Genomic DNA, 72,089 nt, shown 5'->3' on the forward strand with positions numbered 1-72,089 from the left:
AATTATCGGTATCGTTTTTTTTATTATCGGTATCGGGTTTTTTTTCTTTGGTTTTTTTTCTTATTAAATCAACATAAAAAACACAAGATACACTTACAATTAGTGCACTAACCCCCCAAAAAAACCTCCCCCATTCACACTCATTCACACAAAAGGGTTGGTGCACTAATTGGTGCACGTATTCTGTTGTTAATATTCTGGTTCCTACATTAAATATCAATATATATCAATACAGTCTGCAAGGGATACAGTCCGTAAGCACACATGATTGTGCCTGCTGCTGGTCCACTAATAGTACTAACCATTAACAGTTAATTTTACTCATTTTCATTAATCACTAGTTTCTATGTAATGTTTTTATATTGTTTTACTTTCTTTTTTATTCAAGAAAATATTTTTAATTTATTTATCTTATTTTATTTTATTATTTTTTTTAACAATACCTGGTTGTCCAAATTAGGCATAATAATGTGTTAATTCCACGACTGTATATATCGGTATCGGTTGATATCGGTATCGGTAATTAAAGAGTTGGACAATATCGGAATTTCGGCAAAAAGCCATTATCAGACATCCCTAGTAATTATTAATCACCAATCATGTATCTCAAATACTTTGGCTTACAATGTATTTATGTATTTATTTATTTATTTATCTTATTTTATAATTTTTTTTAAAAAGGACCTTATCTTCACCATACCAGATTGTCCAAATTAGGCATAATAATGTGTTAATTCCACAACTGTATAAATCGGTATCGGTTGATATCGGTATCGGTAATTAAGAGTTGGACAATATCGGGATATCGGCAAAAAAGCCATTATCGGACATCCCTAGTTATAAGTGTATTATTTTAACTCCGTTTCTGGGTTTTCAAAACTATGAACCATTTTTGGGTTGTTTTTCAATAAGTATCGCATTTTTGGGTAAAAAAATTTTTTTTAAATAAAAAGTTACTTTTTTATTGAGGGGAATTTTATTAAGGATTAATCTAATTAACAAAATTTACAATCACACATGTTATGTACATGAAAATATTTGAGCATGCTGTGTAGAACTACTAATGTCATGATCCGTCATGTTTGTTCAGTTTCTGACTCCCTCAGTTCCTGTTTTGAGCACCCCTGGGTTTGTGTTTTAGTTGCCACACTGCAGAAAGTCAGTGTTAAAAAACAAGAAAAAAAATACAAAAATTAAGGGTATTTTACTTGAACTAAGCAAAATTATCTGCCAATAGAACAAGAAAATTTGGCTTGTCAAGACTTTCCAAAACAAGTAAAATTAGCTAACTTCAATGAACCCAAAAATACCTTAAAATAAGTATATTCTCACTAATAACAAGTGCACTTTTCTTGGTAGAAAAAAAAAAAAGAGACATTTTTGCTCAATATGTTGAAAAATATTCTTAAATAAAGTAAATGCTAGTGCCATTATCTTGACATAATGATATGCGCTCGGCATTACATTTCTTGAAACCAGCAAACTTATACTAAAAACTAGTTTATTGCTCTTAATGGAAAAGGCAACAAGGCAAGCGCTTGTTACTCTCGGGGTCTCCTAGCCGCTCAGGCAAATCATATGGTCTAAAAATGCATTTTTCCATGGATAACATGACATCATCGCGCCAAGTGCGTGCTCTTTCAGTCAATTAGTGCGCATATATACAGCCCGGCCCCCGGACAAAATGTTTTTAATTGTAATTTTGAAGAATTTATCTGAATGTGCATGAACTATTTCTGTTCAAAATTGATAAAAATGTTAAATGTTTAAATATGAACTGTCAGTTTCCTGTACTGTGCCAACTGTACTACTATACGAGTACGTGTTTTCTATTGTTTCATCGAAAATAAAACAGCAAAGTCCATTTGGCTGCCATCCGTTTTAATTATGAGACACAATTGTGTCAAAGTCATGATTTTTTTTCTTCATGCTTGAAGTAAGAAATGATTACTTTAAAAAAGTAGTTTTATACTTGTGAGTGTTGATGACACAGCTTTGCAACAGCTGATATTCTAGTTTCAAGCATGTTTTACTCAATATAGCTCATCAAATCTCAGCAACAAGCTGTAATATCTTACTGAGATCATTTAGGAGCAAAACACTTAAAACAAGTAAAACACTCTAACATAAAAATCTGCTTAGTGAGAAGAATTATCTTATCAGACAGAAAATAAGCATCCTTATTTGAGATATTTCATCTTACTTAGATTTCAGTTTTTGCAGTGCATGACTGCAGATTGTTTTCACCTGCCTCTGATTAGTGTTCAGGATGCTCACCTGCTCCTGGGCACTAATCAGAGAGCTACTTACTCCCTGCTTTTCGCCACACTCAGTCCGACTTTCTTACTTGCTTCCACGCGACGGTTACGACGGCTACTAATTTGATTCCTGAGCTAAGCGTCGCCTTTTTGTTTGCCCGTTTACATGCTGAGACTTTTCTTGTTAGCTTCTGATTGATTGAGACTTTTATTAGTAGATTGCACAGTACAGTACATATTCCGTACAATTGACCACTAAATGGTAACACCCGAATAAGTTTTTCAACTTCACGTTAATCAATTCATGGCTTCCTGTGCTATCGGCACACTGGTGCTCTTTTGTTTGTATCCCGCATGATTTATGGACAATAAATCATTTCCTTACCTGCACCTTGCCTCCGGAGTCCCGTCTGCATCCTGGGAGAACGAATCACGCAATAAAATGCGAAGCCGCCGTGACAACTATGACCATACATGGCAATTCTTGTAAAAAAAAAAGTGTCACTGATATCTTGCTTTTGAGTATATTTTAATGGAATACAAATAATTTTGATCAGTAGTTGGGAAGAAGTAGGACAAACAAGCAGTAAAATTTACAATTTTTTAACCAACTATTGAGTCAAGCAGCGCTAAATTGCGCAACCCAATAGTTGGGTTTGGAATAACCCAACATTGTAGTCAGCATAACTCAGCTTTTGTGTTAAATAAATTCAACCCCATAGTTGGGTTATGAATCAACCAACATTGAGTTAGCATAACTCAACTTTTGGGTTAAATAGTTTAACCCAATAGTTTGGTTGGGAATAACCCAACATTAAGTTATCATAACTCAACTTTTTGGTTAAAAAATGTTGAGTTAAAATACACTACATTGCCAAAAGTATTTGTCCACCTGCCTTGACTCACATATGAACTTGAAGTGCCATCCCATTTCTAACCCATAGGGTCCAATATGATGTCGGTCCACCTTTTGCAGCTATTACAGCTTCAACTCTTCTGGGAAGGCTGTCCACAGCTGAAGCAATAGCAATGACGCCTGCCAACTTTAAACTATTTTGGCCATAACAACAATAAAGATCATTATAACATAATTTATCATTTATAACAATTTTGGGTTTTGAAGTCTTTGACTCCCGTGTTTTCATTGTGAAAGCGTAACACAGCATGAAGTCCCTGGCTCTCCTCTTTCCTCAGCGGCTCTAACTACAATGTTAGTGTGAAAGTCTCTCTACTGTGATGGTTCTCCTGAGTCCAATAGATCTTTCGTGAGCCCGGTGTACAGGTTTGAGCCAGTCTTTTATTGACATGCACAAGTCTCGTTTGCTTTTCAGCAGTATATGTTCTGAGGACTTTTCAGTCTGGCGTGTCTCTGCCTTCTGGCTCTGTGCGTGTGTGTCTCTCTCTCCAACTCCCAACAACGTGTCTCATTCCGGCTGCTGCTAATAAGGGCCCCAGCTGGGCAATCTACTCACCTGCCACTGACTTCGAGGCCGGTCCTTACACACCCCGCTCCGCGGCAGGCCCGCAGACCACGCCCCCTCCACAGTTAGGAAGCTGACAGACAAGAGGCCAACTGTGTATAAAACTTTAAATAAATATGGCTTGTTTTATAACAGGGATGTCAAACTTTCGGCCTGCGGACCGGATCAGGCCCGCAAACAGGTTTTATCCGGCCCGCAGGATGAGTTTGCTAAGTATAAAAATGAGCCGAAATTTTTGAATGAAAGAAACTGCTGTTCTAAATGTCTCCACTAGATGTCGCAATAGCAATTCTTTGTATCTTTGTAGATGATGCTGCATATGTAAAAAAAACAACAAAAAAAACACATAATGTTAGTGCACCAGTCGAGGAAAATGAGCAAACTACATAAATAACATCCTGTAATTTGATTTTGATATAAAAAAAAAATGTATCTTGATATATTGAAAATTAACACCAATGAGTTGACTGATGAACATTATCACATCATTTATTCAGAAAGTATCAACAGCGAAAAATAAAGATAGAATACTATTAACTGCAACATGCAAGTGTAAAAAAAAACCCAACAACATTATGATTTGTACATTTTCAGAATGTGCTTGTTCTATTTTTAAACAAAGAAAACAATCTGAAGTCGTGTTTATTTTTAAGTTATCGTGCCGTGATTTGACCACTTGGGAGTAGATTTTTCTGCATGTGGCCCCCCGATCTAAAATGAGTTTGACACCCCTGTTTTATAACGTCATATTCGTATCTAGGAAGCATATCTTTTGAGTGACGTCGTCTTGTTACTTGTCACTTATCCATTATTTAATTGCTCACTTAGTCTTCACAACATCAACACTCTTCAAATGTTTTGTCATCTCATTCCAGCACAATGCTTCCTATGTGTTTTTTTTTTTTTTTTTTTTTTTTAAGAGTAAGCTTACGTCAATGTGGACAATGGTTACATAACAATACCTAATCATACTCGACCGTTTGTTAACACAGTGGTCCCCAACCACCGGGACCACCGGACCGACTGGTACCGGGCCGCACAAGAATTAAAAAAAAAATAATAATAATTTTTTTTTTTTTTTTTTTTTTTTTTTAAATGAAATCAACATAAAAAACACAATATATACATTTATATCAATATAGATCAATACAGTCTGCAGGGATACAGTCCGTAAGCACACATGATTTTATTTATTTATGTAAAAAAAAAAAAAAAAAAAAAAAAAAAAAAAATACCCCCCCAACCCCCAACCGGTCCGTGGGACAAATTGTCAAGCGTTGACCGGTCCGCAGCTACAAAAAGGTTGGGGACCACTGTGTTAACATGTATGACATTACAGTGCATCCGGAAAGTAGTCACAGCGCTACACTTTTCCCCCCACATTTTCCAGGTTTTGATCCATGATGTCTCTGTACATTGCTGCTGAGTGCTCCTGTTGCATAGCTCTGTGTTTCTTAACCATAGGGCCCATTGCTGGGCTGCAAGCACCACCTAGAGGGCCGCCAAGAGTATCTGTTTCTCGGCTGTGGTCTGCATGGGTCGCAATGGCTTCAAATTGCTTACACTTTTCCACTACTTGTGGCAGTAATAACAATATCCAACAAAATTTTACAATATTATGGAGGAACAGATTTACGGATACCTAATGTTAGCGTCACGTAGGTCTATTTCCCCTGGTAGCCTGGCTATTACCTGTTTTGTCTGTGATTGCAGCATTTTCCCGTGTTTGCGTGCATTTGGGCTTCCCATCCTTTTCTGGTTTGGAACGTTTGGACATTGCTGCACATTTGCCCCAGTTGGCCGGAGTCCAAAACAATTGCTTAGCAGATTAAAAAAATAAACCGCCCATTAAAACACAATTAAGCAACAATTTAAAGTGAATCACGAGTGTAAGTCAAGGCATCACTGCAATTACTGATATCGTCACATCGACGTGATTAACAACGTGACAATTCGACTTGTCCTTGAATACATAGCAGAGCTTTCAAAGAGAACTTTTGAAATGAGGCAGCGTTGCCAGATGGGAACTGACTAATTTATGTACCAGAAGCTTAAAACGATCATATTTTGAGGAAAATAATAAACACCGACGAGCCTTAGGACAGTAAAAACTTACCATAGATGTAGTTAAAGTTAAAGTCCCAATAATAGTCACACACACACACGAAGTGTGGTGAAATTACCCTCTGCATTTGACCCATCCCCATGTTCACCCCCTGGGAGGTGAGGGGAGCAGTGAGCAGCAGCGGTGGCCGCGCTCGGGAATCATTTGGTGATTCAACCCCCAATTCCAACCCTTGATGCTGAGTGCCAAGCAGGGAGGCAACGGGTATGACTCGGCCGGGGTTTGAACTCACGACCTTCCAGTCTCTGAGCGGACACTCTAACCACAAGGCCACTGAGCAGGCCAGTAGAGTATATTATGAAGTTTTAACATTTGAAATAAACAAACAGCTCTGTTGTCTTTTTTAAAATGTTCTTACATTGTACAGAGGGTGACAATATTGTACAATTGTCATACAGTATTTATCGCATGACTGGCAATGCTAAATTGAGATGCCAAAACATATGACTTATGACTAGAAATAATAATAATAATGATAATAGATTTTGTTTGTAAAAAGCACTTTACATTGAGTAAACAACCTCAAAGTGCTACAGTGTATTAAAGAAATTAAATAAAAATATAATAAAAAATAATAAAAATAATAAAAACTAGAACAGCCAAATAGCTAGAACTAGTATGCATATATCTAAAAAAAAAAAAAGGCTTTTTTAAAAAGAAGGGTTTTTAAGCCTTTTTTAAAAGCATCCACAGTCTGTGGTGCCCTCAGGTGGTCAGGGAGGGCGTTCCACAGACTGGGAGCGCCGGAGCAGAAAGCCCGGTCGCCCATTGTTCGTAGCTTTGTCCTCGGAGGTTGGACGAGGTTAGCCTGTCCGGAGCGGAGGTGTCGAGTGAAGGATTTGGGGGTGAGTAGTTCTTTGAGGTAGAGGGGGGCAAATAAGATGTTACCGAACGGATAGAGTCTTTAAAATGGCTCTTTTAACTGAACAATCAATATGTGTCCATGCACTAAATTAGTCCGATTTTTCAAATAGTTTGGCTCTCAATAAGCCTCCTACAGCCCACGGAAACACCTTAATCAGACCGTGTTCGGTTTTTGAAAAATCGGACTAACCCACCTGGATTATGCGATTGGAAACCAGGGGCCGTACTTATCAAGCTTCTTAGAATTACTCCTAAGAAGTCTGCTAAGAGTTGACTTAAGAGTAAATAAATTCTTCGCTGAAAGCTGCACTTAAAAGTTAGTTATCAAGCGTCTTACTCACACTTTCAGCGACGTGTAGGACTGAATCTTAAGTGTCACACTCAGAGCTGAATTACGACATTACTATGTGCCGTAAACGGAATTTTAGGTGACGTCATTTCTGTGTCCGTAGAAATGACCAATCACGAAAGGGAATCCGTTGTCTAAGAATAAAGAAATATCTTGGAAATATTTAAATGGACAATGGGAGTGTATATTTTGACAATAAACTACAAAATAATACAAAACAAACTAGTCCCCGCCGGCACTCACGCTACCGCTCCCTCTCTTCTCTCGCCCACACACTCACTGACGTCACTCACCTCACGGCCACACACATACGCTACTGTCATAACATTTTCTTTCCAATTCATTAATTAGGCAACTAATTTGAAACTGGTGTGGGTGGCTCTATATATACTAGCCCACTGCAGCCACATGCAGAAATCAACAAGGAATCGAAAAGTATTAAATCTGTGACAAAAATAATATCCGCTCTGTCTAAACGATACCGTTTGATCAGCTGCTCGTCATCAAAAAAAACCAAAACATTGTTCCGTTCCCTGAACGTTCGCACACGTCTCTCTCGCCTCAGTGCCATCCCCTGCTGGCAACTCCTAACCACTTAAGACACCTCTGAAGGTCTCTTAAATATCGTGGAGAGTAGGAGTGATTCTTAGACTTAAGAACGTTGATAAAAAGCTTTTATTCTTTAGTTTGAGAGTAGGACTAAATTTCGCAAATTCTCAGGACTTAAGTGTAAAATGGCCCTCTAAGAAGCTTGATAAGTACGGCCCCAGATCTCTCAAAGGGGGGTGTGTGCAGCCGCAGAGGACCATTTGTAGTGCATCGATGGGAGGAAAAAAAAAAAGTTTAATTTATTTGAGAAGGTAGCTAAGAAATGTAGAACACCGGCATAATTCGGACTCCCCAACGAAATACGGATGAGATGAAAGATACCGAAACAGGTATATTAAAGGCGAATAACAAAGCGCTACACAAACCTCTTCACGCTGCATTTGTGCACTCCAAACTGATTAACTTTCCGTACAGAACAATAACAACCTTCTTCTAGAATAGTATCAGTCGGGGAACGAACGGTCTTTTCCTTCGGATTTAAAACTCCCTCCATCAATCCACAGAGCCTTATGAATAAACGTTGAGACATTCAAATGGTTTTTTTTCCATGATTTTCGTCCGAAAATTATTTCTATAAAAACTCTTCTACTGATCTTTTTTTTTTACATCGGACCCGCATCCGCCCCGATACATGCTTGTAGCACAATGCGAGATCATTTCTTGATGCTGTCTGCTATTTAACACCAGCATAGCCATTAGAGACACAATATTTGTAATCTGTGCCAATATTACAGCGGACGTTTGTTAAAACAAGTTGTAAGGATCCGCAATGTGACGTCGTAGGTCAAGAAAAGCAATTAATTTGTCCGCGGTAAAATTAATCAGCGCCCCCCAGTGTATGGGAGGCACACTGCTTATGACCAATAGTTGGATTAGAGCGCGTGCATGGACACCTGGGGCCGTACTTATCAAGCTTCTCAGAATTACTCCTAAGAAGTCTGCTAAGAGTTGACTTAAGAGTAAATAAATTCTTCGCTGAAAGCTGCACTTAAAAGTTAGTTATCAAGCGTCTTACTCACACTTTCAGCGAAGTGTAGGACTGAATCTTAAGTGTCACACTCAGAGCTGAATTACGACATTACTATGTGCCGTAAATGGAATTTTAGGTGACGTCATTTCTGTGTCCATAGAAATTACCAATCACGAAAGGGAATCCGTTGTCTAAGAATAAAGAAATATCTTGGAAATATTTAAGTGGACAATGGGAGTGTATATTTTGACAATAAACAACAAAATAATACAAAACAAACTAGTCCCCGCCGGCACTCACGCTACCGCTCCCTCTCTTCTCTCGCCCACACACTCACTGACGTCACTCACCTCACGGCCACACACATACGCTACTGTCATAACATTTTCTTTCCAATTCATTAATTAGGCAACTAATTTGAAACTGGTGTGGGTGGCTCTATATATACTAGCCCACTGCAGACACATGCAGAAATCAACATGGAATCGAAAAGTATTAAATCTGTGACAAAAATAATACCCGCTCTGTCTAAACGATACCGTTTGATCAGCTGCTCGTCATCAAACAAATCCAGAACATCGTTCCGCTCCCTGAATGTTCGCGCACGTCTCTCTCGCCTCAGTGCCATCCCCTGCTGGCAACTCCTAACCACTTAAGACACCTCTGAAGGTCTCTTAAATATCGTGGAGAGTAGGAGTGATTCTTAGACTTAAGAACGTTGATAAAAAGCTTTTATTCTTAAGTTTGAGAGTAGGACTAAATTTCGCAAATTCTCAGGACTTAAGTGTAAAATGGCACTCTAAGAAGCTTGATAAGTACGGCCCCTGGACTTCACACGTAGGTGTGAAAATACAAAAAAACGAACTATTTGAGAAATCAGACTAATTTATTGCATGGAAACTTAGTGAATGAGAACTTTTGCAGTTGAAAGCCTTTCGTCGGCGAGCGTTTATTTTCATACATGTGCAGATGCAGAGTAAAGCTGCATCAGTGTGTCAGCTGACTGGTGATTGGACTAGACCAGAGGTGTCAAACGTACGACCCGAGGGCCGGATCAGGCCCGCGAACAGGTATTATCCGGCCCGCGGGAGGAGTTTGCTAAGTATAAAAATGAACCTGAAATTTTTGAATGAAAGAAAACGCTGTTCTAAATGTGTCCACTAGATGTCGCAATAGCAATTATTTATATCTTTGTAGATGATGCTACATATGTACAAAATAAACCACATGATGTTCGTCGAGGAAAATCCTCAAACTACATAAATAATATACTGTAATTTGATTTTGATATAATTTTTTTAATCTTGATTGAAAATTAACACCAATGATTAGACTGATGAATATTATCACATAATTTATTCAGAAAATATAAATAACAACAAATAAAGATGGAATACTATTAACCGCAGCATGTAAGTGTAAAAAGACAAACCCAACAACATTATGATTTGTACATTTCCAGAATGTGCTTGTTCTATTTTTAAACAAAGAAAACAATCTGAAGTTGTCTTTATTTTTAAGTTATCGTGCCATGATTTTACCAGTCCGGCCCACTTGGGAGTAGATTTTTCTCCATGTGGCCCCCGATCTAAAATGAGTTTGACATTCCTGGACAATAAGTGCGCGTCAAAGGAAACGTTGCAGTATTTAGATTCACTTTTCTGCTACAAATGTTCTAAAGAGGTTATTTAAAATAGTTTTGTGCGTAAACACACCAAATAGTCAATTCTGTATTCACATTTTTATCATGTACTAATTTGTATTGTGGTTTTATCTGTACTTTTTATATACATTTTATTATTTCTTATTTTGTGTATTTGTCTGTGTTGTTCAAATGCGTTTGAGCTACAAAAAAAAAAGTCAAAATAATAATGGGAATATGACACCGCCTCAGGGAATGTTTTCAATGAAAACACAACAACAACAAAATTATAGTCAATTATTTCAGAATAATTCCCACCATTAAGGTAACAATAGTGTACATTGAAATTATTTTGGTCCATGTCTTATCTTATAATTGTTAGCAGTGATTATGACTTTTAAAACAAAAATACTGTTTAGAGAAAAAAAAGACCTATAATAAGGAGCAGTAAGGAAAAAGCTCCTCAAGATCCGGCTCCCTTTAAAAGAGCCATGAATCCCATCTCGTCACGTGACCGAGCGAAGTGAAGACGAACACGGTTGCGACTTTTCTCGCTGCTTTACGGTACTGCTGCCACGACTTCCGCCCGAAGCCGCGCTTTGTTTACAGTGAGCTACTTGCTAGCCTGCTAGCTCAAAGCAGCGTTCAGGATGGCCGCGCCAAGCTAACGGTCGACCACTCCTCTGCGTTAAAAGATTCTACAGGCGGCCACCTTGGAGCCTTAGTAGGGGGGCTTCTCCAGTTATTACTTGTTGTCGTTGTCTGGCCCGCACAGCCACCATGTCGACCGGCGTGGCTCTCCACAACCAGATAGGCTCCATCATCACCGCTATGTGTAACGCCGCCGCGGCTCAGATCGCCAAAGTAGTGGAGGACGGCATGGTGGTGCTTCGACTGGAGGTGTCCCAGCGGGAGCATGAGATCAGGAGGCTGAGAAGCAGCGTGGAGGTGCTACATGGCGAGCTGAGAGCCGCCAGACTCACGACGGGCCTGCGAGTGCAGCCCCTCGGCTTGAATGGTGATGTAGACCCCACTGTAGATGCACACTTCACATGGAGCTACTTTTTACTAGTAGTAGTTTGTCTGGGTCGTTTAGACCTGCATGGCTTAGAATAAACCTCAGATATAGTAACAAAATCACAGGTTATAAGACATCGAGGCACGTATACGACTTATTCAAATCAAAATGCTTGCTTTTACGTGTTTTTAGCTACTAGTAAATAACTTTTAACGTCTCTATTTACTTATAGCACGCATGCGTGGTGTGAAAAGATTCACACATTCTTCACTATTGGTTCTAATCTGATGTTTTAAACCTATGTTACACTGTCAAAACATAGTTAAAGATTGTGTACTTGAGATGAGCGCACTTCTGTTTTTTGGAATATACTCTACAAAAGACATGCACCTGGGGATAGGCTAATTGGCAACACTAAATGGGCCCTAGTGTGTGAATGTGAGTGGGAATGTTGTCTGTCTATCTCCCCCCCCCCCTCCACACCCCTGATTGTAAATAATGTAAATAATTCAATGTGATTATCTTGTGTGATGACTGTATTATGATGATAGTATATATGATAGTATATATCTGTATCATGAATCAATTTAAGTGGACCCCGACTTAAACAAGTTGAAAAACTTATCCGGGTGTTACCATTTAGTGGTCAATTGTACGGAATATGTACTTCACTATGCAACCTACTAATAAAAGTCTCAATCAATCAATCAATCAAGCGTTGGCCCTGCGATGAGGTGGCGACCTGTCCAGGGTGTACCCCGCCTACCGCCCGAATGTAGCTGAGATAGGCTCCAGCGACCCCCCCGCAACCCCGAAAGGGACAAGCGGTAGAAAATGGATGGATGGACTCTACAAAAGTTAGTCAAAGATCATCCATGTGAAAGGAGCCCATTTCTGTGTCTAAAGCCCTACCGCAGAAATGTTGGTCAAAGATTGTTTACATAACAGGAACACTAATGGTTTTAGGAAACATTTTCTGGATCGTTTAGACTTGCATGACTTAGAATACACCTCAGATATAGTAACAAAATCACAGGTTATAAGACATCGAAGCACGTATACGAGTATACGACTTATTTACGGAATCAAAATGCCTGCTTTTACGTGTTTTTAGCTACCAAATAACTATTTTAACATAGCACGCGGGGTGTGAAACGATTCCAAAATCCTTCACTATTGGTTCTAACTTTGCGTGTAAAGTTAATGCAAGGCCCTGCGATAGTCTAATGTTAAAGAAACAAGAACCCTGCAGTTTTTAAACTGTTACATTGCAAAACAGTAGTCAAAGATTCTTTATGGGGCGGCGTGGCGAAGTTGGTAGAGTGGCCGTGCCAGCAATCGGAGGGTTGCTGGTTACTGGGGTTCAATCCCCACCTTCTACCATCCTAGTCACGTCCGTTGTGTCCTTGGGCAAGACACTTCACCCTTGCTCCTGATGGCTGCTGGTTAGCGCCTTGCATGGCAGCTCCCGCCATCAGTGTGTGAATGTGTGTGTGAATGTGGAAATACTGTCAAAGCGCTTTGAGTACCTTGAAGGTAGAAAAGCGCTATACAAGTATAACCCATGTATCATTTATTTGATAGGCGCGGTCTGATATTTTAAACCTATGTTACACTGTCAAAACGTAGTTAAAGATTGTGTACTTGAGATGAGCGCACTTCTGTTTTTTTGGAATATATACGCCACAAAAGCAAGTCAAATATCATCCATGTGAAAGGAGCCCATTTCTGTGTCTAAAGCTCTACCGCAGAAACGTCGGTCAAAGATTGTTCACATGACGGGAACACTAATGGTTTTAGGAACCTGCTGCAAAAATGCTAGTAGTAGTAGTTTGTCTGGATCGTTTAGACTTGCATGGCTTAGAATAAACCTCAGATATAGTAACAAAATCACAGGTTATAAGCAGTGTTTCCCATAAACTGCCAAGATACCTGCGGCGGTGGGGGCGTGGCTATGTGCGTGGTCACCATGACATAATCGAGTAATTTGCATAATATACTACAATGATATGATTTTCTCTAAAAAGGCTCAAAAAATGTATACTTACTAATTAATAACAGTTTTGTTTTAAACAAGCGTCCATCCATCCATCCATCCATTTTACAATATAATTACAACACTTTATGTACATATTTATATACAGATTTGAACAATAAGTTATTCACTGAAATATATTTATTAATTGTGGTTCTTACAAAAAATATATCTTATAAAAATATAAAAGCTAAAATGTCTCTTAAAGCTCTGCCCCTTTAATTAGTGCATACTAAATAATTTAACTTTAGCCTACTACTACAACCATATTATTTACCAGCAACATAAAGTGAAACAGAGGCAGAGGTGTCCTGCCACAGTCAGTAACAAATAAACAGAAAACAGTAGTGGTGGTAGATAGACAGAGCTTCATCAAACATCTGATCCACTGAACAAAGAGCTCCAAAAATCTTGATCCTACACTTCTCTTTTGTAAAGTAAATCTGAACAGCCGATATGGGCATCTACATCAACTATATGATTTGCCTGAGAAGCTGGACAGGACAAAAAAAATAAAACATTTTTTTTTTGTGGCGGCCTTAATTCTTTCGTGGCGGGCCGCCACAAATAAACGAATGTGTGGGAAACACTGATAAGACATCGAGGCATGTATACGACTTATTCACGGAATCAAAATGCTTGCTTTTACGTGTTTTTAGCTACTAAATAAGTATTTTAACATCTATTTACTTATAGCACGAGTGCGTGGTGTGGAACGATTCACACATTCTTCACTATTGGTTCTAATTTTGCGTGTAAAGTTAATGCAAGGCCCTGCAATAGTCCAAATTTTAAAGAAACAAGAACACTGCAGTTTTAAGTTACTTTGCAAAACAGTCAAATATTCTTTATTTGACCAGCGCGGTCTGATGTTTTAAACCGATGTTACACTGTCAAAACATAGTTAAATATTGTGTACTTGAGATGAGCGCACTTCTGTTTTTTGAAATATACTCCACAAAAGCAAGTCAAATATCATCCATGTGAAAGGAGCCCATTTCTGTGTCTAAAGCTCTACCGCAGAAACGTTGGTCACAGATTGTTCACATGACGGGAACACTCTAATGGTTTTAGGAACCTGCTGCAAAAATGTTGGTCGTTTTTTTAATGAACCAGTCTGATTTATGGGCTGTATTTGTCCTGTCAGTTTATTAGTCTTGTTCTGTCTCATTGCAGCCCTTAACTTGCGTCTTAATAAAAAAAAAATTGTTTTTCTCTACTTATTTCCAGAGATAGGACATGCACCTGGGCATAGGGTGTTTGGCAACACTAAAATTGGCCTTAGTGCGTAAATGTGCGTGTAAATGGTTGTCTATCTGTGTTGGCCCTGCGATAAGGTAGCAACTTGTCCAAGGTGTACTTTGCCTTCTGCCTAGATGCAGCTGAGATAGGCTCCAACAACCCCGCGACCCCAAGAGGCAAAAACGGTAGGAAATGGATGGATGGATGAAGACCCTCATAAGGGATTTTTAAGATGGTTGATGATCCATAGTAATCCATCATGGCAGCCTCTAGCTAGGGTTGTGCGACATAGACAATATGCAATATAAATTAAATCAACTGACTAACAATAGAGCTTTATATTCTTTATATTGTGATAATGCATGTTGATGACGTATTCTCAGTCAGAAATCCTCGCCTCCATGGCCGCAAAAAAACAACTATCATCACTGGAAGACAAATAATAGCAGAACATGCTACACTACACACTGTAGGAGGATACAATAAGGCCTGTTAACTAAAGTTGGGAATCTTTGGGCACCTCATGATTCGATTACGATTACGATTCAGGAGCTACGATTCGATTCAAACTCCATTATTAATGCATCTTTAATATGGGTATATGGATGCCGTTTTACATTTGTTTTTGTTTCACTAAATACGCATTTATCACTTGCATCTTTAAAAAAAAAAAAAAATTTGGTATAAGAAACAGTTAAATTAATTCCCACATTTATTATATGTGTGCAAAACTGGAACATAAGTGCCCTAAAATAAAAGGAGCTGGTCGGATCTCTCGGTGAGGTGGCTCGCTGCAGTCAGTCAAATTTTAGCGCTGTCTGCATTACTTTATTTACAATAAATAAATCGATTATTGACGTTTACTATAATCGTCCATGTCCGAATTGCGCCTCTTCTAAAAAACGATTATTTCCCCCACCTCTACTGCTAACAGCTAAGCTTGAGCTCTTGAATGTAAACAAAGGTGGGCAGATCGAAATAAATATCGATGGTAGCAATACCAAATATTGTGTCCGTATATGGGTGATACTAAAATAATTGGATCAATATTTTATTAAATCACAAAATCTTTTGTTGTTTTTGTTATTGCTTACAAATCTCAGGAAATAAGTCCTTGCACACAGAATGGCGCAGATCAAAGCCAATTACTTGTATTCTGTCACGTGATTTCTTCCCGGGAGTGAAAAACAATGGTTGTCAGGTTCAAACACTGATGACATCTATTAAACAAGACAAGAAGCAAGGAATTAAACAGAGACAGAATTAAATTTGGCTCAATTGAGGAGAAACGGGGCAGCACGGTGGAAGAGGGGTTAGTGCGTCTGCCTCACAATACAAAGGTGCTGAGTAGTCTGGGGTTCAATTCCGGGCTCTGGATCTTTCTGTGTGGAGTTTGCATGTTCTCCCCGTGACTGTGTGGGTTCCCTCCGGGTACTCCGGCTTCCTCCCACCTCCAAAGACATGCACCTGGGGATAAGTTGATTGGCAACACTAAAATTGGCCCTAGTGTGTGAATGTGAGTGTGAATGTTGTCTGTCTATCTGTGTTGGCCCTGCGATGAGGTGGCGACTTGTCCAGGGTGTACCCCGCCTTCCGCCCAATTGTAGCTGAGATAGGCTCCAGTGCCCCCCGCGATCCCGAAGGGAATAAGCGGTAGAAAATGGATGGATGGATGAGGAGAAACGTCTGGGGTGTACTCTTATACAGTCTCCACCATCTCTGACGAAAGATTGTACGCCTCCTCTTTTATTTGGACTTTCCCTGATTACATGGCAACAGCTGTTTCTAAGGGAGGGGGGTCGTAAACAGCCATGCCTTTGGTTACAAAGCAGTTCAAAGAAAAGGTCTTAAAACAGTTCAAAGAGGTGCCTGGAGCTTGGGCAGGTCCTTCTTTCTCTCCGCTTTGTAGATCTCGGGTCAAGACAAAATCTTTCTGTGGATTACAATAGAAGAAAGAAACCGACGCCTTCATGTCGCTTCCCATTGTACACAGTGGAGTTTTACAAGCATTCTGCTTGGTAGAATCAAAGACAGCTTTTGTCCTCTCGCCGGGAACTCATGGAAACACAAAGTTTTATGATAACTTAGATACAATTATTCTGACAATGGTGGTCAACCAAGCCAAGATGGCTGTTTTGCAGCAAGCAGCGCGCAAACTCTCTGAGTACGCGAAGGGCCAAGATCTTCCTGCAAAAAGCAGTAATGAGCATCAAACCATGCAATTGAATAGATCCCTGTACTTTTCCAGAAAAGATTTTGTCGAGTGATATCAAGGATTATCTTTTGGTGGAGTTCCGAGATATATCGAACTATCTTGTGCTCCAAATGTCAGTCTACACGACAAAACCGATGGAAATTTGGAAAAGCATGTAGGTCTACAAGTTATTTGTGTGGCTGGGTCAAGAAAATTGGTATCAAGACTCTCCCAGATAATCTCGCATCGTTATAACTCAGGTAAGGTTGCATTCCATGATTCTTAGAACGTCGCGTCTTGCGAGGACGCGTCTTTGTAAACAAACTGCTCGACTAGCACTCGACAGCTACCGCTAGTGACTGCATATCCATTCAACAAACTAACAATTTCTGAATCGTCACCATATTTGATTTTTGTTCTGTTGTCATATGTACTCGGACACAATTTGTGTACAAAATAAACAAGAGGGGAAACGTGGAAGTATCTTTCCTGACAAAGTATCATTGACCCTGACTTTCTAGTTTCTGTTTGGTAAAAAATAAAATATAAACAATATCAAAATAAAACTTTAACGGGAAATACTAAACGAGTAAAGTATATTTAAAATATATCAAACAAACCTTTTAACGAAGTGGTCACTGCAAACTTGTGCGTTCTTCGACACTGCGCTCTTGGACTGGAGTGCGTGCCACTTTTATCGTTGTCTTTCGCCCTTCTTGATTACCGTATTTTTCGGACTATAAGTCGCAGTTTTTTTCATAGTTTGGCCGGGGGTGCGACTTATACTCAGGAGCGACTTATGTGTGAAATTATTAACACATTACCGTAAAATATCAAATAATATTATTTCGATCATTCACGTTAGAGACTAGACGTATAAGATTTCATCGGATTTAGCGATTAGGAGTGACAGATTGTTTGGTAAACGTATAGCATGTTCTATATGTTATAGTTATTTGAATGACATTTACCATAATATGTTACGTTAACATACCAGGCACGTTCTCAGTTGGTTATTTATGCCTCATATAACGTACACTTATTCAGCCTGTTGTTCACTATTCTTTATTTATTTTAAATTGCCTTTCAAATGTCTATTCTTGGTGTTGGGTTATATCAAATAAATTTCCCCAAAAAATGCGACTTATACTCCAGTGCGACTTATATATGTTTTTTTCCTTCTTTATTATGCATTTTCGTCCGGTGCGACTTATAGTCCGAAAAATACGGCACCTCTGAAGAAACGTTGATCTTTTTTTGCGATTTGAACAGTTCGTACAGCTGAAAACAATGCAAGCATAGAGGCATTTTTTCTTTGAGAAAGGCTAAATGGCACCTCGTACCCGTTGAGAACAGACGCTGGCCTGGCCACAACGCATACTTGATGAGCTCGACATGACGTCATGTAAATCCAAGCAGTATATTGATATTGTTACCTCCGCCATCCATCCATCTGATCGTAATTGTGATCAAAAATGTAATCATTAAGTAATCCTGTCAGTACCAGCATTGGTATAACCAAAATCGACCCTCCTTGGTATTGGTTTGATACCCAAATTTGTAGTATCTCCCAAAACTAATGTAAATTATCCAAACAGAAGAATATGTGTTTGTGACAGTCGCTTGCTGTCGTGCTGGTTCCAGGGACCACCAAGGAAGGACATTCTGGCGAGCAGGTTTAGACTTCTTTTTATTTTTCAATAACAAAGTCTCTTCCGGGTTGCTTTTCAGCCTTTCCGTCTGCTGCTCGCTCTTCCGCTCCAGCTTTTCAGCTTCTTGCGTCGTCTTCTTCCTTGGGCTCTTTTTCGCTCTCGCTCGGCATCCGCTTCTCGTTGGCTCCGTCTCTTCTCTCCGTCTCTCTTCCCCACGTTCACGGCTGCCGCCCTTTTATACAGTGCGAGACGATTATTTGATTGTCACCAGCTGGGCAATCCACGCACTTGATAATGTTTGCGGCGTCGATCCCGGCGCGGCCCGCCTCGCCGCCGGCTCGCAGTCCACGCCTCCTCGCCGCCATCTTGGAGCGGGCTCCGGTGTGCCCTGCCTCGCTGTCGGACTGCCGGCCCCGCCTCTCCACAGTGTTTATTACATTTTAACAAGTGTAGATAGAACCATGTTGCAACAGAAAGTAACCAGATATTAATGGTGCATTAGCAAGTAGATAAATAATCATTTTGAAAAAATAATACAGCAGGAAATGACACAGTACAGTGTTTCCCATAAACTGCCAAGATACCTGTGGCGGTGGGGGCGTGGCACCATGACATCATCGAGTCATTTGCATAATTTACTACAATGATATGATTTTCTCTAAAAAGGCTAAAAAAATGTATACTTACTAATTAATAATAACAGTTTTGTTTTAAACGTCCATCCATCCATTCAGCCATCCATTTTACAATATAATTACAACACTTTATGTACATATTTATATACAGATTTGGACAATAAGTTATTCACTGAAATATATTTATTAATTGTGGTTCTTACAAAAAAATATATCTTATAAAATATAAAAGCTTAAATGTCTCTTAAAGCTCTGCACCTTTAATTAGTGCATACTAAATAATTTAACTTTAGCCTACTACTACAACCATATTATTTACCAGCAACATAAAGTGAAACAAAATGAATGTGTGGGAAACACTGCAGTATGTTAATTATCGCATATGTCAGCAGCCAACTTAGGAGCCTTTGTAACCTATTTGAAATGCTTCTATTATTGTTTATAGATACCAAGTATATTGCAGGAAGCTGCAATATATACTGTATATCGCAGTATACATTTTAGGCCATATCCCCATCCCTAGTAGCAGCCAAATGAGTGACAATGTGCCTACTTTTATGTCCACAGAGAGTCTGAGCGCCTCTGAGGCTGAGAGGGCGAATCCTGAAAAGGTCCTAAGTGACTTTCCGAATCATGACGTACCTGTAAAGCGAGAACCCCAAGAAGAGGATCAATGCGGTCGACCCGGACAGCTTGTAGAAGAGCAGAACCGGTATGAAAATGCTGACGCTGAGTGGAGACGGCGTCAAAACCCGCCCAGCAACCCCTATGTAGCAGCTTCCGAGTCTCCCATGGACATCCGGCAGGCCGCACCGTGTAGCAGCTCGTATGGCCGCAGTCCACACCGCAACCTGTACAGCACCATGCGAAGGAGGATGGTCAACCGCTTGATGTTCAAGAGAGGCTTTGCCTGTCCGTTCTGCGGCAAATGTTTCGAGCACTCTGGAAACCTGGAGAGGCACAAAAGGATTCACACGGGAGAGAAACCGTTCCGCTGCGAGATCTGCGGGAGACGCTTTAATCAGAAGTGCAGTCTCAAGGAGCACATGAAGATTCACCAAAGATGTACGTTCCAACAATGAAATGACTGAAATAATATTAATAAGATAAATAAAATGTCCGTCTGTACTCACAGGTCTGCAGGTCACACCAACAGACGTCCAAATGGCGGCACAGAAACAAAACAGTGCCGACACGCAGCGGCCACCAACAGAGGGAGACAATCATGCCGCAGCCAAGCTGATTTCTTTGACCGAATCGTCCCAGACATCAGCTCAAGTCAAGCCTGAGCTGCTGGAGGAGAGCGTAACACTGCCAAAAAGAGAAGAGGTGGACACTAACGGTCAGCAGAGATCGCCCAGGTCTAATGGCCCGACCAATAGCGAACAAGCAGAGAGATCAGCACAGGATGCCATTTCCTTCCCAGGTGGTAGACCGTTAGTCTCGCCACACGCGGAGTCTTCTTGCAGCACCTTCACCTTCCCAGGGAAATCTTTCGGAGAGGTCAGCAACCACATGATGTCACAGCCACCATATGCAACGCCGGGAGTCTGTCGGATAACCGACGACGCTGCCGCCGAGTCCCAGAATGGCACAAGCTCCTTCTACCAGACGTCCAGGCCGAAGAAGTGCTTCATCTGCTCGTACTGCGGGAAGATGTTTGTGCGCGCCGGACACCTAGAGCGCCATTTACGCATCCACACAGGCGAGAAGCCGTACGGCTGCGACATCTGCGGCCGCTGCTTCAACCAGAAGTCTAGTCTCAAGTGTCACATGAAGACTCACAGAAACGGTACGTGACCGATGCCGCGGGATTTTAAAAGTTAAAAACGCATTAGGGGTGGGACGGTACACCATCTTCATGGTTCACAACTAGAGATGTCCGATAATATCGGCAGTCCGATATTATCGGCCGATAAATGGTCTCCCCTAGAAGGGGGGGTTACCCACATATGCGGTCCTCTCCAAGGTTTCTCATAGTCATTCACATTGACGTCCCACTGGGGTGAGTTTTCCTTGCCCGTATGTGGGCTCTGTACCGAGGATGTCGTTGTGGCTTGTACAGCCCTTTGAGACACTTGTGATTTAGGGCTATATAAATAAACATTGATTGATTGATTGAAATGTAATATCGGAAATTATCGGTATCGGTTTCAAAATTATCGGTATCGGTTTCAAAAAGTAAAATGTATGACTTTAAAACGCCGCTGTGTTCAGAGCGCCAATAAACCTTAAAGGCACTGCATTTGCGTGCCGGCCCAGTCACATAATATCTACAGCTTTTCACACACACGAGTGAATGCAATGCATACTTGGTCAACAGCCATACAGGTCACACTGAGGGTGACCGTAAAAACAACTTAAACACTGTTACAAATATGAGCCACACTGTGAAACCACACCAAACAAGAATGACAAACACATTTCGGGAGAACATCCGCACCGTAACACAACATAAACACAACAGAACAAATACCCGGAACCCCTTGCAGCACTAACTCTTCCGGGACGCTACAATATACACCCCCCACACCCCACACTTTAACCTCCTCATGCTCTCTCAGGGAGAGCATGTCCCAAATTCCAAGCTGCTGTTTTGAGGCATGTTTAAAAAAATAATGCACTTTGTGACTTCAATAATAAATATGGCAGTGCCATGTTGGCACTTTTTTCCATAACTTGAGTTGATTTATTTTGGAAAACCTTGTTACATTGTTTAATGCATCCAGCGGGGCGTCACAACAAAATTAGGCATAATAATGTGTTAATTCCACGACTGTATATATCGGTATCGGTTGATATCGGAATCGGTAATTAAGAGTTGGACAATATCGGAATATCGGCAAAAAAGCCATTATCGGACATCTCTATTCACAACATAACTCTGTTTTAAGGTCGCAGGTTATTCATTTAGGGTCCAAAAACGATACATAAAACTGCTTAGATTTTGCTCTCGTTGGCATGGCACTATTTCTGACCAAAAACTGCAAATATTTCTTTACCACGTTGTAGACATGCCACTACAACTTACACTTACACTTCCTCCCAATTTTAATGTGTATCGTGTGGCAACTGTAAAACCCCTAACACACATGCATCAGTACTTTTTCAAAGTTTAACCATTTGAGGACATTCAATTTTCAATATTTTCAAAGTCAAACATGACATTAAAGGCCTACTGAAATGAATTTTTTTTATTTAAACGGGGATAGCAGATCTATTCTATGTGTCATACTTGATCATTTCGCGATATTGCCATATTTTTGCTGAAAGGATTTAGTATAGAACAACGACGATAAAGATTGCAACTTTTGGTATCTGATAAAAAAAAAGGCTTGCCCCTACCGGAAGTAGCGTGACGTAGTCAGTTGAACATATACGCAAAGTTCCCTATTGTTTACAATGATGGCCGCATGAAGTGAGAGAGATTCGGACCGAGAAAGCGACAATTTCCCCATTAATTTGAGCGAGGATGAAAGATTTGTGGATGAGTAAAGTGCAAGTGAAGGACTAGTGGGGAGTTGAAGCTATTCAGATAGGGAAGATGCTGTGAGAGCCGGGGGTGACCTGATATTCAGCTGGGAATGACTACAACAGTAAATAAACACAAGACATATATATACTCTATTAGCCACAACACAACCAGGCTTATATTTAATATGCCACAAATTAATCCTGCATAAAAACACCTGCGTGTTTGTTATGCTAGCTCCTAGCTCCTCTGCTAGCTCCTAGCTCCATAGAACACGCCAATACAATTCAAACACCTGATCAACACACACAATCACTCAGCCCAAAAGACCGTTTACCTAACCCAAGGTTCATAAAGCTTATATATTTTTAAAAAGTTACGTACGTGACGCGCACATACGGTCAAGTTATCGAATGTTTAGCAGCCAAGGCTGCATACTCACGGTACCTGATATTCAGCTGGGAATGACTACAACAGTAAATAAACACAAGACATATATATACTCTATTAGCCACAACACAACCAGGCTTATATTTAATATGCCACAAATTAATCCTGCATAATAACACCTGCGTGTTTGTTATGCTAGCTCCTAGCTCCTCTGCTAGCTCCTAGCTCCATAGAACACGCCAATACAATTCAAACACCTGATCAACACACACAATCACTCAGCCCAAAAGACCGTTCACCTAACCCAAGGTTCATAAAGCTTATATATTTTTAAAAAGTTACGTACGTGACGCGCACGTACGGTACGGTACGTGTTATGCTAGCTCCTAGCTCCTCTGCTAGCTCCTAGCTCCATAGAACACGCCAATACAATTCAAACACATGATCAACACACACAATCACTCAGCCCAAAAGACCGTTCACCTAACCCAAGGTTCATAAAGCTTATATATTTTAAAAAAGTTACGTACATACGCAAAAAAAAGCCAAAGCTGCATACTCACAGTAGCACGTCTGCGTCTTTGTCATCCAAATCAAAGTAATCCTGGTAAGAGTCTGTGTTGTCCCAGTTCTCTACAGGCGTCTGTGTATCCAAATCAAAAGTCCTCCTGGTTAGAGTCTCTGTTATCCGAGTTCTTCCATCTTGACTGCATCTTTCGGGAATGTAAACAAAGAAGCGCCGGCTGTGTACTGTTGTGGCTGACTACGTTCGAAAAATACGTCCGTTTCGCACCGACAACTTTCTTCTTTGCTTGCTCAGCTTCCTTCTCCATAATGCAATGAACATGATTGAAACAGATTCACGAACACAGATGTCCAGAATACTGTGGAATTATGAAATGAAAACAGAGCTTTTTCGTATCGGCTTCAATGTGGAAGGCATACCCGTGTTCGCCGGGCTACGTCACACGCATACGTCATCCTCAGAGGCGTTTCGAACCGGAAGTTTAGCGGCAAATTTAAAATGTCACTTTATAAGTTAACCCGGCCGTATTGGCATGTGTTATAATGTTAAGATTTCATCATTGATATATAAACTATCAGACTGCGTGGTCGGTAGTAGTGGGTTTCAGTAGGCCTTTAAAGTCACTAAGTTAAAAAACATTTTATATTCATTTTTTTTTTAACTTTTGTTGGCCAAATGTTTCAATAAACTTACCGTAAGTTGTAAACGATAATATCAAACTATTAAATGTTTACCCTTTTTAAGGCATTTTTAGTCGGATAATTACGCAGGTTCAAATTGGTAAAATTTGTGTTACATGTTTTTGTATTTTTGTTTAAGGCTTAAGTTGATTGAGAGATTCAAACAAAAAAATCTAATAAATATGAATAAAAAATGTATGCCTCTTTGAAAAATGAAGTACTTTGAACGTCCTGTTTGGCTGTGGTGTATTGTCTAATAACTGCTATTGTATCATACACCTGTGAAATAATTAGGCATTCTTAGTTTAAAATTTCACATGAAAAAACTCTTAGAAAAATAACGTATAATGGAGTAACCCAACAAAGATAATTGCCAAAATACAGCAAAAAAAAAATGACAAGACAAAAAACCGTCAGCATTTGTCTCCTGTCAAAAATAACGTGTTAACTCATGTGATTACTCTCAAAAATTGTCGCATTAATCATGTATAAAAGCAGATTAATGACGCAATTTATTTTGACCTTACAGGCTCCTTTACCCAAACTACAGTTGGTTAACTGAAAGGCTGCATGGGTTGGTATACAGCAGGGGTCACCAACGCGGTGCCCGCGGACACTAGGTAGCCCTTAAGGACCAGATGAGTAGCCCGCCGGCCTGTTCTAAAAATAGCTCAAATAGCAGCACTTACCAGTGAGCTGCCTCTATTTTTTAAATTTTACTTATTTACTAGCGAGCTGGTCTCGCTTTACCCGACATTTTTAATTCTAAGAGAGACAAAACTCAAATAGAATTTGAAAATCCAAGAAAATATTTTAAAGACTTGGTCTTCACTTGTTTAAATAAATTCATTAATTTTTTTTCTTTGCTTCTTATAACTTTCAGAAAGACAATTTTAGAGAAAAAATACAACCTTAAAAAGGATTTTAGGATTTTTAAACACATATACTGTACCTTTTTACCTTTTGAATTCCTTCCTCTTCTTTCCTGACAATTTAAATCAATGTTCAAGTAAAAAAAAATTTTTTTATTGTAAAGAATAATAAATACATTTTAATTTAATTCTTCATTTTAGCTTCTTTTTTTTCGACGAAGAATATTTGTGAAATATTTCTTCAAACTTATTATGATTAAAATTCAAAAAAATTATTCTGGCAAATCTAGAAAATCTGTAGAATCAAATTTAAATGTTATTTCAAAGTCTTTTGAATTCCTTTTAAAAATTTTGTTCTGGAAAATATAGAAGTAATAATGATTTGTCTTTGTTAGAAATATAGCTTGGTCCAATTTGTTATATATTCTAACAAAGTGTGGATTGGATTTTAACCTATTTAAAACATGTCATCAAAATTCTAAAATTAATCTTAATCAGGAAAAATTACCAATGATGTTCCATAAATTATTTTTTTAAATTTTTCTCTTCTTTTTTTCGGTTGAATTTAGAATTTTAAAGAGTCGAAATTGAAGATAAACTATGTTTCAAAATTTAATTGTCATTTTTTGGGGGTTTTCTCTTCTTTTAAACCATTCAATTAAGTGTAAATATCATTAATTATTAATAATAACAGAGTTAAAGGTAAATTGAGCAAATTGGCTATTTCTGGCAATTTATTTAAGTGTGTATCAAACTGGTAGCCCTTCGCATCAATCAGTACCCAAGAAGTAGCTCTTGGTTTCAAAAAGGTTGGTGACCCCTGCTATACAGTATAGTCAGTGAACAGGTTAAATGCATACGTCAGTGCAAAGATGAGTAAGGACACTCCGACCGGTGTGGTCATGTAGCGGCTCTGCATTTTGTATCAAACTTCCCATACTGCCACCACTCCAAGCGGGGTGCAAACCCACGTCGCCCGATTGAGAAGTATGCGTGCTAGCCACTAAGCTTAAAGCCAGAACTGCAAACCCAGCGGCTAGCACGCAGTTTGAAGTTGTCACGTAGTGTGGTATACCAACGTTCACATGGCCCAGCCACCCTGGCTGGCCTATTTCGCTTCAAAATACACCCTGACTGGACTTTTTTTAAAAGCAAATAAGTAATGTGTAGTCAAGTAAAACATCTAAAAAATATTCTTGGATGAAATTCTGACAACAAAATAACATTTTTTGTCCAAATAATGGGGTCTTTTTTTAAAGTTAAATTATGCAAGCGAGTACTAACCTGTGATCTGATTTTTTTTTTAAAAATGTAATAAAAAAATAAAGTTTGACAGCACTAAATGAAACACAGCACCAGGCTTTAAAGTGCATGCAGGTGGTGCCGACGCACATACCTGTAAAGCCGTTTTAGCCAATCAGAAAACAGAAGTAATTCACATCACAAAAAAACGCATCATAACAAACAATGACGACTTATTCCTGAATATTACATTACAAAGATTATAATGTCGTTAAAACAGTGAACAAAAATCATTTCAAATTTCGAAAATCTTATTTATTTAAAGAAAAAAATTATATTTTTTATAACAATGATCAGGTTGTGTGCTATTTATTTGCTACTGCAACTAGAGATGTTCGATAATGGCTTTTTTGCCGATATCCGATATTCCGATATTGTCCAACTCTTAATTACCGATACCGATATATACAGTCGTGGAATTAACACATAATTATGCCTAATTTTGTTGTGATGCCCCGCTGGATGCATTAAACAATGTAACAAGGTTTTCCAAAATAAATCAACTCAAGTTATGGAAAAAAAAAAACGCCAGCATGGCACTGCCATATTTATTATTGAAGTCACAAAGTGCATTATTTTTTTGAACATGCCTCAAAACGGCAACTTGGAATTTGGTACATGCTCTCCCTGAGAGAGCATGAGGAGGTTGAGGTGGGCAGAGGGGTAGCGGGGGTGTATATTGTAGCGTCTCGGAAGAGTTAGTGCTGCAAGGGGTTCTGGGTATTAGTTCTGTTGTGTTACGGTGCGGATGTTCTCCCGAAATGGGTTTGTCATTCTTGTTTGGTGTGGGTTCACAGTGTGGCGCATATTTGTAACAGTGTTAAAGTTGTTTATACGGCTACCCTCAGTGTGACCTGTATGGCTGTTGACCAAGTATGCCTTGCATTCACTTGTGTGTGTGAAAATCCGTAGATATTATGTGACTGGGCCGGCACGCAAAGGCAGTGCCTTTAAGGTTTATTGGCGCTCTCTACTTCTCCCTACGTCCGCGTTTTAAAAAGTCATACATTTTACTTTTTGAAACTGATACCGATAATTTACGATATTACATTTTAAAGCATTTATTGGCCGATAATATCGGCAGTCTGATATTATCGGACATCTCTAATTGCAACATCTTATTTAGTGCTCAGGCTCTGTTTAATGGTATATAACGGACTAAATGCACATGTAAGTGTTTAAATTGTGTGTGTGTGTGTGTGTTTAAAGTCAGGAGCACAGACGAGCAGGGGGAAAATCCCTTGACGATGCCCGACAGTGGACTGCAGGAAAAGCTGCTGGAAGCCAAGACTGGGCCAGGGTCTTTGGAGGACCAGCTAGCCGGATACGACGACTCGGGAAGGAGCGACGCTTTAATTTTGAACCACACCAATTATCCTCTGGGTGCCTCAGCCGGAGCCGCCAACGAGTGGCAGTCTATGAAAGAGCTGCCATTCCTAGATGGGAAAGTGAAGATGGACATTCTGTCCTTGGATCCCTTCTCACAGATGGGGATACAACCCCAATGCTCCAATTTGATCCTCGGTCCCGATCGCCACTTTGACCATGAGCCCAGCTCGGGGAGAATTGGAACTTTACCGGAGTTCAATCTGCCGTCCGCTGTTTGCCAGGAGGAGTCCGGCAGTGGTGCCGGCAGCACGCAGAATTGCTACATTTGCTCCGCATGCGGGCAAAGTTTTGACACTTTCATTTTGTTCGAAAGGCACCAGTGCAAGCCCACTTGAGCGCAAATGTTGAGATCTTCAACCCAACTAACTGAACGTGCACACGAAGTCACTTCACTACCATTGCAGTGTTTCCCATGTATTAATTTATTTGTGCCAGATGTTACCTTCTCGCTCATAATCACATGACAATAATCAGTCCCTGCAGGATAAAGGCATGTTGCGATGGCACCAATTCACACAAATTCAACTAATCACTGCAATTTTGTCCATTACCCCCGAATTTACCCCCAATCAGCATCATTGTTGCCAATCGAATTTGCCTCTAATCGGCGCTCAAACGCGTACGTCAACTTTCCAATCATATTTGTTTATTGTCCAGAAAAAACGGCAACGTGTAACAATTTTTTCAACTCTTTATTTAGCAAAAGACACAATTGTCGTCTTTCTGCATAGCTCAGATCTACTTTTGGTTCCTATCCACGGCGCTAAGCCTTGTGGGTAATGTCGTATATAACCATTTTGCAACACACTGGCATGCTCACCGCCCTAGTTTTTGTATTTATATATTTATTTAACATTTATTTATCCCGGGTAAGGCAGTTGAGGAGACTTTCTCATTTGCAACGCTGACCCGGCAAAGGGGCGTCATTTACATGTCAGAGATGTTGAAGTGTGACGATAATCTTTCATCGCCAACAAACAGTACCGCAATAGATCGTTCTCAGCGGTTCAAAAAAATACCCACCACTATTACCGTATTTTTCGGAGTATAAGTCGCACCGGCCGAAAATGCATAATAAAGAAGGAAAAAAACATATATAAGTCGCACTGGAGTATAAGTCGCATTTTTTGGGGAAATGTATTTGATAAAAGCCAACACCAAGAATAGACATTTGAAAGGCAATTTAAAATAAATAAAGAATAGTGAACAACAGGCGTTATATGACGCATAAATAACCAACTGAGAACGTGCCCGGTATGTTGACCTAACATATTATGGTAAGAGTCATATAACATATAGAACATCCTATACGTTTACCAAACAATCTGTCACTCCTAATCGCTAAATCCCATGAAATCTTATACGTCTAGTCCAGGGGTCACCAACCTTTTTGAAACCAAGAGCTACTTCTTGGGTACTGATTAATGCGAAGGGCTACCAGTTTGATACACACTTCGATAAATTGCCAGAAATAGCCAATTTGCTCAATTTACCTTTAACTCTATGTTATTATTAATAATTAATGATATTTACACTTAATTGAACGGTTTAAAAGAGGAGAAAACACGAAAAAAATGACAATTAAATTTTGAAACATAGTTTATCTTCAATTTCGAATCTTTAAAATTCTAAATTCCACCGAAAAAAAAAGACAAAAACTTAAAAAAATAATTTATGGAACATCATTAGTCATTTTTCCTGATTAAGATTAATTTTAGAATTTTGATGACATGTTTTAAATAGGTTAAAATCCAATCTACACTTTGTTAGAATATATAACAAATTGGACCAAGCTATATTTCTAACAAAGACAAATCATTATTTCTTCTAGATTTTCCAGAACAAAAATTTTAAAAAATAAATTCAAAAGACTTTGAAATAAGATTTAAATTTGATTCTACAGATTTTCTAGATTTGCCAGAATAATTTTTTTTGAATTTTAATCATAATAAGTTTGAAGAAATATTTCCCAAATATTCTTCGTCGAAAAAACAAGCTAAAATGAATAATTAAATTACAATTTATTTATTATTCTTTACAATAAAAAAAATACATTTACTTGAACATTGGTTTAAATTGTCAGGAAGGAATTTAAAAGGTATATGTGTTTAAAAATCCTAAAATCATTTTTAAGGTTGTATTTTTTCTCTAAATTTGTCTTTCTGAAAGTTATAAGAAGCAAAGTAAAAAAATTAATGAATTTATTTAAACAAGTGAAGACCAAGTCTTTAAAATATTTTCTTGGATTTTCAAATTCTATTTGAGTTTTGTCTCTCTTAGAATTAAGAATGTCGGGCAAAGCGAGACCAGCTTGCTAGTAAATAAATCAAATTTAAAAAATAGAGGCAGCTCACTGGTAAGTGCTGCTATTTGAGCTACTTTTAGAACAGGCCTGCGGGCTACTCATCTGGTCCTTACGGGCTACCTGGTGCCCGCGGGCACCGCGTTGGTGACCCCTGGTCTAGTCTCTTACGTGAATGAGCTAAATAATATTATTTGATATTTTACGGTAATGTGTTAATAATTTCACACACAAGTCGCTCCTGAGTATAAGTCGCACCCCCGGCCAAACTATGAAAAAAAAACTGCGACTTATAGTCCGAAAAATAGGGTAGGCGGATCTTGGCCTGGTCTTGTTGGAAAATTTCCGGAGATGAAATGACGATGGCACGTATCGCTCGTTTGTGACGTGTGAAAAAGACAAATAAGCGCATACTTTTCTCGTTTCATTTAAAAAGTATTTTTGCACTACAACCGGTACGGCATTGAGGTTTACATGTGACGTCCTGCAAAGACAAGGAAGATTCCCCATTCCGGGAAGGACCATTGTCTGTCCACCAATCAACACGCTACATTGTGGCTCCGCCCCTCTAGGTACCCCACCCCCGTGTGCTTTGAACGTCAATGACAGGGTGCCAAAAAGTGGTAAACAAAGAGGTAGCCAATATGGCTTGGTTGGTATAACCCCAACGACTGCAATCGTTTCAAATCGGTGTTCTTTTAAATAGAAAATAAGCAGGTATCTTATGCTTATTTAGCTTTTCAGTCAGCATTGAAAAGTAAAAACTCTTCAAGCCAAGACTGCTATACAATTTAAGAATGACAATGAATTCCAGGTCCCTCGTAAAAGTGATGATTGACAGTTACCTAATTACCCCCTTTCCACTCTCCGCGCTTGGCTAACAGCAGCCTTTTATGTTGCAGTGTAACATAACTTCCCCCTCGTTATTGTCACAAAATATTTGAAGTCACGTCTATCATCAACACATCATTTATCGTGCTGATGTATTATTATTTTGTGTGCACAGAGCAAGAGTTGTTTGTCTCGGCTTACTTGACGTGGAATGTTCCCCCAAGGCCAAGGAGGCTAACGTTGTTCGCGCTCGTCAAGAAGGCTGATTATCGCGTAAACTTGCTAGGTTATCTACCTAAACATGTTCCAGTAACTTTTCTATCTCGAAGCCAACGAAAGCAGTGTTAAATCGTGTTTACTGTGAACGTTTTTGAATCGAATGATTTTTTTTGTTGTTTTATGATCAAGGGTACGTCCACCTTGAAGTTTAGGATTAAAGTGATATTTTTTCACGTAATTCCCAAGAACAAGTTCGGATCGTATTAAATTGATTGCCTATGTTACGAGTGTAGCCATTTTAATTGTTGAGAATACGTTGGCAGTGCTTCCATACAAAACAACTTGCCTTTTTCTCACCTGAACAGGAGCTGTCTTTTTGAGTTTTTGTCAGATCTACTAATTGTTTATGATTGCCTAAACGGTCTGCGGTCATTGGTCAGTCTTCTCAATGGCTCGTTGCTTGTTCTTTTTATGTGGACGAGATGAGCTTTGTCTTAGGCGACGATTAAAAGTTGATTGCATTTGTTAAATGTGTCACTTGTCTTGGTTTAATATTGTACAATTAAACACAATAAGAGGATTTATATATATATATATACACTACCGTTCAAAAGGTTGGGGTCACCCAAACAATTTTGTGGAATAGCCTTCATTTCTAAGAACAAGAATAGACTGTCGAGTTTCAGATGAAAGTTCTCTTTTTCTGGCCATTTTGAGCGCTTGATTGACCCCACAAATGTGATGCTCCAGAAACTCAAATCTGCTCAAAGGAAGGTCAGTTTTGTAGCTTCTGTAACGAGCTAAACTGTTTTCAGATGTGTGAACATGATTGCACAAGGGTTTTCTAATCATCAATTAGCCTTCTGAGCCAATGAGCAAACACATTGTACCTTTAGAACACTGGAGTGATAGTTGCTGGAAATGGGCCTCTATACACCTATGTAGATATTGCACCAAAAACCAGACATTTGCAGCTAGAATAGTCATTTACCACATTAGCAATGTATAGAGTGTATTTCTTTAAAGTTAAGACTAGTTTAAAGTTATCTTCATTGAAAAGTACAGTGCTTTTCCTTCAAAAATAAGGACATTTCAATGTGACCCCAAACTTTTGAACGGTAGTGTATATATAAATACAAAAAATATATACTTTCTTATACAGTAATAGCTGGTTTATCGCCGTTAATTGGTCCGTGGTAAATCAATTTCCACAAAGTAAAAGTAAATCATTATAACCTCAACTTGCTAAATCTGTTTATCGCAGTTCATTGGGCCACAATAAACACATTTTTTGCAACATTGCGTGTACATTGAGGGCGGTGACTCTGGATTGGCAGACAGGGATGGTGGTTCCTCTATTTAAGAAGAATAAGCGCAGGGTGTGTTCCAACGATCGTGAGATCATACTGGAGAAGAGGCTATTCCGGAAAGTCGAACCTCGGATTCTAGAGAAGCGGTGTGGTTTTCATCCTGTTTGGTGGCTGCTTGGTTAGGTCTCTGCTCTTTGCAGATGATGTGGTCCTGCTGGCTTCATCTGGTCCGGGTTTTTCTGCATTAATTGGATCGGTTTGCAGCAGAGAGTGAAGCCACTGGGATGAGAGTCAGAACCTCCAAGTCCAAGTTCATCGTTCTCTCCCTGAAAAAGGGTGTAGTGCCATCTTCGGGTTGGGGAAAAGATCTTGCCCCAAAAAGAGAAGTTCAAGGACTTCAGACTAGGGTTGTCCCGGTACCAATGTTTTGGTACCGGTACCAATATGTATTTCTATACTTTTCTAAATAAAGGGAACCACAAAAAATTGCATTATTGGCTTTATTTGAACAATTTTGCCCTTAAATAAAATAGTGAACATACTAGACCAGTGTTTTTCCACCACCGTGCCGCGTGTCGTGAGATATTGTCTGGTGTGCCGTGGGAAATTATGCAACTTCACCTAAATTGGTCCCAAAAATATCTTTTTCAAATCAAGAATTATCTGCAAATAATGTGCCGTTGCTTAGTGTCTGTGCTGTGTAGAACTCGGCAGGGTAACCACGTAATACTCCATGTCAGTAGGTGGCAGCAGGTAGTTTAATTGCTTTGTAAAAGTCGGAATGTGTCTGGTGAGACGAGGATGGTTTGTTGTGATCACAATATGCAGGTAAAAACGTATATAATGCTTGAACCAAAAATGAACATGAGGAAAAGGCAATGAAGCATAGGGATGGCTATGCAAAACGCAAGTAAAACTGAACTGGCTACCAAGTAAACAGAAACAGAATGCTGGACGACAGCAAAAACTTACGGCGTCCACATGACATGACAATCAACAACGTCCACACAAAGAAGGATAGCAACAACGTAAATAGCCTCGCTTGCTAACACAAAGCAGGTGCGCGGAATAGCGCTCAAAGGAAGACATGAAACTGCAACAGGAAAACACCAACAAAACAGGAAGGGCCACCAAAATAACAGCGCAAGACAAAAACTAAAGCACTACACAGGAAAACACCCAACAAACTCAAAATAAGGCACGACGACCTGGCGGAGTTTCATTTTTTAACGTTTTCTGCTGGTGGTGTGCCTCCGGAATTTTTAATGAAAAAAACTTGCCTTGCCTCAAAAAAGGTTGAAAAACACTGTACTAGACCAGTGGTCCCCAACCACCGGGATCGATTGGTACCGGGCCGCACAAGCAATTTAAAAATTAAATAATAATTATGTTTATTTTTTATTAAGTCAACATAAAAAACACAAGATACACTTACAATTAGTGCACCAACCCAAAAAACCTCCCTCCCCCATTTACACTCATTCACACAAAAGGGTTGTTTCTTTCTGTTATTAATATTTCTGGTTCCTACATTATATATCAATATAGATCAATACAGTCTGCAGGGATACAGTCCGTAAGCACACATGATTGTATTTTTTAATGACAAAAAAAAAAAAATGCTTGAAGTAAGAAATTATTAATTTAAAAAAGCAGTTTTATACTTGTGAGTGTTGATGACACAGCTTTGCAACAGTTGATATTCTAGTTTCAAGCATGTTTTACTCAATATAGGTCATAACATCTCAGCAACAAGCTGTAATATCTTACTGAGATCATTTAGGACCAAAACACTTAAAACAAGTAAAACACTCTAACATAAAATCTGCTTAGTGAGAAGAATTATCTTATTAGACAGAAAATAAGCAAATATCACCCTTATTTGAGATATTTCATCTTACTTAGATTTCAGTTTTTGCAGTGAAGCGGCTGAAATTAGTTTCTTCGTAGGGTGGCAAGGTTCTCCCTTGGAGATAGGGTGAGAAGCTCTTAGAGGAGTCATATCAGGTAATTCTGACATCTGGTCAAAATGCCCCCCGTACGCCCCCCTACGGAGTATGATTATTATTAATAATTCAAATGTTTTCAGAGCATAAACAAACGTAACTTCTTAATATGTTTTTTTTTAACCTAATTTGAGCTTTCCAAACTTGAAATAAGACCCATAGAATCACCTTTACACTTGTTTTACCCCAGTAGCTTAGACTTGGACTTAGACTTAGACAAACTTTAATGATCCACAAGGGAAATTGTTCAACACAGTAGCTCCGTTACAATAATGGAAAGTGTAAGGATGGAAAGGACAATGCAGGTATAAATACCAGTAGCCCGAAGGATCCTCCAAGCATTACCCGGATACTACAACACGGCCACCGCTACGTGGAAATACTTCGACACACATCCCATTTGTGAAACCACGGTGGTAGGTTTTTCCTGCAAAAACTTGGTCAACATGACACTCGCAGCTACCACAGTTTGCTTCGAGTTGATGATTAAGTCCATCAAAAAGTTGTTCCGCCAAAAGTTGGTCAACTTGAGATTGTTGCGGTAAAAAGTAACCCCAAGATTTAACGCCTTGTTGTGATTACTCGGGTTCAACCTTAACCCGGAAACGGAAAATCTGCGATGTCGCGAGGGACGATTTTAGCTTAATTTACAAATATTTTGAAATACAAGCAGTCTATCTGCTTTTTGTTGTGCTTTAAATTGAATTCAATTTAAATTGTCAATTTAAATTGAATTCCTTGAATTCCTTCGGAGTCTATCTGATAGCTCATTTACAGCTCTTTTTATTATCAAATATGTGTTGTATGTGTTTTAAGTTGCACGATTGCACCAAGAAAAATTCCTAGTTTATGAACCCGTTCTCAAACAATGGCAATAAAACTATTCTGATTCTGATTCTGATTATAATTTGAGTTAAAGCAGCACTCCCCACCGCTGGTAGTAATTGTCCTCGGGCAGAGATCGACACAATCCTGCCCTCCAACCAGCACAACTGACAATGTGAGTGCGTAGAACGACATCCGCCGAATTCGAAAAACAAACCGATAAAAAAATGTCCTTCCGTGAACCACTCCGAAGCATAAACCACATCCACTTAGCGAACACTAATCCGTGAAATTATAGAGAAGCTGCTGAATGATTTCACCATCTACGCTCCGTAATATCATCAAAAGGTTCAGAGAATCTGGAGAAATCACTGCACGTAACATTGAATGCCCGTGACCTTGGATTTCCAGGCGGTACTGCATCAAAAAGCGACATCGGTGTGTAAAGGGTATCACCACATGGGCTCAGGGACACTTCAGAAAACCACTGCCAGTAACCACAGTTGGTCGCTACATCTGTAAGTGCGAGTTAAAACTCTACTATGCAAAGCGAAAGCCATTTATCAACAACACCCAGAAACGCCGCCGATTCGCTGGGCCCGAGTTCATCTAAGATGGACTGATGCAAAGTGGAAAAGTGTTCTGCGGTCTGACGAGTCCACGTTTCAAATTGTTTTTGGAAACTGTGGACGTCGTGTCATCTGTAACAAAGAGAAAAAGAACCATCCGGATTGTTATAGGCGCAAAGTTCAAAAGCCAGCATCTGTGATGGTATGGGGGTAACTTACACATCTGGGAAGGCACCATTAATGTTGAAAGGTACATACAAGTTTTGGAGCAACATATATTGCCATTCAAGCAAGGTCTTTTTCATGGACGCCCCTGCTTATTTCAGCAAGACAATGCCAAGCCACGTGTTACAACAGCGTAGTAAAAGAGTGCAGGTACTAGACTGGCCTGCCTTTAGTCCAGACCTGTCTCCCATTAAAAATGTGTGGCGCATTATGAAGCCTAAAATAGCACAAGGGAGACCCCCGGACTGTTGAACAACTTAAGCTGTACATCAAGCAAGAATGGGAAAGAATTCCACCTGAAAAGCTTCAAAAATGTGTCTCCTCAGTTCCCAAACCTTTACTGAGTGTTGTTAAAAGGAAAGGCCATGTAACACAGTGGTAAAAATGCCCCTGTGCCAACTTTTTCTGCCATTAAATTCTAAGTTAATGATTATTAGCGAGAAAAAAAACGAATTTCTCATTTCGAACATTAATTATCTTGTCTTTCCAGTCTATTCAATTGAATATAAGTTGAAAAGAATTTGCAAATCATTGTATTCTCTTTTTATTTACCATTTAAACAACATGCCAACTTCACCGGTTTGGGGTTTTGTAAATGCTTTACATCAGTGGTTCTCAAACTCGTATTACAAGTACGGATACATCCATCCATTTTGTACCGCTTGTCCCTCTCGGGGTGGCGGGGGTGCTGGAGCCTATCCTAGCTGCACTCGGGCGAAAGACGGGGTACACCCTGGACAAGTCGCCACCTCATCTAACAAGTATATTTCCTATTTTTGGCCATTGTAACAATACACACCGTTTGACTAGTAACACTGTGTTTCAAAATCTAATTGTTTATTTGGCCCACACGAGATGGAGGCCACAGTTTGATAATCACTACTTTTGCATTATCATTACATTATTTCATAAAACTACTGTAATTTTTTTGACATTGTTGTTACACTCTATTGTATTAATTTTCAAACAATATTTCTTATCTAACAGTGTTTTTTTTTTTTTTTAAAGGCATGTTACATTTTAAATTGTAGTGTTTTGGCATGGCCAAGCACAGATTGAAATTGATTTTATTCATTTTAATAGGTGGGGCTAATTTGAGATACGAGTTACGAGCTCAGCCATGGAGCCGTTTAAACGTGTAAGTTGAGGTACTACTGTATTTTCACAGCTAGGGCATAACAAAAACATGTTTACAACTTTCTGAATGCATTTTTTACATTATGAGAGCCTTTTCGACATGAAATACCACCCACATACTCACCTTTACACTCTTTTTAATCCAATATAGTAATGCTGTCTGAGGCTGAGCCAATCAGTGGCCACGATACTGAACAGAGGGCTCTGATTGGTTTGGTCTCATCGTACGTTCAATCAATCAATATTTAGGGCTTCAAAGGGCTTCACAAACCACGACGACATCCCCTGATCTGAAACCACATCCGGTCAAGAAAAAACTCCAAAAGCCAGAGATGGGGAAGAAGAAGTAGAAACCGCGGGAAGGGGTCAAAGATGTGGGGGCCCCCTCCTGGGTGACCGGGAGTGGGTACAGTTATTGGGTCGTTTGAGAGTCCATTCCATTGGGAAGCCAGCAGGGGATGGTAGTTGGGGTCTTCTTCCATGTAGACAAGTCGACAACGCGGAGACGTGACCGCTGATGCATCGAGGAGTGGTTCAGCCTGGGTTAAAACTTGGGACAACAAGCGCCTCTTCCAGACGGGCACCTCACCAGAAATTACCCGTGGCCACCCGGTATCCTCTCCACGCAGGAGAGGGGGGGACGGAGCATAAAAGAGAAGCGGCAGGTCAAGTGGCCAAAAAAGAGAACATAAATGAGTTTTAAGGTAGGGCTCCAATGCTTAGACTGGGGTAGCATCTCTAACTACGGTATTGCTGGTACGGCATTCCAGAGTACTTGGACCGCGAATATAAAATATTCAGAGCAGTGGTTCTCAACTTTTTTCACCAAGTACCACCTCAGAAAACACTTGGCTCTTCATGTAATAATATTAATAATAACGGATTTGATTTTATATGGTGCTTTTCCGATTCTGTTCGTAACTTTTATGGACAGAATTTCTAGGCGCAGTCAAGGCGTTGAGGGGATCTGGTTTGGTGACTGCAGGATTAGGTCTCTGCTTTTTGCAGATGATGTGGTCCTGGTGGCTTCATCTGGCCAGGATCTTCAGCTCCCACTGGATCGGTTCGCAGCCGAGTGTGAAGCGACTGGGATGACGATCGGCACCTCCAAGTCCGAGTCCATGGTTCTCGCCCGGAAAAGGGTAGAGTGCCATCTCCGGGTTGGGGAGGAGACCCTGCCCCAAGTGGAGAAGTTCAAGTACCTCGGAGTCTTGTCCACGAGTGGGGGAAGAGTGGATCGTGAGGCGGGGGCGTGGTTAAGAGGGGAGGAGTATATTTACAGCTAGAATTCACCAAGTCAAGTATTTCATATACACACATATATATATATATATATATATATATATATATATATATACACTACTGTTCAAAAGTTTGGGGTCACCCAAACAATTTTGTGGAATAGCCTTCATTTCTAAGAACAAGAATAGACTGTCGAGTTTCAGATGAAAGTTCCCTTTTTCTGGCCATTTTGAGCGTTTAATTGACCCCACAAATGTGATGCTCCAGAAACTCAATCTACTCAAAGGAAGGTCAGTTTTGTAGCTCCTGTAACGAGCTAAACTGTTTTCAGATGTGTGAACATGATTGCACAAGGGTTTTCTAATCATCAATTAGCCTTTTGAACCAATGAGCAAACACATTGTACCATTAGAACACTGGAAAGACAGTTGCTGGAAATGGGCCTCTATACACCTATGCAGATATTGCACCAAAAATCAGACATTTGCAGCTAGAATAGTCATTTACCACATTAGCAATGTATAGAGTGTATTTCTTTAAAGTTAAGACTAGTTTAAAGTTATCGCCATTGAAAAGTACAGTGCTTTTCCTTCAAAAATAAGGACATTTTAATGTGACCCCAAACTTTTGAACGGTAGTGTATATATATATATATATATATATATATCAATCAATCTATCAATCAATGTTTATTTATATAGCCCTAAATCACAAGTGTCTCAAAGGGCCGTACAAGCCACAACGACATCCTCGGTACAGAGCCCACATACGGGCAAGGAAAAACTCACCCCAGTGGGACGTCGGTGAATGACTATGAGAAACCTTGGAGAGGACCGCATATGCATATGCCCCCCCCCCCCCCCCCCCCCTCTAGGGGAGACCGAAAGCAATGGATGTCGAGTGGGTCTGACATAACATTGTGAAAGTCCAGTCCACAGTGGATCCAACACATCAGCGGGAGTCCAGTCCACAGCGGGGCCAACAGGAAACCATCCCGAGCGGAGACGGGTCAGCAGCGCAGAGATGTCCCCAACCGATGCACAGGCTAGTGGTCCACCCGGGGTCCCGACTCTGGACAGCCAGCACTTCATCCATGGCCACCGGACCTATGCAACTCCCCCTCGCAAGGGACAGGGGAGAAGAGGAGAGAAGAAAAGAAACGGCAGATCAACTGGTCTAAAAAAGGGGGGGTCTATTTAAATGCTAGAGTATACAAATGAGTTTTAAGATGGGACTTAAATGCTTCTACTGAGGTAGCATCTCTAACTGTTACCGGGAGGGCATTCCAGAGTACTGGAGCCCGAATAGAAAACGCTCTATAGCCCGCAGACTTTTTTTTGGCTCTGGGAATCACTAATAAGCCGGAGTTCTTTGAATATATATATATATATATATATATATATATATATATATATATATATATATATATATATATATATATATATATATATATACATACATACATACATACATACATATATATATATATATATATATACATACACACATATATATATATATATATATATATATATATATATATATATATATATATATATATATATATATATATATATATATATATATATATATATATATATATATATATATATATATATATATACACATACATATATATATATATATATCCTGAAAATATGCAAACAAAACTGTGTTTAGATAATTGATACTTCAAACTTGCATAAATAAATCTTAAGGAATATAACATAACTTGGCTTCTGAGAGCTTCAAAATGTAATGAATAAAATGCTACAGTTGTTGATAAACAAGCAATTATTTTAATAATTAAATATGGTCATTTTAAATGAATTCTTATGATCATTTAAAATTAATTACTTCAAATATGTTTATTTTAATGTATATTTCTATGGCTGGATGTAATAAGGAGTCAGAAAAAATACAAATAAAAATACAATTAGTTTTGATGTTTTTAGCAAAATATAGTGAAAATGTATTTAGTTTTTTTTAAATTTTATTTTTATTTTTAGGTACGATAAACATAATAATACAATTTATCTCTAGTCTGGATGATTTAGTCCTTGTCACCCTGTTGTCCTCCCGTCTCTTCCCCAAGGATGGCTCCATGAGCTGGGCAAACGCCTGGAGATGCCCTACGTCAGTGGTCCCCAATCTTTTTGTAACTGCGGACCGGTCAACGCTTAAAATTTTGTCCGACGGAGGTTAATAAAAAAATACAATCATGCGTGCTTACGGACTGTATCCCTTGCAGACTGTATTGATCTATATTGATATATAATGTAGGAACCAGAAATATTAATAACAGAAAGAAACAACCCTTTTGTGTGAATGAGTGTAAATGGGGGAGGGAGGTTTTTTGGGTTGGTGCACTAATTGTAAGTGTATCTTGTGTTTTTTATGTTGATTTAATAAAAAATAAAAAAATAAAATTAAAAAAAAATAAATTAAAAAAATTATTGTGCGGCTTGATACCAATCGTTCCACGGTCCGGTACCGGGCCCCGGCCCGGTGGTTGGAGACCACTGCCCTACGTCAACCCTCAGCAGCCTGACCAGCGTCGGCTTTAAACGTGTGCGCCAACATTGACGCCGAGAAGATCTTCTCCATCTGCACCATGCTCATCGGCGGTATGCCGGACGCCTCGAATGGAATAACGTGATTGGGCAGGCACGCTGTTTATATCGTGGGAAAGCGGACGTGAAAAAAGGCTGTCCTCGCTCAGGTCCGCATGGAGCTGGAGGGGGCGTGGCCTCCAGCTCCGGCTGAAAACCGGGTGATTTTCGGGAGAATATTTGTCCTGGGAGGTTTTCAGGAGAGGCGCTGAATTTCGGGAGTCTTCCGGAAAATTCGGGAGGGTTGGCAAGTATGGTTATAAATTAAATTGTCACAGACCGGTGCCGGTCCCCGGACCGGTGGTTGGGGATATAGTACATGGAAAAAATGCCGGCGCGCCTTTAGTTTGTCATTTACGGTAAGCCCCTCCCCCATACGGAAGTGACGCCGCCGCCTGCGAGGAACCTGAAAAGAGATGGATGCTTTTTTTTTCCCCGAGTATAATCTTCGTGTCTCACAAATATTAAACTATTAGGCATATTTTGTTTTGGTTTTTTTTAATCACAGTTTGGCTTAACATGGCGTGTGTTTCCTTCCAAAGCCAGCTGTCGTCCGTCCTGGAGGTTCTGGTCAAAGCAGCGGTGTCAGAAATAAGCAAACTAGTGGATGACAATAGTGCCTTCTTGCACCTGGAAATCTCCCAGAAGCAAAACGAGAATGAAGCGCTGAAGAGGAAAGTGCTTATGGTGGAGAATAAAAACGCTCAGCTGCAGAGAGCCTTCGGTAAATAATAATTAAAAAAAATACTGTTAGCATTTGTTATTAGACAAAAGACAATGTAATGCTACGAGGCAGAGTTACCGACTAATTCATGATGGTTTGCCGCTAATGTTTATGATAACCAGGATGAACAATTTGCTTTTCTGCTCTCAGCAAACATGATGCACAAAGGAAGCGACGTTGGAAACGTTCCACAAGAGATCAAGGTGAGCATGTGCCTACTTTATTTTAAAAGCCAACACCTTTTCGAAGCATTGCAGACAAAATAGCCACCTCTCGCCACATGAAAACAATGTTTTTGGTGCACTCCAAAGCAGAGGGGGGCGCTCTAGCTCATCACTGTGAGGTCATAGCAGCCAATCAGGAGCCTGAAGAAGTCATGTCAAGGAAATACACAATTATAATGAGAAGACTAACGGGATAGTGGAGTGCAGCTACTTGATATAATGTTGGCAAAACATCCATCCATCCATCCATTTTCTACCGCTTGTCCCTTTTGGGGTCGCGGGGGGTGCTGAAGCCTATCTCAGCTGCATCCGGGTGGAAGGCGGGGTACACCCTGGACAAGTCGCCATCTCATCGCAGGGCCAACACAGAGAGACATACATTCCTAAAATAAAAATGGAAAGTAGCAAATAAAGGGTATACATTCATAAAATAATAAAGATGGAAAGCAGCAAATAAGGATATACATTCATAAAATAAGGATGAAAGTAGTAAATAAGGGTATAAGTTCATAAAATAATAATGGAAAGAAGCAAATAAGGGTATACATTCCATCCATCCATCCATTTCCTACCGCTTTTCCCATTCGGGGTCGCGGGGGTTCTGGAGCCTATCTCAGCTGCATTCGGACAGAAAGCGGGGTAAACCCTGGACAAGTCGCCACCTCATCGCAGGGCCAACACAGATAGACACACATTCATAAAATAAAAATGGAAAGTAGCAAATTAGGGTATACATTCATAAAATAAAGATGGAAAGTAGCAAAATAAGGGTATACATTCATAAAATAAAAATGGAAAGTAGCAAATTAGGGTATACATTCATACAATAAAGATGGAAAGTAGCAAAATAAGGGTATACATTCATAAAATAATGATGAAAGTAGCAAATTAGGGTATACATTTATAAAATAATAATGGAAAGAAGCAAATAATGGTATACATTCCATCCATCCATCCATTTTCTACCGCTTGTCCCATTCAGGGTCGCGGGGGTTCTGGAGCCTATCTCAGCTGCATTCGGGCAGAAAGCGGGGTACACCCTGGACAAGTCGCCACCTCATCGCAGGGCCAACACAGATAGACATACATTCATAAAATAAAAATGGAAAGTAGCAAATAAAGGGTATACATTCATAAAATAATAAAGATGGAAAGCAGCAAATAAGGATATACATTCATAAAATAAGGATGAAAGTAGTAAATAAGGGTATAAGTTCATAAAATAATAATGGAAAGAATTAAATAAGGGTATACATTCCATCCATCCGTCCATTTTCTACCGCTTTTCCCATTCGGGGTCGCGGGGGTTCTGGAGCCTATCTCAGCTGCATTCGGACAGAAAGCGGGGTAAACCCTGGACAAGTCGCCACCTCATCGCAGGGCCAACACAGATAGACATACATTCATAAAATAAAAATGGAAAGTAGCAAATTAGGGTATACATTCATAAAATAAAGATGAAAAGTAGCAAAATAAGGGTATACATTCATAAAATAATGATGAAAGTAGCAAATTAGGGTATACATTTATAAAATAATAATGGAAAGAAGCAAATAATGGTATACATTCCATCCATCCATCCATTTTCTACCGCTTGTCCCATTCGGGGTCGCGGGGCTTCTGGAGCCTATCTCAGCTGCATTCGGGCGGAAGGCGGGGTACACCCTGGACAAGTCACCATCTCATCGCAGGGCCAACACAGATAGACATACATTCATAAAATAAAAATGGAAAGTAGCAAATAAAGGGTATAAATTCATAAAATAAAGAAAGATGGAAAGTAGCAAATAAGGATATACATTCATAAAATAAGGATGAAAGTAGCAAATAAGGATATACATTCATAAAATAAGGATGAAAGTAGCAAATAAGGGTATACATTCATACAATTTTTTCATTTCATTTTTTTATTTATCTCCTTCATTGATGTGCATCTTTGATCAATAGACAATTAAACCTCAGCAACTAAACACACATTTACACACCAATGCCTGAGAAGGAACAGGATGAAGAAAATCTTATATTTTCCTGCCCCCCTTCAACATAATATGTAGTCTTACTTAATGGATAGCATACAAACCAAACAACTACATCCAAATATAATGAAAATAAACAAAAAACACAAAAAAAACCCACAACAAGTGCAAAACTTCATGAAGTACAAACCGAACAAAAAAAAGTAATACACACCTCATGGGATGATACAAAACAAATACAAAACCAGACAAAAAAATTAGTAAAATAATAAATAGAACGCAAAATGTAAACACTTATGGCTGTAAGGCTATAATAATGGAAAGAAGCAAATAAGGATATACATTCATAAAATAAAAATGGAAAGTAGCAAATAAAGAGTATGAATTCATAAAATAAAGATGAAAGTAGCAAATAAGGATATATACATTCATAAAATAAAAATGGAAAGTAGCAAATAAGGTTATACATTCATAAAATAAAAATGAAAAGTAGCAAACTAAGGGTATGAATTCATAAAATAAAGATGAAAGTAGCAAATAAGGATATACATTCATAAAATAAAAATGGAAAGTAGCAAATAAAGGGTATAAATTCATAAATTAAAGATGGAAAGTAGCAAATAAGGATATACATTCATAAAATAAGGATGAAAGTAGCAAATAAGGGTACACATTCATAAAATAATAATGGAAAGAAGCAAATAAGGGTATACATTCATAAAATAAAAATGGAAAGTAGCAAATAAGGGTATACATTCATAAAATAAAGATGGAAAGTAGCAAATAAGGATATACATTCATAAAATAAGGATGAAAGTAGCAAATAAGGGTATACATTCATAAAATAAAAATGGAAAGTAGCAAATAAGGGTATACATTCATACAATAAAAATGGAAAGTAGCAAATAAAGGGTATGAATTCATAAAATAAAGATGAAAGTAGCAAATAAGGATATACATTCATAAAATAAAGATGGAAAGTTGGCAAGTTTTGTTGGCAAAACAGTAACATTTTCAAACGGATCATAAATATACAACATAGAATAATGATGAATAAAAAGAAATACATTTTTCCAATAACAAGATGGGTGCGGACTTCTGGCTACACTCTAATATATACAGTGTTTTTCAACCTTTTTTGAGCCAAGGCACACTGTTTGCGTTGAAAAAATCCGTAGGCACACCACCAGCAGAAATCGTAAAAAAACGAAACTCAGTTGACAGTAAAAAGTCGTTGTCGCAATTGTTGGATATGAATTCAAACCACCAGGGCAGCACGGTGGAAGAGGGGTTAGTGCATCTGCCTCACAATACGAAAGTCCTGAGTTCAATCGGGATCTTTCTGTGTGGAGTTTGCATGTTTTCCCCGTGACTGCGTGGGTTCCCTCCGGGTACTCCGGCTTCCTCCCACCTCCAAAGACATGCACCTGGGGATAGGTTGATTGGCAACACTAAATTGGCCCTAGTGTGTGAATGTGAGTGTGAATGTTGTCTGTCTATCTGTGTTGGCCCTGCGATGAGGAGACTTACCCAGGGTGTACCGCGCCTTCCGCCCGAGTGTATCAAACTAGTTGATAAAAAATCAATAGTTGCAGCCCTTCATGTAAATGTCACGTATTGCCATAACATTACCATGAATTAACAAATAAAGCACCCCTGTAAGTGACTTTTTAATGCTGTTCTAACAATAATCTGTTTATGAGCACCAACAGTGAAACAAATCTGTAATTTTCATCCACTCAAACGTTCGCTTTCGACTATTCATGACATCATGAAGGAAAACAATTTACACCTGATACCGCCTCTGACTCACTTCTAGCTAGATTGACCCCAGGGGGGGGGTTACGGTTAAGAAAACACGCCACGGCTTCAGGAGTTCTAGGGGCCGCCAGAAGTCTCATATAATTGATTAATAAAGTTGTCTTCTGTTTAAAACAGGTATTTCTTTATTTTCGACTTAATTTACACTACCGTTCAAAAGTTTGGGGTCACATTGAAATGTCCTTATTTTTGAAGGAAAAGCACTGTACTTTTCAATGAAGATAACTTTAAACTAGTCTTAACTTTAAAGAAATACACTCTATACATTGCTAATGTGGTAAATGACTATTCTAGCTGCAAATGTCTGGTTTTTGGTGCAATATCTACATAGGTGTATAGAGGCCCATTTCCAGCAACTATCACTCCAGTGTTCTAATGGTACAATGTGTTTGCTCATTGGCTCAGAAGGCTAATTGATGATTAGAAAACCCTTGTGCAATCATGTTCACACATCTGAAAACAGTTTAGCTCGTTACAGAAGCTACAAAACTGACCTTCCTTTGAGCAGGTTGAGTTTCTGGAGCATCACATTTGTGGGGTCAATTAAATGCTCAAAATGGCCAGAAAAAGAGAACTTTTATCTGAAACTCGACAGTCTATTCTAGTTCTTATAAATGAAGGCTATTCCACAAAATTGTTTGGGTGACCCCAAACTTTTGAACGGTAGTGTATGTTCTTAAAAATACCTCGAAATGCTCAACCAAACATGATTGTTTCAAGAGCTCCCCATCCTTTCTCAGTAAATGAACGAAGGTTCAAAACAAACTCGTTGGCACGATTTGGAGAGCTACGAGAAGAATGGAGAAGAAACCAGTTTTTATTAAAACTAGCCAATGTGTCAAAACCTTTCTCACACCAAATGTATGTGATCCACAACACCACCAGTCAGTCACTTTGCTTGTATGATGCAGAGGTGAAGTAGAGAGTGACGCTTTTTATCACAAATATGAGACTACTGAAGCGCTCGATATGGTAAACTATTGTAACCAGTGGTCTGGTAAGACGTAATGCGAGCTCAGCAAAAAAGTTGGCAAGCAGAAACTCGAGAGACCCTTAAACAGTCTCGTCTAATGTCCACACACGGCCACTATCGTTAGCTCTCTTTTTCCCACCAGTCACACACGTCTAGCCTTTACAATAATAGTGGTACGCGGCATATTGTCCAATTGTGCTAACAAAAAATGGTCTCCGAAAAATGGCTTACACTTTATTAAATGTTAGTTGTTAACACCCACCCATTGACAGAGGACAACTTAGGGGGAGGGGGGGGAAGCAGGCTTTGCTACACATCAAATCTTGGGGTTATTTTAGATTTTGATATACAGTTCGACAGTCACATCAAATCAGTAACAAAATCGGCCTACTATCACCTCAAAAATTTAACAAGACTTAGAGGGCTCATGTCAGCTCAAGACTTAGAAAAACTTGTACATGCCTTTATTACCAGTAGGCTAGACTATTGTAATGATCTCCTTGCAGGTCTTTCCAAAAAAACTGTCAGGCAGCTACAGCCTGTTCAGAACGCTGCTGCTAGAGTTCTAACAAAGACCAAAAAATGTGAGCACATTACACCAATCCTTCAATCCTTACATTGGCTCCTTGTACATCAGAGAATTGATTTCAAAATCCTCCTGTTCACATATAAATCACTACATGGTTTAGGGCCGAAAGTATATCACTGATATGCTCCCACTATATAAGCCCTCTAGATCACTAAGATCTTCTGAGACCAATCTGTTAGCGGTTCCAAGAGTAAACTCCAATCAAGGGAGAGCATCATTCAGTCACTATGCAACACATAGCTGGAATAAACTTCCTGAAGATGTCAGACTTTCCCCAACTCTGACTACTTTTAAAACTAAACTGAAAACTTTTATGTTCACCTTAGCTTTCAGCTAAATCTTTTAACTTTTAACGTCCGCACTGTTTTTATTTTTATTGTCTGCATTTTAATTTTGCTTTTATTTTCTTTTGTTTCACTTTGTTGTCTGTGAGGCACTTTGAGTCTGTCTTGTGTATGAAATTTTATGTTAAAATACTGAACAGATGTTTATTGGGATAAGGTAAACATCTGTTCAGTATTTTAACATAAAAGTGTTTGATTGTGAGGCATTAAAAGCCACAAAATGCAAGGGGTCCATCAGACCCACAAACGCTGGCTGAGTAACAACAATATGAACGTTGCACGGAAAATGTCTCTGCCGGTTTCTGCATCCCACAGGGATTCTTCTTTTTTGTTTTTGCACCTGCGGTTCCCACACAAGGTTGCAACTTTGTTTGTCAACACTGTCTGCTCTCATTTTCTCGCACATTTGACCCTCTGATGTTCTGTGTACCTACACTCTGTCCTCCTCCTGTCTGGGCCTGCTGTGTGTGTGTTTGTGTGTGTGTGTGTTGGGTGCGTGTGGTACACAGAACATCAATTTCCACACTTCTCCAGTGGACCCGGACATCTTATATGTAATAGAAATGTGTAGGGAGGGTGTATGTATGGTGTGTGGTCATTAAATATGTATTCTGATATATGTTCTTCACAGAAAATTAGCCAAAGTCAGTGAGTCTCAGTTTGAAAAATTAATTAATTGTATCATTTTTCTTTTAATAAAAAATGAAAACGGGTCCCACAGACCCAAACACCACACAAGGGTTAAAACAAACCCTGTATTTATGAATAAATAAGGACACAAATGTCTACTTGTATTGTCAGTCTTATCACATTTCTGCTCTTGTTTTCTAGTGTCCTGTACTGGAAGACGCCGCCATCTCCTTTGCGATCAAGGAAGAGAGTTTGGACGAGGTGCTGTGGATCAATAATCCCACCGGGGCCGGTCAGTATCGGACTTGGTGTGATGCGCTCCAATCCGAGCCGCGCGCTGATCTTCTCGTCTTGAACCGGCAGGTGCGGCGTTGCACTACCAGCATGCTGAAGAGGGTCAGAGGTTCGAGGAGGACCGCCACTTGGCTCGCACCGACGTCTCGGGGAAGAAGACCTTGGACTTTGTAGACGCCTTCGTCTCAAGTGAGCAGGTAGGCGAGGTAAGCGGACTCTCGTTGCTGGTGAAGACGGAGAAAGCGGAGGGCGGGTGCAAGCTGGGCGCGGCCAAAGAGAACCAACTTCCCGACTTGTCTTTGGATGAGAGGGACACCCAGCTGTGGTCGTCCATCATCGAAGGCGGCGACATCGACTCCAGTTTCCCGGACTTTTCCAGCGTGGTGGACGAGTATTCCGACTCTTTCCCGGAGCAGTCCAACGCTCGCGTCCTTTCTGGCAAATCAGCAACTGTCCAGCCGCCTTCCTCCCAGCGGTCTTGTAATGGCGTTTACAACAGCGACTACAAGGACCTGCAGTTGTCCGGTTTTCAGCCCAGACCCCCGCCTACAGCCTCGCAGGCGGACAGGCACAAGGATCCGGTCTACATGCAGAGGAACCTCTCACACGGACTTCTAAGGTGCAGCCAAAACGGGGGACACGCCGCCGGAGACGGACCGACCGCAACGGCGTCGCACAGCACCTTTACACCAGCCGGCCACCATTCCGACCTCATCCACCACCGGCCGTTCTCGGGCGGGGGGCGGGGCTTCGTGTGCTCGCATTGCGGCAAGACCTTTGCCCGCCTCCACCAGTTCAAGCTGCACCAGCAGAGCCACAAGAGGAAGCGGGCCTTCTGGTGCACGGTGTGCGGCAAGGGCTTCCAGTGCTCGTCGCACCTCAGCATCCACCACCGCACGCACACGGGCGAGAAGCCCTACTGCTGCCTGCAGTGCGGCAAGAGGTTCACGCAGCAGAGCAGCCTGAGGGTCCACCAGCGCACGCACAGCGGCGAGCGGCCGTACAACTGCGCCGAGTGCGGCAAGACCTTCATCCTCATGCACCACCTGAAGCGCCACTGCGTCATTCATACGTATGGCTGAGGCTGGCCGCAGGTGGCGCTAGAGCCAGCCCTTTTTTTGCTTTGCTTGTCTTTGGAGAGCATTCGAGCTTTTTTCGGACTATGCAAAAAAAAAAAAACCTCCATGTAGGATTTTTAAAGTGGTTTGTTCCTTTTTAAAGACTTTTTCAAAGGATTTTGCGGCGTTTCCACCAAACGGTACTGTCCAGCTTAGTACGTTTTCATCCTCAAAAGTGGGGATGTCCGATAATATCGGACTGCCGAAATTATCGGCCGATAAATGCTTTAAAATGTAATATCGGAAATTATCGGTATCGGTTTCAAAAAGTAAAATGTATGACTTTTTAAAACGCAGCTGTGTACACGGACGTAGGAAGAAGTACGCTTTTGACACACTCATAAGTGAATGCAATGCATACTTGGTCAACAGCCACACAGGTCACACTGAGGGTGGCCGTATAAACAACTATAACACTGTTACAAATATGCGCCACACATGTTATTACTAAAAATAGTGGTTTTATCATGTTGCTCAGTGCGCAATTTTGGTTCAAGGTCGTGTTTGTTTTGCAAAATATGCACCGCAACCACAGAATTTCCCCACGGAGGCATAAATAAAGTCGATTTAGTGAGGAAGGATTAGTCGGCATTAGAGATGTCAGATAATATCGGACTGCCGATGCATACTTGGTCAACAGCCATACAGGTCACACTGAGGGCGACCGTATAAACAACTTTAACACTGTTACAAATATGCGCCACACTGTGAACCCACACCAAACAAGAATGACAAACACATTTCGGGAGAACATCCGCACCGTAACACAACATAAACACAACAGAAAAAATACCCAGAACCCCTTGCAGCACTAACTCTTCCGGGACGCTACAATATACACCCCCCACAAACACCCCCCCCCCCCACCTCAACCTCCTAATGCTCTCTTAAGGAGAGCATGTCCCATGTCCCAAATTCCAAGCTGCTGTTTTTGAGGCATCTTAAATAAAATAATGCACATTGTTACTTAAATAATAAATATGGCAGTGCCATGTTGGCATTTTTTTCCCATAACTTGAGTTGAAGTTGTTCTCTTATTTTGGAAAACCTTGTTACATTGTTTAATGCATCCAGCGGGGCATCACAACAAAATTAGGCATAATAATGTGTTAATTCCACCACTGTATATATCGGTATCGGTAATTAAGAGTTGGACAATATCGGAATATCGGATATCGGCAAAAAAGCCATTATCGGACATCTCTAGTCAAGAGTAGTTATTACTACCAAAATAGCACGTTTGACACCCTCCCTTTGGAGTACCAAGCACTCCTAAAGAGGTGAAGCCAGACAGTACAGCGTGGTAATTGGTGGACAAAGAACAGTCACTTCAGGAATGGGAAAACACAGAGAAAAATGAAGACTTGATTAGCGCCTCTTACACAGTGTGTCCACGCTATGTTACACCACTGTGCTCTTTGTGCAGCTTATAAGGATTAACATTTGAAAACCTTCCAACGGGACTTGACTTCTTAACGTGGATTCAGAGATGCTTGAAACTCCCCCTCCCCACCCCCGTCACATCAGAAGATACCATGTTATCCAACACAGCAGAAACCTGCATGACTCGGACTCTTTTTCTATTGACTTTGTGTGTTCATTTATTATTAAATTATTGTTCAAAACAACAGATGGGTGCGTCATGATGTCCACCAGATTGTTACATCAACTTTTTGGAATTTTCTAGTTTTGGCTTTGCAGCATAATGATTTATAAAATATTGAGTAGCTGTAAAAATTTAAAAATATTTTACTAGTTTTTGTGTAGTCACTCTTGCGCATCAAAAACAGAAAGTTGCACACAATGAAAATTAAAATCGCCAAAATATGTTTACATGTAGTGTAGTGTTGTCTCGATACCAAAATTATTTTGATACTTTTCGGTACTTTTCTAAATAAAGGGGACCACAAAAAATTGCATTATTGGCTTTATTTTAACAAAAAAGCATACGGTACATTAAACGTATGTCTCTAATTGCAAGTTTGTCTTTAAATAAAATAGTGAACATACAACCGGTACTTTTCAGAGGCGGTATAAAAATTAAAATCGCCAAAATATTGTTTGCATGTAGTGTAGTGTTGTCCCGATACCAAAATTATTTCGATACTTTTCGGTACTTTTCTAAATAAAGGGGACCACAAAAAATTGCATTAATGGCTTTATTTTAACAAAAAATCTTACGGTACATTAAACATATGTTTCTTATTGCAAGTTTGTCTTTAAATAAAACAGTGAACATACAACCAGTACTTTTCAGAGGCGGTATAGTGCCGTATCGCGGTACTATACTAATACCGGTATACCGTACAACCCAAATGTAGTGTAATATATGCTTAAATAAAAACATGTTTATTTGTATGGCACTTAAAACATTTTAGTTAAAAGTTATTCGGAACAGACAGTAAGTATAAATAAACAAAATCCTAAGTAAGACTACTAGTATAAAATAATTTACATGGGAATGTCATCTTAATTATTAAGAATAGCATGTCACACAAAGTGAAAGTTCCTTGTTCAGTAGACTATCACGCTTTGACTTGATGGTGCGTTCCAGATAACCGGAAAATTAACTTGTGACGTCACATTAACAGCAGCGTCCGTAATTACTGTAGATTAAAAAAAAAAAACATCAATCTGTATTTATTGGTTCTAGAACAGGTCACAATTTATTTTTCCGGTTTTCTTGGTGTTAAAGTTATTTCATAAAACATATTCCACACACTACTTGAACGCACCACTAATGCTAAACAACACTTACTGTGAGGTCGTCGATCGTGTTTACCCTCACGCGTAGAAGCTTCCAAGTGTGATATTTCCTACTTCCCAGCTTCCTTGAACGCGTCGTGAAATCCCCCTCTCATGTGACGTCATTTACAGTATACGGTACGCCCTTGGACTTGTCGCTGCAGTATAGAAGCTGCCACCAGAGTGCAGTATAACTCGACCCAGGGTTGCAGCGTCAGGGGGAAAAAAACTAAGGTTGCTTTTTATTGCAGAAAATAGTAATCCTGTGACTTTTCTACTACCACTAATACATTTGCTGCTGACAAAAAGTTAGGGTTATTCGGCCAATCGGGGTGAAAATTCAGCATGGAGTCAAAATGCAATATAACTTTTACTACTGAACTCCTCTTAATCGCTCACAACAATGTTAGTTTCTGGCATTTTGTTTCATTTCCTGTCCAGCGCTCTTATTTTTGTCTGTATTTCCTGTTTGCCACATTTTGCCCAGTATTTCTCCTGTCTGTGGACCCCGACTTAAACAAGTTGAAAAACTTATTCGGGTGTTACCATTTAGTGGTCAATTGTACGGAATATGTACTTCACTGTGCAACTTACTAATAAAAGTCTCAATCAATCAATCAATCAATCAATGGATTAGCAATCAGGACACACCTTTTCCTGGTTGCCAATCAGGATCCTCTGGATCGTTGCTTGACTTTTTGTGCATCAATTCTGCTTTGAATCATCGTGTTTTGCTTTGTTCCTGGAAGTCTAGTCTCCGTGCTTCATTTGTGTCGTTATTATGAAAGCTGCTTTTTTTTTACACTGAATTTATGCAGCCGAGTTTTATTTTTTGCAACTTTTTATTTTTACTTTTACATAAAATTATGCTGACAATTTCATTGAATACAAACCTGTGAGCAAAATGTGTATTTTTAAAAATTCAGTTACATGATTCCTAAATTGAGTGTAAAAAAAAAAAAAAAAAATCAGGTGTTTTAAAAATTTTTTGTTCAGAAAATATATTTTTATAGCAAAATTCAGTGCATAAATTATATGTTGCTTCAAAACTCAAGACCGACCGCCGATAAATGAAAACTGAAGCAATCGATCCTGTCTTAGAACCAGCCAATCAGGCGCTTCAGGCTTAATTGACCTGAAACGAGTCTTGAATTTTGAACGAATATTTCTGCACTGATTTTTTTTTTAAACACAAAATTTTAAAACAAAGACATTTTGCTCAATTTTTAGCATCATTTGAAAAACTCAAATGCAAAATATTCAGTTACATTAACTCATAGTCCAGAAAAAGCTTTCGTAATAAAAACGCAAATTAACCTCCGTGCTTTTTGTATCTAAAATGTGCGTGGTTCCCTGCTGCACTTTTTCGTCGTTTTTGTTATCAAATACATTTTGTACCTATTGTCTCTGCATCCTGGGGTCACAACTAGGGATGATGTTCGAAACCGGTTCTCCCGATTGTCCGATAAGAAAAGAACCGATTCCATGGATTCGAATCCCTTTTTGAGAACCGGTTTCTGTTATCGAAGCCACTATACCAGGGGTCCCCAAACTACGGCCCGCGGGCCGGATACGGCCCCCCCAGCGTCCAAAATCTGGCCCGCTGGATGTCCCAAGTAAAAAAAAAAAAATATTTTTTTTAATTTTTTTTATTATAAATTTGTCCTTACTAGTCCTTTTTCTACCGTCTCCTAGCCACTCAGGCAAATCATATTGTCTAAAAATGTATTTTACCATCGATAATGTGACATGCAGCAAGTGCGCTCTTTTAGTCAATTAGTGCGTGAGGAATATATATATATATATATATATATATATATATATATATATATATATATATATATATATATATATATATATATATATATATATATATATATATATACACACACATATAGACACATATATATATATCTATACATATATACACATATATATATATCTATACATATATACACATATACATATATATATATACATGGGCATATACGTACATATACATAGACATATACATTTATACACACACATATATACACATTTACATATACATATACACACACACACATTTACATATATGTATATATACATACAGTATATACTGTACACATATATATATATATATACATATATACATATATATATATATATATATACACACACATATACCTGTATATATATATATACACACACACATATATATATATATATACACATATACATAGACATATACATTTATACACACACATATATACACATTTACATATACATATACACACACACACATTTACATATATGTATATATATATACAGTATATACTGTACACATTATATATATATATATATATATATATATATATATATATATATATATATATATATATATATATATATATACACACACACACATATACCTGTATATATATATATACACACATATATATATATATATATATATACACACATATATATATATATATATATATATATATATATATATATATATATATATATATATATATATATATATATATATATATATATATATAGATAGCGCGGCCCCCAGCCAAATTGTTTTACCCCAATGCGGCCCCGGAGTCAAAAAGTTTGGGGACCCCTGCACTATACCGTATTTTCGCGACAATAGGGCGCACCGTATTAAAGGGCGCCGGGTCAGTTACGGGTGCTATTTCTGTATTTAACGCATAAATAAGGCGCAGCGTATTTTTAAGTTAAAGTTAAAGTACCAATGATTGTCACACACACACACTAGGTGTGGTGAAATGTGTCCTCTGAATTTGACACATCCGCTTGTTCACCCCCTGGGAGGTGAGGGGAGCAGTGAGCAGCGGCGGTGGCCGCGCCCGGGAATCATTTTTGGTGATTTAACCCCCAATTCCAACCCTTGATGCTGAGTGCCAAGCAGGGAGGTAATGGGTCCCATTTTTATAGTCTTTGGTATGACTCTGGATTCGATAAGGAATCGGTCCGATAAGAGGAGTCGATAATAGGCTCGAACTCGATAATTTCTAAACGAAACATCATCCCTAGTCCCAACCAACACAACACCCAAGCCAGAACGTAACGGGACTTGTTCATGTTTCATTACCTTCTGCCCGACTTGCGGTTCTCTTATGAGGAACTGAACAGTCAAGACTGAAAGCAGATGTCCGGGTTAGATTTACATTTGTTTTGCAACACTTCACATTTTGACATCTTGAGACCAAGATGATGCCAATCTACTGATGAATAATACCGTGCGGCTGCAAACAGGATGTTCTCACAGCTGGTTGCAACAGAGCTACAGAAGAAGAGTTACGGGAAGGCATACGTTCTCGATTATTTTTGGATCGCACACCTAATTTGTACCGTTCAGCTCCTTGTTAGAAAACAGCAAATTGTCAAATTTAACTCATACAATTTATTTCGACTGTGAGCGAGGAAACTACGACTGACTGGAAATGTCACCTCAAAATGTGCACCCCGACGGGACCTTGGATCAAACGTTAGCGACAAACAATTGCAGTGCCCCGACCCCGACTTAAACAAGTTGGAAAACTTATTCGGGTGTTACCATTTAGTGGTCAATTGTACGGAATATGTACTTCACTGTGCAACCTACTAATAAAAGTCTCAATCAATCAATCAATACATTCAGGGAAACCATGTAAGATTGCAATGTAAATCCCCAAAATGATTCCAGAGCGCGGCCACCGCTGCTGCTCACTGCTCCCCTCACCTCCCAGGGGGTGCACTGCAAAAACTGAAATCTAAGTAAGATTATATATCTCAAATAAGGGTGATATTTGCTTATTTTCTGTCTGATAAGATCATTCTTCTCACTAAGCAGATTTTATGTTCGAGTGTTTTACTTGTTTTAAGGGTTTTGGTCCTAAATGATCTCAGTAAGATATTACAGCTTGTTGCTGAGATTTGATGACCTATATTGAGTAAAACATGCTTGAAACTAGAATATCAACTGTTGCAAAGCTGTGTCGTCAACACTCACAAGTATAAAACTGCTTTTTCAAAGTAATAATTTCTTATTTCAAGCATGAACAAAAAGATCATGACTTTGACACAATTGTGTGTCATAATTAAAACAGATGACAGCCAAATGGACTTTGCTGTTTTATTTTCTATGAAACAAGAGAAAATACGTACTCATGTAGTAGTACAGTTGGCACAGTACAGTAAACGGACTATTTAAACATTTAACATTTGACATTTCAAACTATTTTGAACAGAAATAGTTCATGCACATTCAGATAAATTCTTCAAAATTAAAATAAAAACAAATTTGGCCGGGCTGTATATATATATATATATATATATATATATATATATATATATATATATATATATATATATATATATATATATATATATATATATATATATATATATATATATATATATATATATATATATATATATATATATATATATATATATATATATATATATACTCCTCGCGCACTGACTGAAAGAGCACACACTTGGCACCAACGTTCCCTCTAAGGTGCGCGCCTGTGCAATTGCGCACTGCTCAAGCGTCCTCCGTGCACGGCAAATCTATGCCACGCACAAAATCAAATAAAAAAATAAGCGCATAACAATTTTCGACACACGGACACGACGGAGAAAACAGTTTTCGTCATCATTGTTCAAATATTGTAACGTCTGTCGAGACGCTTTGAGGACATGAATTCCATCCATCACTTTACTGAGCAAAACTCTTTTTTGTCGGCCATAAACACATCACCAAAACATTAGTAAAAAAAAATGATATCTAGCAAAACTGGTAATTTTCTGCAGTACAACCCAGACCAAAAGCAACTTTGTTATATCAACAGCAGCCGCTCGCTCTTTCTCACTTGCGCCAACACATGCACATATGGCACTTAGCCAGTGATGCGTTTACAGCCACACAAAAAGTCGGACAACTCCAACACCGCACATAAAGTGTCATTCCAGGTCGTTACACTATGATTTACCAATCAAATGTGTGCTTATCCTAGTGTCATTTATTAGGAATCTTCATTTATAAATATTAATCATGAAATGCCGTTAGTATATTAAATAAATACTAATAAAAATATATTTTTTACAAACAGGAAGTTGCAGGAATGTACACATGATCCCCTGCTTACATCTCATTGTGCAACATGTGAATGTTTTAATGGGAACTAAATGCAATGTCTGAAAGGGGTACAAATTATTTCCAAAGCAGGACCTCCAGCCAGACAAACAATACAAGTACACAGTTCATGAAAAACAATATGTTTTGTTATTGTCATTGTAAGTGGGCCTAAACACTTATATTAGAAATGGAAATGACTGCTGTCATTTGATTATAGTAATAAGAGAATGTTGTCTGTCTATCTGTGTTGGCCCTGCGATGAGGTGGGGACTTGTCCAGGGTGTACCCCCGCCTTCCGCCCGAATGCAGCTGAGATAGGCTCCATGGATGGATGGAGATTGAACTTGTTATTTAGTCAGGTTTGGGACAGGTGTGCTGCTGGTGTAGCCACAGTGTGCACGTCTGATGTTGCTCACGTGGGCTCCACTCAATGCTCAGGGAGTTTTTGCGTTTGCTCACACACATGAAAAATTAGAGGGAACATTGCTTGGCGCGATGATGTCATGTTATCGATGGAAAAATGCATTTTTAGAGCATATGATTTGCCTGAGCGGCTAGGAGACGCCGAGAGTAACAAGCGGTTGTCTTGTTGCCTTTCCATTAAGAACAATAAATTAGTTTTTAGTGTAAGTTTGCTGGTTTCAAGAAATGTAATGCCGAGCGCATATCATTATGTCAAGATAATGGCACTAGCATTTACTTCATTTAAGAATATTTTTCAACATATTGAGCAAAAAGGTTTCGTATTTTTTTTCTACCAAGAAAAGTGCACTTGTTATTAGTGAGAATATACTTATTTTAAGCTATTTTTGGGTTCATTGAGGTTAGCTCATTTCCTTGTTCTATTGGCAGATAATTTTCCTTAGTTCAAGTAAAATACCTCTAATTTTTGTAATTTTTTCCCTTGTTTTTAAACACTGACTTTTTGCAGTGTGGAACAAGGTGGATGGGTCAAATATGCAGAGGGTCATTTCGCCACACCTAGTGTGTGTGCGACTATCAGTGGTACTCTAACTTAACATTATTAGAAACGTAGTATAATGTACAAATTGAATGCTTTCCCTGCATGTCTATGTGCAGTACTTGCTATTAGCGTAGCGTAGACCTGTACCAGTTGCTGTGATGCCTTCACTGGCAGGTAATCCAATTTGACAGCTTAGCTTCAAAAGCTTCCATTGAGAGGCTGGTCCGTCTGCATGTTCCACACCTGTGTGTGTGTGTGTGTGCGTGAGATGCACTGTTTGATTGAGTTGTGGTGAAACAGGTTCAACGGGTTGACGTCAGTCCAGTAACAGGATGTCGTGACGTACATTATGTACACCAAAAACCACAACAATGCACTTTTTTTTTTACATTAATATCCTTAAGAAAATGGTAATTTTTTTTTGCATACCCTTGTATTGGGTGCACCTTTATCGAAGCGAACATGTAGCTGCACGCTCAATGCAGCTCTTGACTGTATGAGAATTTGCACATTCTGTTCAAACACCTTTTTTTTTCGCTGTAGGGAAACACCGAGCTCATAAAAATGTCATGGCCTTGTATGGACTTAAAACAGTGACACGTGACATCATGGAACCAGTTCTCGTACTTGGATGTGTAGGAGTAGTTCAGAAGTTGAAGGACAATCCGACTGGGAGCCAACATTATTGTTGTTTTTAAACATTGTTTTAAAGGCCTACTGAAATGAATTTTTTTAAATTTAAACGGGGATAACAGATCCATTCTATGTGTCATACTTGATCATTTCGCGATATTGCCATATTTTTGCTGAAAGGATTTAGTAGAGAACATCGACGATAAAGTTCGCAACTTTTGGTCGCTGATAAAAAAAAAGCCTTGCCTGTACCGGAAGTAGCGTGACGTCGCAGGTTGAAAGGCTCCTCACATTTGCCCATTGTTTACACCAGCAGCGAGAGCGATTCGGACCGAGAAAGCGACGATTACCCCATTAATTTGAGCCAGGATGAAAGATTCGTGGATGAGGAACGTGAGAGTGAAGGACTAGAGTGCAGTGCAGGACGCATCTTTTTTTCGCTCTGACCGTAACTTAGGTACAAGCTGGCTCATTGGATTCCACACTCTCTCCTTTTTCTATTGTGGATCACGGATTTGTATTTTAAACCACCTCGGATACTATATCCTCTTGAAAATGAGAGTCGAGAATGCGAAATGGACATTCACAGTGACTTTTATCTCCATGACAATACATCGGCGAAGCACTTTAGCTACGGAGCTAACGTGATAGCATCGGGCTTAACTGCAGATAGAAAGAAAATAAATAAACCCCTGACTGGAAGGATAGACAGAAGATCAACAATACTATTAAACCATGGACCTGTAACTACACGGTTAATGCTTTCCAGCTTGGCGAAGCTTAACAATGCTGTTGCTAACGACGCCATTGAAGCTAAGCTATGCTAAAAACATTAGCTATCCACCTACGCCAGCCAGCCCTCATCTGCTCATCAACACCCGTGCTCACCTGCGTTCCAGCCAACGACGGCGCGACGAAGGACTTCACCCGATCATCCGTGCGGTCGGCGGCTAGCGTCGGATAGCGCGTCTGCTATCCAAGTCAAAGTCCTCCTGGTTGTGTTGCTGCAGCCGGCCGCTAATACACCGATCCCACCTACAACTTTCTTCTTTGCAGTCTCCTTTGTTCATTAAACAAATTGCAAAAGATTCACCAACACAGATGTCCAGAATACTGTGGAATTTTGCGATGAAAACCGAGCTTTTTGTATTGGATACAATGGTGTCCGAATACTTCCGTTTCAACCATCGACGTCACGCGCATACGTCATCATACATAGACGTTTTCAACCGGAAGTTTAGCGGGAAATTTAAAATTGCACTTTATAAGTTAACCCGGCCGTATTGGCATGTGTTGCAATGTTAAGATTTCATCATTAATATATAAACTATCAGACTGCGTGGTCGGTAGTAGTGGCTTTCAGTAGGCCTTTAATTCATGTTATTACTAAAAACAGTAGTTTTATCATGTTGCTCAGTGCGACATTTTGGTTCAAGATCGTGTTTGTTTTGCAAAATATGCACCGCAACCACAGAATTTCCCCATGGAGGCATAAATAAAGTCGATTTAGTGAGGAAGGATTACTTAGCATTAGAGATGTCAGATAATATCGGACTGCCGATGCATACTTGGTCAATAGCCATACAGGTCACACTGAGGGTGGTTGTATAAACGACTTTAACACTGTTACAAATATGCGCCACACTGTGAACCCACACCAAACAAGAATGACAAACACATTTCGGGAGAACCTCCGCACCGTAACACAACATAAACACAACAGAACAAATACCCAGAACCCCTTGCAGCACTAACTCTTCCGGGACGCTACAATATACACCCCCCCTGCTAACCCCTAACCCCCGCCCACCTCAACCTCCTCATGCTCTCTCAGGGAGAGCATGTCCCAAATTCCAAGCTGCTGTTTTGAGGCATGTTAAAATAAATAATGCACTTAGTGACTTCAATAATAAATATGGCAGTGCCATGTTGGCATTTTTTTCCATAACTTAGAGTTGATTTATTTTGGAAAACCTTGTTACATTGTTTAATGCAGTGGTCCCCAACCTTTTTGTAGCTGCGGACCGGTCAATGCTTGAAAAATGTTCCCACGGACAGGTGGGGGTGGAGGGTGGGGGGGGGGGGGGGGTGGGGGGGGGGGGGGGTTGGGTGTATTTAAAAAAAAATAAATAAAAAAAAAATTGTTTTTTTTTTGCATAAATAAATACAATCGTGTGTGCTTACGGACTGTATCCCTGCAGACTGTATTGATCTATATCGATATATAATGTATATATTGTGTTTTTTATGTTGATTTCATTTTTTTTTTTTTAATTTCTTGTGCGGCCCGGTGAGCAATCGGTGGGCCGCGGCCCGGTGGTTGGGGACCACTGGTTTAATGCATCCAGCGGGGCATCACAACAAAATGAGGCATAATAATGTGTTAATTCCACGACTGTATATATCGGTATCGGTTGATATCGGAATCTGTAATTAAGAGTTAGACAATATCGGATATCGGCAAAAAAGCCATTATCGGACATCTCTAGTTAGCATGCCTATTAGCTGATTTAATTTCACATGGAATATTAGTCGCTTGCATGCCTTAAAAGTATCAAACACACGCAAAAAAAAAATCGACACGTAAAATCCTTGATCAGCATTTTATTGCAAAAAGTAGACCAGCTGAGTTTATAATTCAGCGATAAGACTTTTGAAGCCGGTAAGCGCTATAAATCTATTTCTTTTGCACATTTTACTAGAGCTTGCTCTATTTAAATACATTTTCTATATATATTCTGTAACTTTTTTTTTTTTTTTCACACTGCACCAAATTACTTTATCTGAAAAAAAAAAAGTAAAAATTGGTAAGAGCATAAAAAAAACAACCCTTTAGTCATTCTGGACTGACGCATAACTAGTACAGCATTTTAAGCTAAGTTAAAAAGTGGAAAGCAGTGCTTTTGGAATGAAACATTACACACACTTTTTTGAAAGTTTCAGCCATACTGGGGTGTGTGTGTGTTAGCTGATTAAAAAAGAAGTGAGTGTGGTCTTCACATTGCCTTGTCATTGCAGCCCCGCTCCAGTCGGCCCACCAGGGTGCTCACCAGATTCTCCAGCTGCACGGCCCGCTGCCGGCCCGTCTCCAGCACCTCCTGGTGGTTAGCCTTCTGCTGGCTGTCGTAGTCCATCACCGCCAGGTTGGTGATGAGCGACATGGCGAAGCAGCGCATACCGGCATGGCGGGCCGTGATCACCTCGTGCACCGTGCTCATGCCTGCAAGGGCAGGTCAAAGGTTAAATCCCCTCAACGTAATGAATGTTTTCAAGCAGGGGTCTCGAACCAGTAGCTCACCAGTTGACTAAAAGGGTCAAAAATATTTGCTTACACTCGTCATTTCAGACAGATTTAATCAAACTAAATAGCATTTGTTTGGGTGGAGATTTTTTAAAAAATATTTTTTAATCAATCCAACAAAATAACATACAATAATACCATAATAATACAATTCCAATTCCAAAACCAAACATTCAGAATAGCAATCAACAGAGCAATTGAGAGGACACACAAACATGACACAAAACAATCCAAAAGTAGTCAAACAAAAATGAATAATATCAACATATATTCTTTTTTTTGTCAACGTTGCTCTATTAGCAGTATATACAGTGTTTCCCATAAACTGCCAAGATACCTGTGGCGGTAGGGGCGTGGCTATGGGCGTGGTCACCATGACATCATCGAGTAATTTGCATAATTTACTACAATGATATGATTTTCTCTAAAAAGGCTCAAAAAATGTATACTTACTAATTAATAATAACAGTTTTGTTTTAAACGTCCATCCATCCATCCATTTTACAATATAATTACAACACTTGATGTACATATTTATATACAGATTTGAACAATAAGTTATTCACTGAAATATATTTATTAATTGTGGTTCTTACAAAAAATATATCTTATAAAAATATAAAAGCTAAAATGTCTCTTAAAGCTCTGCCTCTTTAATTAGTGCATACTAAATAATTTAACTTTAGCCTACTACTACAACCATATTATTTACCAGCAACATAAAGTGAAACAAAGGCAGAGGTGTCCTGCCACAGTCAGTAACAAATAAACAGAAAACAGAAGTGGTGGTAGATAGACACAAAGCTTCATTAAACATCTGATCCTCTGAACAAAGAGCTCCAAAAATCTTGATCCTACACTTCTCTTTTGTAAAGTAAATCTGAACAGCCGATATGGGCATCTACATCAACTATATGATTTGCCTGAGAAGCTTGACAGGACACAAAAAAAAAATTTTTTTTAATTTTTTTTTTAATTCTTTCGTGGCGGGCCGCCACAAATAAATGAATGTGTGGGAAACACTGATATATATATATATATATATATATATATATATATATATATATATATATATATATATATATATATATATATATATATAAATATAAAAAAAAAAAACGAATTAGAAAGAAATGCATACTGAAATACAAGATGCAGACGAATTACAATTTTTCAATGTTTTTAGCACAAAATATGAGATGTGAATACCAACATTTTGTTTAAAATTTCCCTTTGTTTGGGTTGAAATGAGCTATGGAAATAAACATTAACCAAATTTAGAGATTTAAGGTTTTTCCAATATGTAAAAATAGCTCTCAGAAGAAAAACGGTTGGAGACCCCTGTTCTAAAATAAATAAAAAGCTTTTGAATGTTGAGTATTTGTAGTAGGTGATATTATCTGACACACCGTATGACACGATTGGCTGATAAGAAACATTAGAAAACAAAGGAAGTCATTTTGTTCCACTTCTTCTTGTCAGCACTGTCCTTCACACGCACTACTTTCCCATGGTTGGAAAGACGACAACATTCTTCTTGGGAACATTTTTCGACCTGAGGTAGTGCCAAAAAGAAGCTTCAGGAAGGAGTCGATCTCTAGCTATGCTATAAGATAATGCGAGCGAATAGGACCAAATGTTTATTATCTTACAGGTTTCACTGGGACATTACCCTAACTTATAGCGGGTAAATAAATAACAATTTCTCATAAATAATAACAATTAGACGAGAGATAGCTCGTATATCGAACGACTCGTACGATTATTGATTGATTGATTCAAACTTTTATTAGTAGATTGCACAGTTCAGTACATATTCCGTACAATTGACCACTAAATGGTAACACCCGAATACGTTTTTCAACTTGTTTAAGTCGGGGTCCAAGTAAATCAATTCATGGTATAAATATATACTATCAGCATAATACAGTCATCACACAAGTTAATCATCAGAGTATATACATTGAATTATTTACATTATTTACAATCCGGGGAGGTGGGATGTGGTGGGGGGAGGGTGTTAGTTTAGGGTTGAAGTTGCCTGGAGGTGTTCTTTTAGTGCGGTTTTGAAGGAGGATAGAGATGCACTTTTTGTTTTACATCTGTTGGGAGTTCATTCTATATTGATGTGGCATAGAAGGAGAATGAGTTTAGACCTTTGTTAGATCGGAATCTGGGTTTAACGTGGTTTGTGGAGCTCCCCCTGGTGTTGTGGTTATGGCGGTCATTTGTGTTATGGAATTAGTTTGACATGTACTTCGGTATCAGGGAGGTGTAGCGGATTTTATAGACCAGGCTCAGTGCAAGTTGTTTTACTCTGTCCTCCACCCTGAGCCAGCCCACTTTGGAGAAGAGATGGGGCAATCTTTTTCCAAGGTACCACTAGTGATGGTCAAATGAAGTTTCACGAGGCATTGAACCACTTGAGCCAACTGGTTCAAGAGTTTCTCGAAGCTTCAATGCATGCTTCGACACAAGACACCACCTGCGGGTCAAATGTATAATTACTTATATCTTAACCTTATAATGTGGGACGCATTGAATTGTTGCGTCTGTTATGGCTTTTGGAAATGACAATGAATCACAATAAATGTGTGACCGAATGGTTTTGCGCGTTAAAATTATCAAAGTATAACACAATATTCTTTATGTTATATATGTATATGTATTGTGTGTTTGTATTTTGCCAACATGGTAGAATCTTATGATCTGGCAGGTGATGTGATGTTTTTTCTGTCACCTTGAGGAAATGGCATAAAGAGGAAGATGACAATATGATGTAACCTGGAAAATGATGTACAGAAAAGGTGAAATTTAGTAATAATAATGTACGTGGCTGTTTAAAAAAGGATAACAGAATGCGGTATTTTCATCCATCCATCCATCTTCTTCAGTTTATCCGAGGTCGGGTCGCGGGGGCAGCAGCCTAATCAGGGAAGCCCAGACTTTCCTCTCCCCAGCCACTTCGTCCAGCTCCTCCCGGGGGATCCCGAGGCGTTCCCAGGCCAGCCGGGAGACGTAGTCTACCCAACGTGTCCTGGGTCTTCCCCGTGGCCTCCTACCGGTCGGACTTGCCCTAAACACCTCCCTATGGAGGCGTTCGGGTGGCATCCTGACCAGATGCCCGAACCACCTCATCTGGCTCCGCTTGATGTGGAGGAGCAGCGGCTTTACTTTGAGCTCCCCCCGGATGGCAGAGCTTCTCACCCTATCTCTAAGGGAGAGCCCCGCCACCCGGCGGAGGAAACTCATTTCGGCCGCTTGTACCCGTGATCTTGTCCTTTCGGTCATAACCCAAAGCTCATGACCATAGGTGAGGATGGGAACGTAGGTCGACCGGTAAATTGAGAGCTTTGCCTTCCGGCTCAGCTTCTTCTTCACCACAACGGATCGATACAGCGTCCGCATTACTGAAGACGCCGCACCGATCCGCCTGTCGATCTCACGATCCACTCTTCCCTCACTCGTGAACGAGACTCCGAGGTACTTGAACTCTTGAACTCCTCCACTTGGGGCAAGATCTCCTTCTCAACCCGGAGATGGCACTCTCCACCCTTTTCCGGGCGAGAACCATGGACTCGGACTTGGAGGTGCTGATTCTCATCCCAGTCGCTTCACACTCGGCTGCGAACCGATCCAGTGAGAGTTGAAGATCCTGGCCAGATGAAGCCATCAGGACCACATCATCTGCAAAAAGCAGAGACCTAATCCTGCAGCCGCCAAACCGGAGCCCCTCAACGCCTTGACTGCGCCTAGAAATTCTGGTATTTTAATAAACGTAATGTTTACGGTGATAAAACACATTTGAGGACTGACGTTGCCGAGAATCAAACCCACGTCATGTGGCGTAAAAGGCGAATGCGCAAACCATTGCGCTACCAAAGGTTTGCTGATGGGCTCCATACTGGTTAGCTATTTAATATTCATAACAAAGCAGTAACCGGTCTGGATTAAGTCTGCAGTCATACTTTGATTATTTTGGCGTTTTAAAAACTATTTTTATTCTCTATCCATATTCTGGACTGACCACAACTCTTGGGCAGTTTATGAGTTGTCGAATCTCCTTGCAAAATCTGAACGTCATGAAGCAAGCCTCGATACACGCTTCGCGGAAACGCCCCCTCCATTACTTAACACACATTTGGAATCCTCAGCACATTCCTCCAACCCATAATTTTTCCTTCCAGTTGTTAATTACAGTCATTTCCTGTATGAATGCATCTTGACAAAACTCACCCACAGCGTCAGCCCCTAGCTTGAGCAGCATGCGGCACTCGGCGATGGTTTCAAACGAGGGCCCCCCCACGACAGAGTAGACCCCCTCATGCACAAAATGGCTGAAGTCCAGCTCTGCCGCCACGTTGTGCGCCAGCTTACACAGCTCGCGGTCGTAGGCGTCGGACATGCAGGGAAAGCGGACGCCAAACCTAAACGGCGAAAAGTGAATTTTGACGTAAACAATGGGCCATTACAGTGCACTGCAAAAAGTCAGTGTTCAAAAACAAGAACAAAAATACAAAAATGAGGGGTATTTTATTTGAACTAAGCTAAATGATCTGCCAATAAAACAAGACAATTTGGCTTGTCAAGACATTCCAAAACAAGTAAAATTAGCTAACTTCAATGAACCCAAAAATACCTTAAAATAAGTATATTCTCACTAATAACAAGTGTACTTTTCTTGGTAGAAAAAAAAAAGGCCTTTTTGCTCAATATGTTGAAAAATATTCTTAAATTAAGTAAATGCTAGTGCAATTATCTTGACATAATGATATGCGCTCGGCATTACATTTCTTGAAACCAGCAAACTTATACTAAAAACTAATTTATTGTTCTAATGGAAAGGCAACAAGGCAAGCGCTTGTTACTCTCGGGGTCTCCTAGCCGCTCAGGCAAATCATATGCTCTAAAAATGCATTTTTCCATCGACAACATGACTTCATCCCGCCAAGTGCGTGCTCTCAAAAAATGTTTAATTGTCGTTTTGAAGGATTCATCTGAATGTGCATGAACTATTTATGTTCTGTTAGAAATGTCACATGTTAAATGTTTAAATATTAACTGTCAGTTTACTGTACTGTGCTAACTGTACTACCATATGAGTACGTATTTTCTATTGTTTCATTGAAAATAAAACAGCAAAGTCCATTTGCCTGTCATCCGTTTTAATTATGAGACAAAATTGTGTCAAAGTCATGATTTTTTTTTCATGCTTGAGATAAGAAATTATTACTTTGAAAAAGTAGTTTTATACTTGTGAGTGTTGATGACACAGCTTTGCAACAGTTGATATTCTAGTTTCAAGCATGTTTTACTCAATATAGGTCATACAATCTGTTTTACTACAATATAGGTCATACAATCTGTTTTACTCAATATAGGTCATAACATCTCAGCAACAAGCTGTAATATCTTACTCAGATAATTTAGGACCAAAACCCTTAAAACAAGTAAAACACTAACATAAAATCTGCTTAGTGAGAAGAATTATCTTATCAGACAGAAAATAAGCAAATATCAACCTTATTTGAAAAATGTAATCTTACTTAGATTTCAGTTTTTGCAGTGTGTGTACACTACCGTTCAAAAGTTTGGGGTCACCCAAACAATTTTGTGGAATAGCCTTCATTTCTAAGAACAAGAATAGACTGTCGAGTTTCAGATGAAAGTTCTCTTTTTCTGGCCATTTTGAGCATTTAATTGACCCCACAAATGTGATGCTCCAGAAACTCCATCTGCTCAAAGGAAGGTCAGTTTTGTAGCTTCTGTAACGAGCTAAACTGTTTTCAGATGTGTGAACATGATTCCACAAGGGTTTTCTAATCATCAATTAGCCTTCTGAGCCAATGAGCAAACACATTGTACCATTAGAACACTGGAGTGATAGTTGCTGGAAATGGGCCTCTATACACCTATGTAGATATTGCACCAAAAACCAGACATTTGCAGCTAGAATAGTCATTTACCACATTAGCAATGTATAGAGTGTATTTCTTTAAAGTTAAGACTAGTTTTTTAAAGTTATCTTCATTGAAAAGTACAGTGCTTTTCCTTCAAAAATAAGGACATTTCAATGTGACCCCAAACTTTTGAACGGTAGTGTATGTTTTTGAAAAGATCAACGTGAAAACACCCAAGGCAGTAGTGTGACGTACTTTAGTCTATAATAGCTGGCGAGGTGTTTAAACCGGCTACTCCTCTTTGTTAGCTGGTATTTGACTCCTGCACTAAAATGGCTACGGACATTTGAAGAGTCTTGTAACTTTTGTCACATCATCAGCAGGAAAAGACGTTGACTTCGAAACGATGTGGCATAGATCGTATGATTGTATCTCTATCTTCAGCTTGGATAAGATCATTTTTACGCAACATACATGACGGTAGAGTTGAGGAAAACATATTTTGCTTTAGATACGCAATACTTACATCAGAAAAATAAACACTTTATGGCTGCCTCATTCAAGAAAAAGCGACAAACGATACTTAACAGGCGTCACCAAATAATGCTGGACACCCGGAAACTTGTCATGCATGGACTTTTTGACGTCATGTGAGAAATTCTAACAACCTTGTCAAGTTCTGGGGAATAAGACAGAGTGGCGTACAAAAGAAAGCAAGGATAAGCGCAAGATATATGACAATTACTGTCAGAATAATTGTATCTAAGTTATCACAAAACTTTGTGTTTCAATGAGTTCCCGGCGAGAAGACAAAAGCCGTCTTTGAACCTACCAAGAAGAAGGCTTGTAAACCTCCACTGTGTAGGATGGGAAGCAACATGAAGGTGTTCTGTTTCTTTCATGTATTGTTATCAACAGAAAGATATTGTCTTGACCCGAGATCTACAAAGCAAAGAGGAAGCAGGACCTGACTCTCCTACAGGGACCTCTTCTTTGAACTGTTTTACGACCTTTTCTGTGAACTGTTTTACGACCTTTTCTTTGAACTGTTGTAATCAAAGGCGATGGCGGTTTACGACCCCAGTCCCTTAGAAACAACTGTTGCCATGTAATCAGGGAAAGTCCAAATACAAGAGGAGACGTACAATCTTTCGTCAGAGCGTGCTGGAAACTGTGCAAGAGTACAGCCCGGACGTCTCTCCTCAATTGAGCCAAATTTAATTCTGTCTCTGTTTAATTCCTTGCTTCTTGTCTTGTTTAATAGATGTCATCAGTGTTTGAACCTGACACTTACACATCATTTAGTATAAAAGTGCGACATTTTATCAAACTACTTAATGTCATAGTTTAGTGTTAGTTAGATATTTTATGGTAATCTTGGAATCCGACTACACATTAGCGACAATAACCGTGCAAACACAAAAATGACAGCACAACAAACCCATATCGGGCAACACAAAGAGCAACTTTCTATACCCAAGTGGAAATGTCCCTGACCAACTTCTGGGGAATTAAACAGTGTCAAAATATACAACTATTACATTTAATTTTACATTACGTTGCTGGTATTATGAGCCGAGGCGCATGTATAGTGAGTTAACACAAACACAGAGCAAATACAAGCGGAAACAGTGTAGAGACAGAAGAAGAAGAATGGCAGGAACGGCAATTCTATTGGTGAATAACGAGGGAGTGCCAGGCGCAATATGGAAGTATAATTAATGGCTTCAGAACTAATGATAAAAGTGAAGCTTTAAACACGGAAGCACCGCTCTGCAAGCAATACTTTAAACCATGCCTCGCCAAAGGTGACAATACTTTAAACTTAGGTAAACATTTAAAGGACAAGCACCTGCACAAGGAGTTTAAAGACCGACAGGTCAAAATGTAATGAACTATCTCCCCATCTAGATAGGTTGACGCCGCACTCAGCTGGTTGGCAACAATGAGCATATTAGCGGAGTTAAAACCGCCCAAGGAGCAGAAACGAATGCAAGTGAATTCACTGAATTTCGTAACTAAATCCTACAATTTGTTTTGTCTTCAACAATGTGTGTTTTACTTGCTACATGTCTTATCTGTGTAGTTTAAGACGTAGTCTTGTTTTTAGTATTTAATAATGATTGTATTTGTCTTAAAGCACAGACCAAGCGTGGCACCCATTAATCATCCATCCATCCATTTTCTACCGCTTGTCCCTTTCGGGTTCGCGCTGGAGCCTATCGCAGCTGCATTCGGGCGGTAGACGGGGTACACCCTGGACAAGTCATGAAGCATTTAATACAATGTCAATAAAGCTTTTTATTCTATTGTAACCTAATCCTAGATTATGGCAGGCTATATGTAATATTTAAAATTGTAAATTGTTCTTAGAGTGCAGTCAGAAAATCCCAGTATATTTACTGCCTCTTAATTTTTTATTTCAATCTTCCAAAATTGTTCTTTGAGTCCAATAAGAAACATATGTTTAATGTATCATAAGATTTTCTGTAAATAAAGCCAACAATTAAAATTTTAGTGGTCCCCATTTATTTTGAAAATACATATTGGTACCAATATTGATACCAAAATATTGGTATCGGGACAAGACTACAACACACAGAGTTGGTTTCACACATGGAAGCCCAGTTCTAATTTAGAGGAATTAGCCATGATGTGATGAAGTATTACCACGTGCAGGTTGTATTGTAGTGGCCGGGTGATGGCCCTTACAATGATGTTTAGAGGATCCTTAGAGGTACCGGTGAGTATTGTAATCTAAAGTAGAACACACTCAATGCTACTATATTGAGTCTAAAGGTGACTATATGGCTGTTATCTCATGTTTAAGAGGGCTGTAAGTTAAAAATGTTTATTTGAAAGTCGTAAACACCTGTTTTATGCTCTATGAAAATATTACATTTATTGATATTTCTACTTGATGGAAATCAGTTTGTTGTGGTCACCTGTTTTCCCAATTACCTGACTGTAGTTAACACATTTAGTGGTTAAAACTTGATTCTTAAGGGAATACTAAATACTAATACTACCAGCCTCACTCAGAACCCCGTTTTTTAGCATATAGCATACGACCCCTTTAAAGACCATTGATTCTTTCTCACTTGTCATTGTTGTGTCCGACCAGAGGGTTGACTCCTGCAAAGCCCGGCAGGTTGATGTGGTCTTTGAGGATCATGACGTCGCCCACCTTGTAGTCTTGGTTGAGCCCTCCAGCCGCGTTGGTCAGGATGACCGTCTCCACGCCCAACAGCTTGAAGACACGCATGGGCATCGTGATCTGGGAAAGGTGAGACAATCACTCGACTGTTCTCGGTTACACTGAAACACATGACGCTAAAACACTCGCCTTGACTCACCTTAAAGGCCTACTGAAAGCCACTACTACCGACCATGCAGTCTGATAGTTTATATATCAATGATGAAATCTTAACATTGCAACACATGCCAATACGGCCGGGTTAACTTATAAAGTGCAATTTTAAATTTCCCGCTAAACTTCTGGTTGAAAACATCTATGTATGATGACGTATGCGCGTGACGGAAGTATTCGGACACATTGTATCCAATACAAAAAGCTCGGTTTTCATCGCAAAATTCCACAGTATTCTGGACATCTGTGTTGGTGAATCTTTTGCTATTTGTTTAATGAACAATGAAGACTGCAAAGAAGAAAGTTGTAGGTGGGATCGGTGTATTAGCGGCTGGCTGCAGCAACACAACCAGGAGGACT

At 39.4% G+C, this 72,089-nt stretch overlaps 2 protein-coding genes across 3 annotated transcripts in view; one reads left to right on the plus strand and one right to left on the minus strand.

The window, feature by feature from the left end:
* Positions 1–10,866: 10,866 nt before the first annotated feature.
* On the plus strand, positions 10,867–51,783 carry LOC133631216 (zinc finger protein 629-like). The gene is made up of 8 exons (XM_062023374.1): positions 10,867–11,316; positions 19,642–20,139; positions 20,210–20,866; positions 27,526–28,039; positions 41,460–41,707; positions 41,858–41,910; positions 48,466–48,556; positions 48,628–51,783. Exons 1-8 carry the CDS (start codon positions 11,079–11,081, stop codon positions 49,638–49,640), a joined length of 3,312 nt encoding a protein of 1,103 aa, XP_061879358.1. The 5' UTR covers positions 10,867–11,078; the 3' UTR covers positions 49,641–51,783.
* A 9,964-nt stretch (positions 51,784–61,747) lies between these two features.
* The window catches only part of LOC133631100 (purine nucleoside phosphorylase-like), a 25,858-nt gene continuing 15,516 nt past the window's right edge, over positions 61,748–72,089 (minus strand). For both annotated transcript variants that reach the window (XM_062023142.1, XM_062023141.1), the window contains exons 4-6: positions 71,461–71,636; positions 66,696–66,886; positions 61,748–62,378 (exon numbers count right to left, since the gene is read on the minus strand). In XM_062023142.1, the coding sequence (XP_061879126.1) occupies positions 62,155–62,378; positions 66,696–66,886; positions 71,461–71,636 (591 nt within the window). In that variant the 3' untranslated portion in view covers positions 61,748–62,154. The remainder of the gene's footprint in view (positions 62,379–66,695; positions 66,887–71,460; positions 71,637–72,089) is intronic.

Source organism: Entelurus aequoreus, linkage group LG16 (assembly GCF_033978785.1).
Source record: "Entelurus aequoreus isolate RoL-2023_Sb linkage group LG16, RoL_Eaeq_v1.1, whole genome shotgun sequence".
Classification (NCBI taxonomy): Eukaryota; Metazoa; Chordata; class Actinopteri; order Syngnathiformes; family Syngnathidae; genus Entelurus; species Entelurus aequoreus.

What these genes read in the sequence shown, in the direction of transcription:
- LOC133631216 (XM_062023374.1), top strand. Translation starts at nt 11,079, where the DNA reads ATGTCGACCGGCGTGGCTCTCCACAACCAGATAGGCTCCATCATCACC. An exon ending in TCAGCTGCAGAGAGCCTTCG is followed by an intron (nt 41,708 to 41,857) that starts GTAAATAATAAT and finishes TTCTGCTCTCAG; the next exon opens with CAAACATGATGCACAAAGGA. An exon ending in ACGTTCCACAAGAGATCAAG is followed by an intron (nt 41,911 to 48,465) that starts GTGAGCATGTGC and finishes CTTGTTTTCTAG; the next exon opens with TGTCCTGTACTGGAAGACGC.